Source organism: Jatropha curcas, chromosome 5, assembly GCF_041381405.1.
Source record: "Jatropha curcas cultivar XTBG-Jc1 chromosome 5, XTBG_Jcur_1.0, whole genome shotgun sequence".
NCBI classification, from domain to species: Eukaryota; Viridiplantae; Streptophyta; class Magnoliopsida; order Malpighiales; family Euphorbiaceae; genus Jatropha; species Jatropha curcas.
In genome coordinates, this window is record NC_143155.1 from 16,642,240 (window position 1) to 16,714,328 (window position 72,089).

Consider the following 72,089-nt stretch of genomic DNA (forward strand, 5'->3'; position numbering starts at 1 on the left):
AGCCGCTTGGTCTTTGTCCTTATGGCTGAAATGATTTGTCATCTACCCTTGATGGGTTTGAATTTAACGGAGAGCTTGCAGTTGACCCGTTTTTGACAACTTGATTTCCTGTAGCTTTGTCCTTGATTTTTTTTTCTTTTGTGTAAAAGTTCCTTTTGACCCATTTTTTTCTTTTGCTTCTTTGGAAGTAGCCTCTCCATAAAGAATTTCGAGGCAACCTGATTCTGAGATGACTTGAGTAGTGTATGGATAGCATTGCAACTTCGTGCAGATCCAACCCAATTCCAAACATAACTTCTTTATTCTGTCGCTTTTAAGCTCGAAATTCAGACACCTCTCTGTCAGAGCACCTTCCATTCCTGGGTTCTCGGAGAAACCATTCTGGCCCTAACCCCTTCAATCGGCTTTGCCTCGGTACTGTTTGAAGTCTTGCATACCCTTTGCTGGATCTTTTCCATGATTACCCTTCAAAACTTCCCCTTTGAAGGTGCTTCTTAGGATGCCCCCAGCTTTGATTGATGCAGAGCAAATGAATGCATTTTTCTTTGCCAATTTTTATTATCTTTTTTTTTTTCATCATTTTTTTTTATTTTTTTATTTTTTATTATTATTTTTTTTGATTTTTTTTGCTTTCACAGGAAAGGATAGGGAAAGAGTATAAACATAATTGGAACGTAAACTGATCCCTTTTTATTGATAAGACAAAATTTGTGTACAAAAGACACTTAGATTTACAAATTTGAATTGAATGAAAAAAAAAACTTGAATGGAAATGAAAATGAAAAGAAAAGCTAGACCCTAAAAGATAGACTCTAGGCGAACTGTGATGGACTAGGATTGGATTGACTGTAGTGACTTTGTTCCTCTCGATGCTTAAATCGATCAGACAGGTTGTTGTTGGTCTTGAACAATTCCTTTGTTCTTTTTGGAGGCTTGATCTCAACCTTCTCAGACACGAACTTCATTCATTTCTAAGAAAAGTTCGAAAGGATCGAACGATTCTTGTTTAGCAAATTTTTTTTGCATTAATCCCATGGTTAGGCAAGGGATTGGTTGATGTTCAGCTTGCTCTTGGGGATGATGGACCCATTGTCAACCAGGTCTTGTAGACGGTTTTTCAAAGTCCAGCATGGTTCTGCTTCTTGTACGAGTCTTCTTTGAGTTGACCCAACTGGATTAAGTCTTCCACCTTAGTTGCAGTCGCAATGAGCGATTGGAACGTAAGCACGTACTGTGTTTGAAGCTGTGACTGGTAGACAGGCAGTAAATTCTTGATTATTATGTCAACTTGTTCCTGTTCAGAAGGTCGGTTGATCATTTGAGCAGCTTTGGCTCTCCACCTCGAAAGGAACGAGGAGAAAGACTCATTGTTCTTTTGTTTAGTGGTTTCTAGCTCCCTCCGGGTAACATCCACTTCGATATTATAATGGTACTGCGTGTTGAAAGCATTGCATATGTCCTCCCAATTCTTCATTTTGGAACGATCCAAGCTTACAAACCATCTTAATGCAGCACCAGTCAAATATTGCTGAAACAACTGAGCAAGGAGCTCGCTGTTCAGGCCAAACGGGTTGAGGGCACCCACATACATTTTCAGGTGCGTTTTGGGACAAGTGGTTCCATCAAACTTGTCCATGTTGGGCATCTTGAACTTTGTCGGCAGTCTTGCTTCGGGGAACAAAGATAAGGAGTCCATGTCCACGACTTCTTTGTGTGTCTTGAGGGCAGTAATAGATCTTTCCAAGAGTTCTAGTCTCTCTCTCATTTTCTGAGCTTCCAGCTCAGAAGCAGTTCTAGAGGGCATGTCATCCAGGTTAAGGGTAGGGTTTGTCGGTTCAGCACCAGGTCCTTGATTGGAGGTAGCAGGTCCACTTCCCCCGGCAGAAGCCCCATTTCCATTTCCATTTCCATTCCCATTGCCCAATTCAGCTATCAGGGCGGTCCTCTGGGCAGCTAGTGCCTCATTCATTCTGGCCTCCATTCTGGCCTCCAGTTGTTCAATGAGGGTTTGGATATCAGCAAGCGATGCCATTGGTGCAGTTGAAGTTGGTGAGGTTGGTGATAGTACTGTAGGTGTGGCTAGCACTAATGTTGGCACTTGAACAGGGGGTACCTGTAAAAGGACATAGTCAAAACGACTAGACTATCCTATATAAGGTGTTTTCATAGGGTATGTGAGATAGTGTGAGGTAGGGTAGTGTAAGGGTAAGGTATTTGGACTTGACCCTTGTGATGTGGGGTGGTATGACCAAACAATGTAGGGTAGCATTGGTAGGGTAGGACACCTACGATAGGACCCAATGGGATGTGATATGTAAGGTAGAGTGCTTAGGGCTGGACACCTCGACTATTCGAAAGGCCCTAAGTTCTCAAAGAAAATTTTTTTTTTAGGCCTTAGGGGCCAAAATGTGAATTTTTGGGCCTTAGGCCAAATTGGAAATTTTTGGGCCCTTGGGGCCAAATTGGGAATTTTTGGGCCTCTGTGGCCAAGAACGTGAACTTTTGGGCCTTAGTGGCCAAATTGTGAACTTCTGGGCCTTAGGGGCCAAATTGAGAATTTTTGGGCCTCTGTGGCCAAATTGAGAATTTTTGGGCCTCTGTGGCCAAATTGAAAATTTTTGGGCCTCTGGGGCCAAAATGTGAACTTCTGGGCCTTTAGGGGCCAAATTGGGCATTTTTGGGCCTTTGGGGCCAAATTGGAAATTTTTAGGCCTTTGTGGCCAAATTGGAAATTTTTGGGCCTTAGGGGCAAAAATGTGAACTTCTGGGCCTTTGTGGCCAAATTGGGCATTTTGGGGCCTTTGGGGCCAAATTAAGAATTTTTGGGCCTTAGGGGCCAAATTGGAAATTTTTGGGCCTTAGGGGCCAAAATGTGATTTTCCAGCTTTGAAATGGAATGTTTTTTTTTTTTTTTTTTGTGAAGTATGGGATGAATGCGTGAATGCGCACAATATCACAACATAATTCATTTTTAATGGAATGATTCAGCATCATTGGGTGCATACAGTCCTAAAGGATAGTTTCTATAGGCTATGACACAAATAGAGAATAGGCTTATAAGGGACCCTTGAACCTTGAGTATGGATATACCTAACCACATGTGAAACAAGGAGTTTCGCGTGGGTCCAACGGTACGCATACTCATGGGCAATCCCCAAAAGGATTAGGGACGGTTTGCGGTAACAGGGAGGACGCTTTGGCTGTCCGTCGACATAATCAAAGAGACCTGCCGATTAGCGCTACTTGCTATCCAGACTCAGAAGTTTGAACAGAGAGAGAAGAAATTCATTTGAAATTCATTTTTTTATGCAATGGAGAAAAAGATTCTCAATCGTGCAAATAAATCAACAAATTTAAAAGTCTTAATCAAATTTGTCACTTAAGTTCAAATTTCCTCTCATCTAGTATTCTTAAAGAAAGAACACTCGATTTATGTCAAGGTACCCTGTAAAACAAAGCATAATAAAGTAATGCCCTAAAGAAGGGCAGGTTAGTTTATTCAACAATTGTAGTCCACTTTTTATGCAAAAAGATTATAATATCGTCCCCAGCAGAGTCGCCAAACTGTGAACCCCTCCCCAAAACATCAAGGCATGGTGAATGCATGTGACTAAGGAAGAAATGCACGTGATGTGTGAGTCGCCACCTTGTTTAATTATTTTAGGGTAAACTAGGAAAAACCCTAAGTGACTCCAATTTTAATTAACCTAATTACTAGATTAATTATCCCAATGTTAAAGGCATGGTCTACAAACCCGAGATGGATCCCGAGACTATGTCATGCTGAAGAACTAACCTATGAATGAATGCTTTGCAGGGTGATTAATGTGATTTAGACCAATGAAATGTGATTTTGACTTGCCGCTCGGGGTTAAATCCCAAACGTGCCTACGTACTTTCGTTTGAATGGAAGATCAAAGTCAACGTAGTTCGATAGGCCTTCTTTGAAGGGCTTTGAATGGGTATGCTTTATGCATGAGTGTGTGTGTGAATACTCAAATTTTGACCTTACTACAGTAAATTTGACTTTTCTACAGTTCACCGAAAATATGTCAATATGGTACTTGAAACGTCCGAAATTTCACGAGGATCGCAGAACCGGTCCCGGAATGATTTTTGGAGGTCGGAAACTCCCAAAAAAGCTCCCGGAGCGAGACATGGTGGCCACCACCAGCTACGGCGGCGCCGGCCGCCGGACACGGCGGCAGCTGCCGCCCAGCATGGGCGGCACCTGCCGCCCCACCGCCTGGGCGGCAGCAGCTGCCCAGCATGGGCGGCACCTGCTGCCCCACCGACTGGGCGGCAGCTGCCGCCCAGCATGGGCGGCACCTGCCGCCCCACCGACTGGGCGGCACCTGCTGCCCTCCCAGGCGGCACCTGCCGCCCAGCATGGGCGGCACCTGCCGCCCAGCCTCTTGGGCGGCAGCTGCCGCCGAGCCAGACGGCACCTGCCGCCCTGGACCCAAAAATGGCCTATAAATAGACCATTTTCAGCCTATTTTTGACACCTCTGTCTGTGTTGACGAACGAATCCTTCTCCCTCTCACGCTCCTTGCGTTTTCTTTACCGCTTTTTGCATTTAATTTAATTTTTATTGCATTTTTATTGTGATATTTGGACATTAAAATTAAACAAATTAAAATTAATTAATATTTCCTAAGCGAGGAGCTTAATCTGGAGTTAAGAAGCGGTCGTCGATTAAATCAGGTATGTAAACAAAACTCTGCCTATTTAATTTTAGCACTTCATGCATATTTCTCTTCTACTCTTAATAATTCTACAATTGCATAAATGCATTCACGTCATCATTTAGACAAATAAACTGTCTTAATTAAACACGATTAAGCTTAAATGCCCGGTTAATCAATAATCGTGGTATTAAAGCCTTAAATCCGACAATATTGGCTAAAAGAGCCTAGTTAATTAATAGCTACGGTTCAATTGCCTTATTTCGAATAAATCTGGCTTAAGTCCAATTAATCAATAATTGTGGCTAAAAGCCTTAATCAATCACGTTTCGACAATAAATTGTGATTAAGCTCGAACGCCCGATTAATCGATAATCGTGGCATTAAAGCCTAAATCGCACATTTTGGCAAACTAATTACCTAAAACAACACATTTCGGCCAAAGGCCCAAAATCAACCATTTTAGTGACAAATCGCTTAAAATCGATCTTTTGGCAAAATGTCTTAAAATCAACCATTTTCGGCTTAAAACCGTAAAATCAACCATTTTAGCGATAAATCGCGTAAAATCGACATTTTTGGCAAAATGCCTTAAAATGAACCAATTTTCGGCCAAAGGCTTAAAATCAACCATTTTAGCGACAAATCGCGTAAAATCGACATTTTTGGCAAAATGCCTTTAAAATCAACCATTTTCGGCTCAAAGCCGTAAAATCGACATTTTTGGCAAAATGCCTTAAAATGAACCAATTTTTGGCTAAATGCCTTAAAACCAACTTTTTTGGCGACGAACGCCTAATCGAATCAATCGATCTTTTGGCAAAATGCCTAAACAAAATGCACAAAGCATACACACTTATGCACAAAGCATACACACTAATGCACAAAGCATACACACTAATGCACAAAGCATACACACTCATGCACAAAGCATACACACTCATGCACAAAGCATACACACTTATGCACAAAGCATACACACAAAATGCACAAAGCATACACACACTCATGCACAAAGCATACACACAAAATGCACAAAGCATACATACACTCATGCACAAAGCATACACACTCATGCACAAAGCATATACACACTCATGCACAAAGCATACACACTCATGCATTAAGCATACCCCTTCAAAGCCCTTCAAAGAAGGCCTATCGAACTACGTTGACTTTGATCTTCCATTCAAACGGAAGTACGTAGGCACGTTCGGGATTTAACCCCGAGCGGCAAGTCGAAATCACTCAAACATTTCATTAATCCATCATTCACCTTGCAAAGCATTCATTCATCGGTTAGTTCATCAGCATGACATAGTCTCGGGATCCATCTCGGGTTCGTAGATTGTGCCTTAATCATTGGGATAATTAATCTAGTAACTAGGTTAATTAAAAATGGAGTCACTTAGGGTTTTTTCCTAGTTTACCCTAAAATAATTAAACAAGGTGGCGACTCACACACATCACGTGTATTTCTTCTCATTCATCATATGCATCACATGCTTATGACATTTGGGGAAGGGGTTCACAGTGTGTATGCTTTGTGCATTTTGTTTAGGCTTTTTGCCAAAGATCGATTGATTTGATTAGGCATTTGATGCCAAAAATGTTGATTTTAATGGCTTTTAGCCAAAAAGAGTGATTTAGGCAATTTGATTGCCAAAAGTTGATGATTGGGCGATTGTCGCCAAGATTGATGTTTGGGCTTATTACTGCCAAAAATTGATTGATTTATGGCTTTTAGCCAAAAAGATGGATTTAGGCAATTAGTTTGCCAAAAATTGATTAGGCGATTTGTCGCCAAAGTGATTAAGGCATTTGTGCCAAAATTGGTATTTGAAGGCTTTTAGCCAAAAATTGCAATTTAAGCGATTTGTCGCTAAAAAATGGTTAATCTAATTTATAGGCAATTTGTTTGCCAAAAATTGATTGAACCGTGGGCAATTTATTGCCAAAATGTGGTTGATTTAATTGTAGGCAATTTATTGCCAAAACGTGATTGATTAAGGCTTTTTAGCCACAATTATTGATTAATTGGACTTAAGCCAGGCTGTTCGAAATAAAGGCAATCATACCATAGCTATTAATTAACTAGGTATTTTAAGCCAATACTGTCGATCTAGACTTTAATACCACGATTATTGATTAAGCGGGCATTTAGCCTAATTTTATTTAATTGAGGCCGTTTATGACATGAAATGCATTTATGTAGTTGTAGAATTATTAGGAGTAGAAGAGAAGCATGCATGAAGTGCTAAAATTAAATAGGCAAAGTTTAACTTACATACCTGATTTAATCGTCGACCGCTTCTTAACTCCAGGTTAAGCTCCTCGTTAAGGGAATTAATTTTAGTTTAATTTTAAGTGACCAAGTATCACAAAAATAAAATAAAACTTAAAAAATGCAAGAAAGCAGTAAAGAATCGCAAAGAGCGTAGGGAGAAGGAGCGTCCGTCAACACAGACTGAGTGCCTCAAAACGGAGCCCCAGAGCCGTTTTTTATAGGAAAAAACGTGATCCCGGGCGCCCCTGCCCGCCTTCGAGGGCGGGCGTGCCTGCCTGGTCTGGGCGGGCATGCCCACCCCGCGGGCGGGCACGTGTGCCTTTTCCCCTTTTTCTTTTTTCGTTCCGGAGGCTTTTCCGGGAGTTTCGGACCTCCAAAAAATATTCCGAGACCAGTTCCGTGATCCTCGTAATTTTTCGGACATTTCAAGTACCATATTGGCACACTTCCGGTGAACTTTTTTGAATGACCTCCGGTCCGACCGGACTGTTTGCAGTCCCAAAAAAATGGCTCTTTGAGCCTCAAAATTTGAGTATTCACAGCTGCCCCCCACCGGCGATAGCGGCTACCGCCGCCCTTAAGGGCGGCCGCCACCACCGCGGCCGGGAAAACTGGCTTTTTAGCAAAGTCAAATTAATTGGCACGGCACTGTAGCAGGCGTGCTTTCCTCCATTTAAAGAGTTTCACATGCCACCAGCAACATTAGAAGCCTCAAAATTTGAGTATTCACAGCTAGTTACCGGCTAAGTATGAGAGCTGGTCACGACTAATGGACCTTTAGACCAAACTGGGCGCGGAGACTTAAATTGGGCCCATAGGCTCATTAACCTTTATTAAAGGTGAAAGTGACATTCGTTTGTCACTTTCAACCTAACTCATTCACTTTCTTTTCAAATTCTCTCTTTTCTTCTTTTAGCTCCTCTTGCAACCGAAACTCATGGCTGCTAAGAATGTTGTGGATTGGTTTCTTGCTGATGCGATAATCGATCCCGTGACTCAACCTGTGAGTCATGGGATGAAAATACGGGAGTTTATTCCTGAAGCGGGAACTACGATCAGCCTGCAGCATGATTTGCCCAGAAACATGCAAAAATTAGGTTAGAAATAAAGAATTGGGTTGAAACTTACCTGTTTGGGCGCTTGTTGGTGTTTTCGGTCTGTGGCGGGCGTCATTGCGTCTAGCATGAGCCACTTCTAGGTTTGTTTGGCTGCTCTGTAGCCTTATGGTGTGCTTCACAGCACTAGCGGTGCACGCCACTTGAGTAGTGCCTTACGCCATAGTAGCTGTGTAACACCAACTTTTTATTATTTTTTGTCATTTTTCCTACTTACCTGTATTAAAACACATAAACATGTGCCTTTGCACTTTATTAGTCATACTTATAATGGTTTATTTTTATAGAAGAGTGCAAAGCACGGGAAAGCCGGCGACAACACCTATGCAGCTGGCAAGTGATTCGACTGGCTCCCTGTGCGGTCCAGGATCACATTCGGGAGGCTGGCTTTGGCTGATTTGTTGATACTCTTCCCTAGGTGCAAGGGCAGAATCTTCCCTCTAGTGTTCTAGAACTCACAGAATGTTGGATAGATACCACTCATACTTTCCATCCACTGTTTGGTGAGATGACGATCACGCCACTTGATTTTGCTGCTATTACAAGGCTTCCTTTTGGAGGACGGTTTATCGTCATTGACGATCGAATGAGGACATTGGACCGTACGGGCCTGTGTGCGAGCCTCTTTGCTCATTATCGGAGTGGAGCCCACCCTTTCCGACAATAGGGTTCGTTATGAGAGCATCTTTGCTCATTATCAGGAGATGCTCCGAGACCGAGTGGCAGAGCTGGACGTAGATGTGGTAGCACGGGCCTACCTTTTCTATCTACTGTCGACTACCTTATTTCCAAACTATGGTAACGATGTGGATTTAGCACTGCTACCACCTCTACACGACTTGGATATGATGAGGCAGTTCAACTGGGGAGTTGTTGCCTTATCATACCTTTATTATGGCATGGATCTATGTGTCCGTGGAGCACACGTGAAGGTTGGCTACAGGCGCGTTATTATGGTATTAAACTATCTTTTCTTTGGTGCTTCTCTTTCTTTTCTGCTTTATTCTTGTTCTTTTTCTCTTATTTACTGACATTCTACTTTATTTTTTATACAGGTTTAGGCTTGTGAGCACCGAGTCCTCCCCATGCCGAGCCTATATGGCTTTGAGGGCGATATTAATGCAAGGTCTCTCCCTCGGGGTCAAGCATAGAGATTTGGCAGGAGGTATGCTCATATTACCTTGGAGGTCTCGATGTTCCAATAGCTGCTGAACAGCCTGCGTTAGGATCGGGTAAGTTGGTACCTCTCACTGCTTTTATTTTCCTTTCTTTTCTTTTGTTTTTCTTTTTCTTTTTTTTTTTTCCTTTTTCTTTCTCTTTTCTTTCTTTCTTTTTTTTCTCTTTTACTTTTTGATTTTCATTCTTCTTCTTCTTCTTCTTCTTCTTTTATTGTAACTTTTGCAGATAGAGAGGTATCCATGGAGGGATGTGGCTGACTATCCCGACTTTATCCAAGCGGTTGTCGAGTACCAGCACAGACGGCTTCTCCTTCCAGGTCTATTATATGATATGTACTACCTCGAAGACAGGGTCTACGAGTAGAAATTAGGACCGCATGGAGGAGATTCCCTCATGATGTTCTTTATTACATGATGTCTACCATATCCATCCAGTCGGAGAGGATTGGTTACCACAGATCATTTAGCAGCCTTCATGCCTGGCGCTTATGCCATTTTTGTATGGACCCAGCTCTTGGTCCACATCCCTCCACCAGCAGAGTTTGATCCTCTTACTGAGGCGAGGGGATTGGACAGAGGTTAGGGGGATGGCCAAGTACAGGTAAGTTTCTTCTTCTTGTTATTCTATTCTTGGCTTTGCCTAGTATCTTCTCCTCTTTTTCACTGACTATACTTATCCTAGCAGCATGGCAAGTGCGTGAGGACAGGCTCCAATTCCAGTGCTCTGGACACGACTGTCATTATCGGCAAGCCGGAGCACAGACCGAGTGCTTCTTTCTCTTTCATCCTGGACGGCATGGGTCAAGTAACCCAAGTTATGTTGGAGACACACCTTGTGAGTTCGTACTAGATGTCATCGCCCGATTGTATTCATGTGATTATTATCTACTTTTATTCCTAATAATTGCTCTTTTATTGTTTGACCCTCTTATTGCCTGACGCTGCCTTATTTTGCAGGTGTCCATTTTCGACTATGATGAGGTGTGTCGGCTTTATGAAGCGGCGCGCCTCAAATTTACAGTTGCGAGGCTTTCAGATGAGCATGTATCTGTAAGTATAAACAACACAAAGAATATATGTAATGCTTATGCCATGTATGCATGAAATAAAATTACTAATGCTTATGAATGTATGTAGAGAGCTAGAATGGCGCCTCCTACTAGTCTTGGTTAGGGGACTTAGCGCGGCAGACATATAGGTCGCGGAGCTAGACGCAAGTCGGTGATCATTGAAGAGACTAAGGAGTCTAGCAATGATGACTCAGAGAAGACAGCTTCCAACATGTCTTGAGTTGGGTGCCCTAGTTTTCTTTTACCTTGTTTTCTTCTTTCGTTCTTGTTTTTCTGTATCTTGGACCTAGTTTGGGGAATGGTATTATAAAGAAGTGATTATATTTATTTATAAAAGGCAAATGCCAATTTCTTTATAAATTTCCAAGTGATGTTGGTGTACTTTCGCTTTATAGCTGATATTTACTCTACTTATTGAACTTGAAAGTTGAAAATCAACAAATAACATATTTTTTAGCTGTATGCTAGCTGGTGGCATGCGCCACTAATGCTGCAGTGGCAGCTAGCTGTCAAGTTATCGTTTCATTTCTTGCTATAAAAGCCCATAACCAACCTACATGCTTTATAAGTGCTTTTCTCTCTTTCTAAATGAAGCTCTTACTCAAAAACTTCCCCAAACTTTTCATTTCTTCCCCATTCTTCATGGATCGGTCCTTAGCACATGCATTCGAAACATTGGTCTACAGTTTTAGCTGTGAGGATTGGGATTTTCTTTCACCATTCGAACTCAATGGGCTAAGCTACTATCGAAACATTTGGGTTCAACCCGGCTTGCTGTAATGGTTGATTAACCATTTTTATCCTTTGGAAAACTTATTTCGCCATAATGACTTCGAGATCTGTCCATTGTTTTAAGAATTCAGCATGATTTTTGGAAGGATACCTGTGGTCGAAGAAGTTTCTGCAGTGCCTCAATTGGATATAGACCCCGCTTCATTGATTCTGCTTATTTTCAGTTTCTCGGCTTACGAGATTCTGTCTTATGACTTTGGTGTTAATGTCATGCCCTTGTGACTATTTGTAGACCGTGCATTAAGTATGGACCATACTAGCCCGTACTGGCCTTCACTTATCTATTTCTGCATTCTTAGTCAGTCCTTGCTATTCAGTGGTATTGACGGCTATGGAAGCCTTAGACTAGTGCCCATAGTTGAGCAGATGGCTAGGCGCCACATGCCTTTTCCACTTATTTTGGCTGAAACATTTACTTGGCTAGGAGAGCATGCTCGGATCTCGAGCTCGGTACTTGGTCCGATAGGGAATCCTCTTCTACCGCAGGTAAATGCATTTTTCTCTTCCTTTTTATTTATTTTTTTCTCTTTTTTCCTTTTTGTTTTGTACTTTAACTTTTGCTTAAGCCGCTCTTTGCGGATTTTCGACTTAATGAGCTTTTTTTCTTTTCTTTTTTTTTTTTTTTACTTAAGCCGCCCTTTGTGGGTTTTCAACTTAATGAGCTTTTTTTTTCTTTTACTTTTCTATTCTCTTTTTTTGAATACATTTTGCAGTTGTGGGCTTTTGAGAAGTTGCAGGTGATGGATCCACCATTGGACCATTTGATGTTTGATTATAGACTGTAAGTCTATGTTCGATGTCACCGTCTTTGACCGATGAGACTGTTAAAGACAGGACTGCTGCTTTTCAAGATCTCACCTTCGAGGGAGTCAGGTGGACTTGTCCTTAGCGCTATATAGAGCGAGTCACAGTTTCTTCATACAGGCTTTGTGTGCCCATGTGTGGCTTGACCATGGCTATGGCTTATTATTGTAGTTGAGTAGCTAGGCAGTACGACTGTCATCAGATTGTCCTTAATTACACTCGGTTCAAGGGTGGCCTTATTACATAATGATTCCTTTCTCGCTTTATTTGCACCTAGTGTAGTCACACGATTATACCCATTTCTGATGTGGCCAATACCTTTTCTTCAAACTTGTACCGCTCTTGGCTGCAGGCTTATTTTGGTGTCAGTGCTGATTCAGAGTCGGGTAATCTGTTGACTGCTAGATTTTTGTTAGGACCTGGCATGTAGATGCCCCTCTCCTGCTTTCTAAAGAAATGTACGAGACAATTATTGAAGCAATTATATGAATGTATGTGCTTATTATGAATGAAAGGCCTTTTGCTTGAAATGCTTGATATATTTCATGCTATTTTATGTCATCAAGGTAAATTCACAACATTTGCATATCAACATAAACTTAAGACAGCAATCGTTAAAGTTAATAAGAACATAAAAGGTGAATTTATTAATTGGGTTTTGCCATAAACGTTTCAAGTCATACATAAAATTTCTTCAGTCTATCCAAGTTGACTGGTTCAGTAAATTCATTACCTTCCATGTCTAATAGCTTCACTGGACCTTTAGAAAACAGTTTCTTGATCAGAAATGGGCCTTCCCACTTAGGCTTGAACTTCCCCTTTGGGTCATGAATGTTTGGCCGCATCTGTTTCAGAACCAAATCCTCTATTCTTAGCAGCTTCGGATGAACTCTCTTATTAAAGTGCTTAGCTATCCTCATTTTATATAGTTGATCCATGAATCGGGCATTAAGCCTCTTTCCATCTGGGAATGCTAATTCTTGATAGTGATTCTCCGCCCATTGACATTCTGGAATCTTGGATTCCATCATTATGTGCAAGGATTTCACTTCTACTTTTATTGGTATCACAGCTCCCATTTCATAGACTAGAAAATAAGGAGTTGCCCCGTTCGCAGATTTGGTGGTGGTCTTATAGCCCCACAAAGCATATTGTAACTTGCTTGCCTAGTCACGATGATTTTCTGCCATTTTTCTCTGTATCTTCTCAATGCTTTTCTTTACGGCTTCCATTGCCCCATTAGCTTGTGGTCGATACAGTGAAGACTTATGATGCTCAATTCCATATTTCTTTAACAATATCTTTACTTCTGCTTGGAACTGAACTCCATTATCTGTCATTATATGATGGGGGATTCCATATCTACAGATTAGGTTCTTTTCAATAAATTTGGCCATTTGCTTGGTGCTAATGTTCTTATAAGATTTTGCTTCAACCCATCTTGAGAAATAGTCCACTGTCACCACTATGAATTCGTGTCCATTAGAAGCAGGTGGTGAAATTTTCCATATGATATTTATTCCCCAACTTGCAAATGGCCATGGCGAAATAGAAGGATGTAATTTTGATGGTGAAATGTGACTTAGGTCTCCATGAATCTGACATTTGAAGGACCTTTTCACAAAAGAAATACAATGCCTTTCCATTGTCAACTAAAAGAATCCTTGTCTGAGAATTTTCTTTGTTAGTGCTTTTCCGTTCATGTGGGTACCACAAACCCCGGTGTGGATCTATTCCATAATCTCTTCAACTTCTTTCCTCAATACACATCTTAGCAATACCCCGGGTAACATTCTTTTGTACAACTGACCGTCTAAGACTGTAAATTGTAATGCCAAGCATTGTATAGCTCTTCTATCATCTTTAGAAGCTTAATCTGGATAAACCCTTTTAGTCATCCACTATAGGACATCATAAAACCATGGCTGGTCTTCTTCCTTAATATGCATAATTCTTCCTCCTTTATAACACGAGATGCTACCTGAGGACATCATAAATGGCTTTTTAGGCATAACTAAAATCTCTTCCCAAGCTGATGATAAATTAACCAAGGCATTTGGTACTCGGTTGTTTACTCTGCTTGTGTGTGTGAAGGTCACTCTTTTCAAATTTTGAATAACAACGTGCAGGTAGTCAATGTAAGGTTTTAACCTGTCTTCTTTGATTTCTTAATTTCCGTTAGCATGCTTGATGACCAGTTTAAATCACCAATAACCTCAACTTCTTAGGCTTTAACTGCAATCAGAGCTTCTAACTCAAAAAAGCAGGCTTCATATGTAACGCCCTATTTTTCCTGTGTTTAATAGTAGTTTACCGAGCTGTGAATAATACCACCGGTCCGGGAGTCGGTATTTTTCTTTTGTCCGGAAAAATTACTATATATGTTATATATTTTATTTAACATTTTTGGAGCATGCATGCATGATTTTTATGGGTAGGAAGTAAGTAATGAATATTTTTGGAGAATTTAGATAATTAGTGAATAGTGAATTATGGTGTCATATTAATTAAGGAAATTTGAGCAATTATTTTTATGGAGTAAATTAGAGAGTTTTGTGGAGATAAATAATATTTGGAGGAATTTAATTGGAGAATATTTGTAGCCATTAGATTAGATTACTATTGACTTAATCCTAGCCATTTAATTTTGAGAAAAGACCAAAACACCTTTAGTTGCTTTATAAAAGTCAACCCCAATTATTTGAGCAACCATTTCTCTTTTTCTTCTTCATGTTAGGCGTGTTCTTCTCCTCCTCCTTTTATTTGTTTCCTTCACTTCCTACTTAGCTAAATCCACCAAAACTAACCCAACCAACTTGATTTAAGATATAAATCCTAGAGAATTAAGCTAGAGAAGTGATATTTGGTGAAAAATTTCAAGGAATTTGGTGATTTTCCTACTTGGGTCAAGTAAGTGATTTTATGATAATTTCATTATTTTTAGGTTTAGAGTTTTCTTTTAGCATATACATGCTTAATCATGCTCCAATTTCTTCTTTTATTTGTTTTCTTTGTATTGATTTTGAGTTTCTTACATGTAGAGGGTGATGAGCCTTCTAGCAAAGATAAGGGCAAGACCAAAGCTTAAGGAGCTTTGATTAAAGCTTACTAAAGCTTGTTTTGAAGGTTAGTGTTCATAAACACACTTACCTTACTCAAATTTTTGATTTTGTGCATTTATGCTATCATGTGTATTTTTTGGGATTTTGTATGAAATGATTGATTTGTTGAATTTTGATTGAAAAAAACATGCTCTTGGGTGATTTTTGATGAGTATTTGTTATGTGGTACACATTTCTACCTTGTATCTTTGTTGTTCATGTTCTTTTCATGGTTAAAGAAAGCTGAATTTGGGAAAAACGTGTTATTGAGTGAGATTAAGGACCATTTTTCGATCCTTTCTATTTTCCATTTATGTTTTATTCCTTCATAGAAGTTGTAGGTCTACTTCTCAACTTTCAAACCCATCTTCTTGTGTCCAATTTGGAGATATATAGCTCAACTTATCAGTGAAAAACCCAAACTGACTTTGTTATGTCGGGCCACATGCATCACTGAATTGAGTGCCCATTTTGACCACTATAATGACAAGATTAGGTTCTGAGTTCTTCATGAAAGTTGTTTCCATGTGTCTTGAGACTTCCCTGGTTCCAGATAGGTTTAATTTGAGTGTTTGGTTAAGTAGGAATTCAATAAACATTGGACTTGGTTCTGCTGAATCAGTTCTGGTCTGTTGGTCTGTGTTCCTAGCTTTTTTTTGCTATCTTACAGATTGATCTGGGCTGTGGTCCCTTCATAATATTTGTAGAATTTTGTCTTTGATTTCTAATGAATCTGATTTCATTCAATTTGGAGACTAATAACTCAAGTTATGTCTTAAAAACTCAGCAAAGGTCAAGGTTGCTTTTATGCTGGAAATTTTCTATGTTAAGTCATTTTGTTTAAGTATGAGAATTTTTATGAATTACTTAAGTTTAAATTAAGTTTTTATTATGATTTTAAGAAGACAAAAGAAAATGAATTTTATGAGAAATGTTATGAAGTAAGAATTAAAAACAAGAATTTTGGGCTCTATTATACTAGGTGTGAATTTGTTGCATGATATGATTTATTATGTATGATGAGCATGCTCGGCATTTGATGCCATTATGATAAGAAGCTATGATCATATGCTAAGCACGTGGGTGTCTTATGTTAGGGCGGACGCGCTCTATATGTTATGAAAAGGTTGGCGACCTAAGGCCATTATGAACAAGCTATGAAAACTTATCTGCTTCTTTTTCTCCTAAGTGTATGTGAGCCCTTGTAAAATATTTTTAAGGAAATGAAATAGATGAGATCACATTCTTTTACTAAATCTTAGTTTACAACAACTTATTTATGATATCAATTGAGTTTCTAAAGCATGATGTGGTGGTGTGTATATGTTAATGCATGTTAAAATTTAATGATTTTATGTATATAAATGATTTTTAAGTATGTTGTCATCACAACATTGGTTTGTTGTGTTTTATGAGCACCATTGAGTTTTATACTCAGCGCGTTGATTTTATCACGCGCAGGTTGGAGGCTGTGCTTGCTGCTTAAAGACTTGAAGAGTAGCATCAGAGCTGAAGAGATATTTTGGTAGTTGATTAGTGTTTTATGTAACTAAGAAATTATGGCATGTAGTATTATATTTTTGGAGACTATATTATTTAATTTATGACTTAAGCATGTTATTATAAATTATTTTGGTGTATATATTGGGAGATAAACTTGGAACTTATTTAATGGTTAGAACATTAGAAGCTGATATATTTAAATGAATGTATTTAATTGATGACTATTAAAATATTATTGAGGAATTGTGTAGTTATGAAATTATAGAAGTGTTGTTGTGTTGTTATTGGAGTTTGATGGGGGTTTGGAGTTTGAATTTGGGAGCGTTTTTGTATTCACATGTTTGGCGACTTCTGTTTTTAGGAGAAACTCTTGCAGTTTTTCTATAGGATTCTCACAAATTATTTTCAAAAAAAGAATATATTATTACTTGCTAAACTTGTGAATACTAAGTCACTTTTAATTCATATTATGATTATATGATTTATATGTAGGTTAGGACGGTACCTCCGGCACCGAATATGGCATCCGCCATCGGGTCTCTCGAGATTGGGCGATGGGTGTTACATCATAAATTCTGCCATGTTATTCATAACTGCAAGTTGTAATCTCTTCAACATCAAGATAACTTCTCCTTGTGGAGATTCTAACAAGACGCCTACTTTGGCTCCTTTGCTATGAGGGGAACCATCAAAGTAGAGCTTCCACCCTTTCTTTTCTCTCAAGTTCAAATGTTCATCGGGAAAATCAATCTCCCATTGCTTATTGTCTTCAACTGGATGAGCCACTAGAAAATCTGCGACTGCTCGTCCTTTGACGATTTTCTTTGTGGCATACTCAATATCAAATTCTGATCATAGGATTAACCATCTTGCTAGTTTCCTTACTAGTGCTGGTGTTCCCTATAAATATCTGACCGGATCCATCCTTGATACTGCAATTACTTTATAAGACTGAAAGCAATGTCGACGCTTTTCTAGTTGCCCACACCATTGCTAAGCAAGTTCTCGCAATCAAGTTATATTTCTGTTCATTTGGAATAAGCTTTTTGCTCAAGTAGTACACTGCCTTCTCAACACCCGCTTCATCATCTTGTGCTAACATGGCTCCAATTCCAGCATCCTCCACTGTTAAGTACAGAAATAAAGGTTTCCCTGGTTTTGGTGGGCATAAAATCGGGGGACTTGACAAATATTCCTCGATTTTATCAAAAGCTATATGGCAGTGATCGTTTCACTTTACCGGATGATCTTTTCTTAACAACTTGAAGATTGGATCACATACTATAGACAACTTTGATATAAACCTATTGATATACTGAATCTTTCCTAGAAAACTCCTCACTTGCTTTTCTATCTTGAGTAGCTCCATTTCTTGGATCGCCTTAATCTTGTCTGGATCGATCTCTATTTCTTTTAGTCCTACTATGAATCCTAGCACTTTTGCTGAGGTTACTCTGGATACACACTTCGGGTTCAACCATAGCTTGTATTTAAATACTCTGTCCATGAACCGCTCCAGGGCTGCTGGATGCTCTTCTGGTGTCTTGGTCATGCCAATCATATCATCAATATAAACTTCTAGCTCCTTGTGGATCATGTCATGAAATAAAGTAGTAGCATCCTTCGGTAAGTAGCCCTGGCATCTTTAAGCCAAACAACATCACCCAATAGCAAAAAGTTTCAAACTCTGTCACTAGTTTTTTCTTGATCTTGTCCAACAAGGCCATGAGAATCTGGTTATACCCTACAAATCCATGCATAATGGAGTAGCATCACATCATTGCCGCGCTATCAATCAGGAAATCAATATGGGGGAGACAAAAATCATCCTTTGGTGATGCTTTATTCAAATCCCTATAATCCATGCACATTCTGATCCTGCCGTCTTGCTTGGGAACTGGGACTATATTGGCCAACCATTCTGGATAGTGAAACACTTCTAGAAATCAAGTGTTTATCTGCTTGGTCACTTCCTCTTTAATTTTCTAGGCCCATTCTGGTCTTAACCTTCTCCTCTTTTGCTTCACTGGCTTGGCTGTAGGGTATGGAGGAATTGTGCTCTCGGCTACAGACTTGTCTATCCCTAGCATGTCTTCATAGCACCATGCAAAGGCTTCCTTTTTGTCCATGAGTAGACTTTGAAATTTTTTGTTTAACTCTGGCGTAAGGTTTGTCCCAATTAATAAAATTTATGGATTATCTTTTGTGCCAATATTAAATTGAAGCATGCATGTCAAACAAGCAAGCAAAATTAAAGCTCATTTCATTGAAAAGCATTGATAGTTCATTATAGTCAGACTCATCATTAACAGAAATTATCACATCAGAAGGGGCTTCGGCTTTTTCAAAGCTCTCATCAGTACAGGCTCGGATCGCCTTTAGCACTTGATCCGCAGGGACCTCTCTTTCCTTATCAGTTCTCCCCTTGTCTTTATTACCCTCTTTTTCTTCCTTTTGGGCAGCTTTTTCCTCTTCTTTCTTGTCTTCCTTGGCCACTTGTGGCCCTTCATCCCCCTCTTTCCTTAATTCTTTCTCTTCTTCAGACTCTAGTCTTCTAGGCTCAATTGCCAGGATTTCAATCACATCCACAAAGATTTTCAGACCCAGGTATGTTTTCCCTTTGTGCTCAAATGGCTCTATTGGCAAACATGGAGAGGAATGCTCACTCAAACGGACAAAAAGTCCATCCATGTCCAGCCAGCCGTATGTCTTTTGTGGTGTGCTTCCAAATTTTTACCCCAGGCCTAAGCGGTTTCTCTGTGTATGAATTTCTGGTAGCCCTAGGATGCCTTATTGGTTCTTTCCAAGTCCTTGTCCTTTTTCATAATTCATCTTCTTTATGATGTTGGACACAGTGGGCCCTATGTTAGTGCTTAGTACTGCAATCTGAAAATCGGTCCATGGGAGGATATCCTGCTTGTGTACGTTTAGCGTGGCTATACTCCTTTCATTAGCAGCAGGAATGGTGATGACTTCACCATTAAAAGGAAATTTCATCTTTTAGTGTAGCGTTGATGGTACACCTCCTAATGAATGGTACCCTAGGCACCCTAGCAGCAAGGCGAATGTAGGGGGATATCTATAACAATGAATTCAAACTCCTTTTCAATCGGCCCCACTTTAACCACTATCTTGAATATGCCTCCCACTTGTCTCTTAGAGTCATCATAAGCTCTGATAACAACATTTGAAGGTTCTATGTCATACAATTCCATATTGAACATGGATAGAAGTTTCAATGGATACACATTTAGAGCTGATCCTTCATCAATCATAACATTTCTGGTGATCCTGCCTCTAACCTCAGCCTTGACAAATAGAGCTTTGGTGTGATTCCTACCCTCGGGAGGGAGCACATCATCAGAAAAGGTGATTGTGAGGGGATTATGCGAACCAGCCCTGCAAAATCAGCTGTTGATATGTATGACGAGACCAAAATCTCGACCATTACTTTCAGCAGAGCTTCTTGGTGCTTCTTTGATGAGACGAGCAGGTCCAACATGCTTACATTCGCATGGGTTCTTTTCAACTGTTTTATTAAAGCACCATCTTCAGTATGTTTCTTTGGCACACCCGATGAGCTTGCCTTCTCATTTTCTTCTCTAGGCTTGATCATGTCTGTTTGATACACTCGACCACTGCGGTTCATATGGTTCACAGCTTTTGCTTCTTATTTTTCCTCATTACTCCACACGTCTAGAGTAACGGGATTCACCATCATCTCATCCTCGCGTTCTACCCAAACTTCCTCACTCTGATTCAACCACTCTTCGTCACTATGGTGCCATACATTCAGAACCATCACATAGATATGCCTTAACAGCAACTCTCTTTCTCTTTCTTCCTCTTCCTCCTCGAACTGGGTCATCACCTCCTCGGGAGTCTTCCCAAACTCAACCATATAAAGATTTTTATAAGGCGGCACGTTACGGAAATTTGAAAGTGGATTAGTTCTCATGCTCGACCTTGATTTTTCTGGTTTAGTCACCTTGCCATTATCAATCAAATTCTAGATCTTACGCCTCAACTGAAGGTAATGATCAGTGGTGTGGCCTTTGCTTTGGTGGAAATAACAATATCCATTGTGATCAAAATTCTTTGGCAAAGGCACTGGAGGAGGTCTTGGTGTGAGTGGTTGTAACAAACCCGCTGACTTTACTTTGTCAAATACCCTAGAGAGAGGACTGCCAAAGTTGGAAAATCTTCTCTATGGTACATTGGTGGCTCTCAAATCTAGAGTGACAGTTGTTGTGTTCTTGTTGGTACTTGAATTTTAGCTGACGAACTTGATCCTTGGAAACCAAATTTCTTGAAATTTCCAGCACAGTTCCCATACTTCTTTTCTTCTCTTATCTTATCTTCAATAGCAGCTACCACCTCATACACTTGTTAAAACTCTGTCAAAAGCATATAATACAGCTTCTCTTAGAAAGCGAGCAGAGTCCCCATGATAAAAATCTTGATCTGCTCTTTGGTATCTGGTAGAGTCCTTACTTATGGATCGAGTTATGGGTCGGTGGGAAGTTGGTGTTTGGGTGTTTAGGCTAGGGGTTTTCCTTGAACGACCTATGGTGGAGTTTCAAAAATCTACAGACTCGTCAAAGGGAGACTGTGACCTTACAAGAACTTAATTGGGTTTAATCATATCCTTTATTTCATGAGTTTTGCTGAATATATACACAAATAACAGACTAACTTTTCCTACAATCAAGGAGCAGAATCCTAAGTGGAGGATCACCCTCCCACTACTGCATGAATAAAGAAAGTGGAGGAACTACCTCCTACATAACAGGAAATAAACAGAAATGCAAAACAGAATTTGAATGACTAATTCAACAGCTCAATATGTGGGGCCTTAGGCCTGCATGTGTAGACCTTCAGTTGACTGCTAACATTACTTCCCTCCCCCTGAGGAAGCTTGTCCGCAAGCTTAAAATCTAGAAATCGGGTGTGGATGTCTTGAACTATCACCCAAGAAGCATCGGTAGGTGAGGAATTGCGCCAATGGATCAAAACTTCTGGAATTTCGCCTTTGAAACGATAGTCCAGTACAGCCAATGGAGTGATTGGGTCCTCTTGTGGAATGAATGGCAGAACCGAGACTGAAGAAGACTGCACAGCATGATAGGCCTTGTGATTTGAGACATGGAAGACAGGGTGCAGTTTAGAATCAGCCGGAAGATCAAGTCTGTATGCCATAGGGCCAATGCGCTCCAGAATTTTAAAGGGGCCATAGAACCTGGCCGAAAGTTTTTGATTGCTCCGTTTAGCAATGGACTGCTGTTTGTAAGGTTTCAGACGCAGCAGAACCATATCTCCCACCTGAAACTCCAAGGGGCGATGGGACTGATCGTAGGTGGATTTCATTTTCTATTGAGCATGGATCAAGTTGTCCCGAAGTTGTTGTAGTATCTCATCCCTGTGAAGAAGAATAGCATCCACAGCATGAATGGTTGAACTTCCAGGCAAGTAAGACAGCAAACGTGGAGGAGGACGTCCATAAACCTGTGAACCCCTCCCCAAAATATCATGGCATAGTGAATGCATGTGACTAAAGGAAGAAATGCACGTGAATGTATGAGTCGCCACCTTGTTTAATTATTTCAGGGTAAACTAGGAAAAACCCTAAGTGACTCCAATTTTAATTAACCTAATTACTAGATTAATTATCCCAATGTCTAAGGCACAATCTTCGAACCTGAGGTAGATCCCGAGACTTTGTCATGCTAATGAACTAACCAAAAATAAATGCTTTGCAAGGTAATTGGACCAATGAAAAATGTTTATGTGATTTCGACTTGCCGCTCGGGGTTAAATCCCAAACGTGCCTACGTACTTCCGTTTGAATGGAAGATCAAAGTCAACGTAGTTCGATAGACCTTCTTTGAAGGGCTTTGAATGGGTATGCTTAATGCATGAGTGTGTGTATGCTTCGTGCATTTTGTTTAGGCATTTTGCCAAAGAATTGATTGATTTTTAGGCATTTGATGCCAAAAATGTTGATTTTAATGGCTTTTAGCCAAAAAGATTGATTTAGGCAATTGTTGCCAAAAATTGATGTGATTTAGGCGATTGTCACCAAAATTGAATGATTTAAGGCTTTTAGCCAAAAAAGAGTTGATTTAGGCAATTTATTGCCTGAAAATTGATTGGTTGGGCGTTTGTCGCCAAAATGATTGATTTAAGGCTTTTAGCCAAAAAGAGTTGATTTAGGCAATTTATTGCCTGAAAATTGATTGATTGGGCGTTTGTCGCCAAAATTGATTGACTTAAGGCAATTTATTTGCCAAAAGCAATTGTTTGAAGGCTTTTAGCCAAAAATTGTGATTTAAGCGATTTATCGCTAAAAAGTGGTTAATCTAATTTGTAGGCAATTCATTTGCCAAAAATTGATTGAACCGTGGGCAATTTGTTGCCAAAATGTGGTTGATTTAATTGTAGGCAATTTGTTGCCAAAACGTGATTGATTAAGGCTTTTTAGCCACAATTATTGATTAATTGGACTTAAGCCAGGCTGTTCGAAATAAAGGCAATTAACCATAGTTATTGATTAACTAGGTCCTTTTAGCCGATATTGTCGGATTTAAGCTTAATACCACGATTATTGATTAACCGGGCATTAAAGCTTAATCATATTTAATTGAGGCAGTTTATTTGCCTAATTGTGATGTGAATGCATTTATGCAGTTGTAGAGTTATAAGGAGTAGAAGAGAAGCATGTATGAAGTGCTAAAATTAAATAGGCAGAGTTTTAGTTCATGTACCTGATTTAATCGTCGACCGCTTCTTAACTCCAGGTTAAGCTCCTCGTTAAGGGAAATATTAATTAAATTTGATTTTAGTGACCACTTAACAAAGCAAGAAAGCAATTGAAAGCTAAACTAAAAATGCAGAAAAGCAGTAAAAGAATCGCAAAGAGCGTGAGGGAGAAGGAGCGTCCGTCAACACAGACTGAGTGAGTTGAAATGAAGGCCCCAGGGCCAATTTTATAGAAAAAAAGGAAACCCGAGGGCGGTTCTGCCCGCCCTAGAGGGCGGGCGTGCCCGCCCCCCAGGGCGGGTGTGACCACCCTCGAGGGTGGGCTGGCCCGCCCTGGGGGGGCGGGCATGCGTGCCCACCCCTGAGGGCGAGCACATCGACTAGTGCTTTTTTCATTCCGGAGGTTTTTTTGGGAGTTCTGGACCTCCAAAAAATATTCCGGGACCAGTTCTGCGATCCTCGCAATTTTTCGGACATTTCAAGTACCATATTGGCATAGTTCTGGTGAACTTCCCAAAATGGCCTCGGGTCCGGCCAGACTGTTTGCAGTCCGAGAAACCTGGCTCTTTGAGCCTAAAAAAAAAAAGGGTATTCACAGGCGACTGCAGCCACTGTCTCTTTTATGATAGAGGCTACCGCGGCCTTTAAGGGCGGCCGCCACCGCCGCGGCCGGGAAAACTGGCTTTTTGGGCCTCAAAATTTGAGTATTTACAGTTGCCCCCCACTGGCTATCATAAAAAATGATTTATGAGAGCCAGTGGCTGTCTGAAGGAGCAAATTTTGAGGATGGGCAGAGGAGGAAACCCCGCCGTGGTTTTTTTCTTTGAAATGAAATGATCAAATGCATGGATTTATGTTTGTAACTTAAAGATGTTTTTACCTCTTTGAGGACTTAAAAAGAAGTTTTGCCTCTTAGGGGACTTGAAAAGATGTTTTACCTCTTAATGAGGGCTTGAAAAGAGATTTTGCCTCTTAGAGGACTTGAAAAGATGTTTTGCCTCTTAATGAGGGCTTGAAAAGATGTTTTGCCTCTTAATGAGGGCTTGAAAGGAGATTTGTTTTATTTTTGAGAACCAAAGGGTCCACCTAAAGTCGAAATGATCAAATGGCTTGGTTTTGGATGAAAAATGGTTGGTTATTGGTTAGGGTTTCACCCTAGGTTTTATGTAAAACAAAAAGGTTAACCATTAACCGGGTTCTACCCTGGGTTTGTGTAAAAGAGATTGACGATGGTTGGGTTCCACCCTGGGCTGTGTATGTTTTTTTTTAACACTTGCCCCTGAATCCGACTTGGAGGATTTTGTCCCCTGCTTGAGAGAGTTGATGCCCTTATTAGCTGACATAGAATTTCTTCTTAATGAAAGACTAAAAATTCTGTGATTACTTCTGTGATGGGAGAATGGTGAAGGTTCTTATCACTTCTTGCCCCCAGAATGGTGCTGACCATGGAATACTTCAAGACATTGGTATTGTACTTGTGCAATCGATTGAGGAATCAAAGAGAATAAAGCCACTTATATGACTCGAGGAAACGGACAATGTGGATGACATCGTTCCTCTGAAAGGATCGAAGAAACGATGGTCCGAGTGGAGACGAGGTATTAAAGAATTACCTCTCAATGATTATGTTTGACATTTTTTAGGGTTGTTTTGGAAATCCCGGAGATTGAATTGACATTTTCCTCTCTCTCTTTTTTTCGAGGAATGACTCAAAGAGTGACACTTTCAAAACGAACTTTTGAGAATGACTCGATCTTTGTGACTCGTTGTGGAATGACCACTGGTGATGGAGACTTGATTTTAGAGACTCATTGGAGACTCGATTTAGAGACTCAAATTTTTCTTGTAGTGAATTTTGACTCGAAGGGACTCAGTGATTCTTGGAAAAAATGATTTATACATTCGCAAGGAGACCTTTGAAAGGGATTTTTTTTTAAGGACATACTTTGCTGTTTATCCTACAAAAATGGACTCTCTAAAAGAATTCATGAAAGCACTTTTTTTTTTTTTGCCTTAACTTTTGCCTAGTAGCCGCCCTTTCGGGTTTTCGACTCTAGGAGGCTTTTTTTGCCCTAACTTTTGCCTAGACTGCCCTTTTGGGTTTTCAATCTAGCGGGCTCAATTCTTGCCTGAAGCCGTCCTTTCGGGCTTTCAACTCCAGCTTCTATTTTTCTTTTCTTCTCTTTTTTTTTTATTTTTTATATTGGCAAAGAGAAAATGCTATTTATGATGCAAACTTATGTTTGTGACCGCGCCTTTGTGGCTGCCTACGTATCTCCAAGAACTCTTAGGGGGATGGAGAGAATCAGGTCTTTCGTAGTTCCTTCTGGGATGCGAACTTCATGCTCGGCTGGTGCGGAATTCATCTCCATCTTGATGTTAGTGCGGAATTCCTTTCCGTCTTCGTGCGGAATTTATTTTCGACTTGCTGTTGGGGCAGAATTCAATTCCGACTTAATGCTGATTGTGGAATTCATTTTCGATTTGATTTCTTCGGGATTCCTTCCCGACTTGATATTAATATAGAATTCATTTCTGACTTGATTTTTTCACGGGATTTCTTCCCGGCTTGATGTCTTTGCGGGATTCCTTCCCGACTGGATGTCTTTACGGGATTCCTTCCCGGCTTGATGTCTTTGCGGGATTCCTTCCCGGCTTGATGTCTTTATGGGATTCATTCCCGACTTGGTGTCTTTACGGGATTCATTCCCGACTTGATTTCTTCGCGGGATTCTGTCCCGGCTTGATGTTGATGCAGAATTCATTCTGACTTGATTTCTTCGCGGGATTCCTTCCCGGCTTGATGTCTTTACAGGATTCCTTCCCGAATGGATGTCTTTGCGGGATTCTTTACCGACTTGATGTTGATGCAGAATTCATTTCTGACTTGATTTCTTCGCGGGATTCCTTCCCGGCTTTGATGATGCTGAATCAACTTATTGACCCGAGCTCGTATGATAGTGATGACCCTAGGCGAATCTGACTTTGTTGTTGTAGTGGTTTTACCACCGGTTGACTGAAATATGACTTGTATTCATCACAAAGAGTTTTGAATACCACATTGTGGTGGTAACTTGAGTGGCTTGAGTGTTGAAGAAGCTTTTATGCTTTGAGTTTGTGGCTTCGCCATGTTTGAATTCTTGAGGTTAATTTGATTCCTTTTCTTGAACTTGATCTTCCTCTGAATTTGAAACTCATTTCCTCGATGGTTCTCCTCTCCATAAGGAATTTTGAGGTGACTCTTCCTTTTCCTTGTTTTGAGAAATGGTCCTTGTTTATAAGGACACTTGTACTTGTGCCATGCCTAGCGCTTGATTTTCAAGGTGTTTGTTGTTATCCACTTTGTGGAAATGACTGCTTCTTTTAACTTGCTTTTTCATAATGTGAGCAGCCGCTTGGTCTTTGTCCTTATGGCTAAAATGATTTGTCATCTACCCTTGATGGGCTTGAATTTAACGGAGAGCTTGCAGTTGACCCGTTTTTGACAACTTGATTTCCTGTAGCTTTGTCCTTGATTTCTTTCTTTTGTTCAGAAGTTCCTTTTGACCCATTTTTTTCTTTTGCTTGTTTGCTTCCTTTTGACCAGGGGTTCCTTTTGTCCCGTTTTTCCTTTTGCTTGCTTAGAAGCAGCCTCTCCATAAAGAATTTCGAGGCAACTTGATTCTAAGATGACTTGAGTAATGTATGGATAGAATTGCGACTTCGTGCAGACCTAACCCAATTCCAAACATAACTTCTTTTTTCTGTCGCTTTTAAGCTCAAAATTCAGACACCTTTCTGTCGGAGCATCTTCCATCCCTGGGCTTTCGGAGAAACCATTCTAGCCCTAACCCCTTCAATCGGCTTTGCCTCGATACTGTTTGAAGTCTTGCATACCCTTTGCTGGATCCTTTCCATGATTACCCTTCAAAACTTCCCCTTTGAAGGTGCTTCTTAGGATGCCCCCAGCTTTGATTGATGCAGAGCAAATGAAAGGATGAATGCATTTTCCTTTGCCAATTTTTATTATCTTTCATTTTTGTTATCATTTTCTTCAATTTTTTTATTATTTTTTTTCGATTTTTTTTGCTTTCAAGGAAAGGATAGGGAAAGATTATAAACATGATTGGAATGTAAACTGATCCCTTTTTATTGATAAGACAAAATTTGTGTACAAAAGACACTTAGATTTACAAATGAAAACTTGAATGGAAATGAAAATGAAAAGAAAAAAAAAACTAGACCCTAAAAGATAGACTTTAGGTGGACTGTGATGGACTAGGATTGGATTAACTATAGTGACTTTGTTCTTCTCGATGCTTCAATCGATCAGATATGTTGTTGTTGGTCTTGAACAATTCCTTTGTTCTTTTGGAGGCTTGATCTCAACCTTCTCAGACACAAACTTCATTCATTTCTAAGAAAAGTTCGAAAGGATCGAACGATTCTTGTTCAGCAATTTTCTTTTGCATTAATCCCATGGTTAGGCAGGGGATTGGTTGATGTTCAGCTTACTCTTAGGGATGATGGACCCATTGTCGACCAGGTCTTGTAGACGGTTTTTCAAAGTCCAGCATGATTCAGTCTTATGCCCATGTCCTTGATGGTACTCACAGTATTCATTGGCTTTGAAATTCCGGGGCAGGGGGTTTGGTAATGGCCTTGCTTCTAAGGGCTTCAATAAATTTGCTTTCACTGCTTCTCGGAACACCAAAAGGATTGACATGCCGAGATCGGTATATTGCCTTTTTGGCTGATTGTTTCCCAAATTCCCAACACGTAAAGGATTCGTGGGGATTATACTGGCTATTTCATTTGTCTCACTGGACCCAGCATGATTCTGCTTCTTGTATGAGTCTTCTTTGAGTTGACCCAACTGGATTAAGTCTTCCACCTTAGTTGCAGTTGCAATGAGCGATTGGAACGTAGGCAAGTACTGTGTTTGAAGCTGTGACTGGTAGGCAGGCAGTAAATTCTTGATTATTATGTCAACTTGCTCCTGTTCAGAGGGTCGGTTGATCATTTGAGCAGCTTTGGCTCTCCACCTCGAAAGGAACGAGGAGAAGGGCTCATTCTTCTTTTGTTTAGTGGTTTCCAGCTCCCTTCGGGTAACATCGACTTCGATATTATAATGGTACTGCATGTTGAAAGCATTGCATATGTCCTCCCAATTCTTCATTTTGGAACGATCCAAGCTTACAAACCATCTTAATGCAGCACCAGTCAAAGATTGCTGAAACAACTGAGCAAGGAGCTCGCTGTTCAGGCCAAATGGGTTGAGGGCACCCACATACATTTTCAGGTGCGTTTTGGGACAAGTGGTTCCGTCAAACTTGTCCATGTTGGGCATCTTGAATTTTGTAGGTAATCTTGCTTCGGGGAACAAGGACAAGGAGTCCATGTCCACCACTTCCTTGTGTGTCTTGAGGGCAGTAATTGTGACATCCTACTCAGTCGAGTCTTGCATTGAGTCGAGTCTTGCATTGAGTTGAGTCGAGTTGAACCAAACCCGGTTGGGGTAGAATGGGTTTATTAGTGGACTTACTTGATTGAGAGAAAAAGAGCAAAGTATAAAGATTTGGAGTTACTTGCATTAGAAGAACAAGCTTGGGTATTAAGTTGTAGCTTTTACCCAATTGAGGTACCATGTAGTAAGTTTCCATCATTTATCTTGATTTTGTGATGACTTACCCGTAATCATCCCATTCACTTTCCCATTGTTCATCTTTATCTTTATCTTCTTCATATTTCTTCATCCATTTAGGCAACCTCAATTTTCTCCAAGTAGAATTACTTGCAGCTTATTGTTATTCAGTCTCTACTTGAGTGATATTGTAGATAAGTTGTAAGAATTTTGATGTGTATAGGAGAAGGGAGTTCAAAGAGTGTAGAGAAAAGAAGCTAGAACAGAGCTCAAGCTTTTTGGAGTAAAGGTTTGATATCTCTTGATTTTTATTATTGTCTTTGCATGAGAATTTGTGTGGTGTGTTGCTATTGAGACAATATATTGCTTCATGTTGGAGAATGGTAGTGGTGAGAAAACAGGGGAGGTATTGAGTTTATGTTGAAAACAGGGGAGGACTTCATCTTGATTTTGACCCCAGTTAATGAGGGAATTAGGAAGTGTCATAGAATAGTTATTTGTTCCTCTATGTGTTAGCTTTGCATGGGTTTTTGAATCACCCAAATTGGATTTGTATATTGAGAGATATGACCAAAAGAGTGCAGACTGCGCAGGCTGGAAACACGTCGCGACCTGGCACTGCGTAGGCTGGAAGCACGTCGCGCGCTCGCGACTTTGCACTGCGCGCGCGACTTCCACTTCAAACTCTCTGACTCTCAATTGGCATATTACGCGCTCGCGACTCTCAAGTGCGCGCTCGCGAAGTTGGCCCTCGGTTTGGAAGCGCTCGCGACTTGCATTGCGCGCTCGCGTAGTTGGCATGAAAACTCACTGTCTCTCATTTGGCACACTACGCGCTCGCGACTCTCAAGTACGCGATCGCGACTTGTGCCTGATAACACACTGTCTCTTATTTTCTACATCTCGCGCTCGCGACTTCCACAGGCGCGCTCGCGACTTGGCTTTTCCTGCATTTTTGGACTTTCTTTTTCCATGTAATTGGGTTCTTTGCTCAACTTGTATGCATCCAATCATTTCAAAACAAAAAGACAACATTAGAACATGGATTAAAACAACATTCAAGCATGCAAATGATGTGAACTCATATGAACATATGATTTATGAAGTGATGAACTATTTCTATGATGTTGTGTTATATTATTGACATACCAACATTATGCTCCATTGAGGTTAGGTAGAAACCATGTCGATAAGGCCATGTCGCGACATAGGATAGCAGATCTGCGCCTCATACAGTTTGTTACTCCGGCTACAGGCCGTTGAGTGGATATGATTATATATGGGCCATAGCAGCCAAGTATACAGTATTCATCCAGTTTATACAGTTTTCTTATCACATCGGTTTCGCTATAACCTTATGGAGCCATACAGATTTCATGAATCATACAGCATAATAAACAGCAAGTATCATGCTATATGTGCTTATATGTTTAATTATCCAGATGCGTTTACATGGTTATTTCTATACATGTATGTGCTTTATTATTTCTTGTTATGTTGAGATATCCACTGAGCTTTATTTGCTCAGCGAGTTACCTATTTAACTCGCAGGTTTTGAGACTAGTCCATAGAGGGTCCGTTTACAACTGCTGCCGTTCATCTGTAGAAGACTCGGTCTTCAGGGTAGAAACTCATTTTGTTATTCTTTTTATGGCATGTACAGGGCACACAGTTGGGCCCAATCCATTTTGTAACTAGTATCATGTCTTGTAAAGATTATAGACAGTATTAATATAACAGCATCAGCATGCTAGTATGTTCATATACAGGATGATGTCAGCATGTCAGGATTTAAGTCATCCAGTTTGTAGCATCTCGGCTCGGTTTATTCAGGTTTACGGGTGGACCGAGAAGGGATGTTACAGTAATAGACCTTTCCAACAATTCCAGCTTCTCTCTCATTTTCTAAGCTTCCAGCTCAGAAGCAGTTCCGGAGGGCATGTCATCCAGGGCAGGGTTTGTTGGTTCAGCAGCAGGACCCTGATTGGAGGTAGCAGGTCCACTTCCCCCGGTCGAAGCCCTATTTCCATTTCCACCACCTAGTTCAGCTATTAGGGCGGTCCTCCATTCTGGCCTCCATTCTGGCCTCCAGTTGTTCAATGAGGTTTTGGATGTCAGACAGTGATGCCATTGGTGCAATCGGGGTTGTTGGACTTGTGGGTGAGAGCTCAGTTAGTGTTTCGAGTACAGGTGGTCTTTGGAGGGGTACCTATGAAAGGACATAGTCAAAATGATTAGACTATCCTATATACGGTGTTTTCATAGGATATGTGAGATAATGTGAGGTAGGGTAGGGTATGGGTAAAGTATTTGGACTTGACCCTGTGAGATGGGACGATTTGACCCTGTGTGGTAGGGTAATGTTGGTATGCTAGGACACCTAGGATAGGACCCAATGGGATGTGATATGTGAGGTAGAGTGTTTAAGGCTGGACACCTCGACTTTTCGAATGGCCCTAAGTTCTCAAAGAAAAAAAATTTTTTTTTTGGGCCTTAGGGGCCAAAATGTGAACTTTTGGGCCTTTGTGGCCAAATTGAGCATTTCTGGGCCTTTGGGGCCAAATCGAGAAATTTTGGGCCTTCGGGGCCAGATTGAGAATTTTTTGGGCCTTAGGGGCCAAAATGTGAACTTCTGGGCCTTTGTGGCCAAATTGGGCATTTTTGGGCCTTTGGGGCCAAGATGTGAATTTTTGGGCCTTTGGGGCCAAGATGTGAACTTTTGGGCCTTAGGGGCCAAAATGTGAATTTTAGGGCCTTAGGGGCCAAAATGGGAATTTTAGGGCCTTAGGGACCAAGATGTGAATTTTCGGGGCCTTTGGGGCCAAATTGGGAATTCTTGGGCCTTTGTGGCCAAATTGGGAACTTTTGGGCCTTTGGGGCCAAATTGGAAATTTTGGGCCTCAGGGGCCAAATTGAGGATTTTTGGGCCTTAGGGGCCAAATTGTGAATTTTTGGGCCTCTGTGGCCAAATTGGGAATTTTTGGGCCTCTGTGGCCAAATTGGGAATTTTTAGGCCTTAGGGGCCAAAATGTGAATTTTCCATGTCTCAGGGACCAAAATGTAATTTTTCAAGTCTCAGGGACCAAAATGTTATTTTCTAGCTTTGAAAAGGAATGTTTTTTTTTTTTTTTTGTGAAGTGTGGGATGAATGCGTGAATGCGCACAACATCACAACATAATTCATTTTAATAGAATGATTCAGCATCATTAGGTACATACAGCCCTAAAGGATAGGTTCTATAGGCTATGACTCAAATAGAGAATCGGCTTATAAGGGACCCTTGAACCTTGAGTATGGATATACCTAACCACATGTGAAACAAAGAGTTTCGCGTGGGTCCAACGGTATGCATACTCATGGGCCACCCCCAAAAGGATTAGGGGCGGTTTGCGGTAACAGGGAGGACGCTTTGGCTGTCCGTCGACATAATCAATGAGACCTGCCGATCAACGCTAATTGCTATCCAGACTCAGAAGTTTGAACAGAGAGAGAAGAAATTCATTTGTTATGCAATGGAGAAAAGGATTCTCAATCGTGCAAATAAATCAACAAGTTTAAATCTCTTAATCAAATTTGTCAATTAAGTTCAAATTTCCTCTCATCGAGTATTCTTAAAGAAAGAACACTCGATTTATGTCAAGGTACCCTGCAAAACAACGCATAGTAAAATAAAACCCTAAAGAAGGGCTGGTTAGTTTACACAGCAATTGTAGTCCACTTATGCAAAATGATTACACATTCCCCAGTGAAGTCGCCAAACTGTGAACCCCTCCCCAAAATATCATGGCATAGTGAATGCATGTGACTAAAGGAAGAAATGCACGTGAATGTATGAGTCGCCACCTTGTTTAATTATTTCAGGGTAAACTAGGAAAAAACCCTAAGTGACTCCAATTTTAATTAACCTAATTACTAGATTAATTATCCCAATGTCTAAGGCACAATCTTCGAACCTGAGGTAGATCCCGAGACTATGTCATGCTGATGAACTAACCAAAAATAAATGCTTTGCAAGGTAATTGGACCAATGAAAAATGTTTATGTGATTTCGACTTGCCGCTCGGGGTTAAATCCCAAACGTGCCTACGTACTTCCGTTTGAATGGAAGATCAAAGTCAACGTAGTTCGATAGGCCTTCTTTGAAGGGCTTTGAATGGGTATGCTTAATGCATGAGTGTGTGTATGCTTCGTGCATTTTGTTTAGGCATTTTGCCAAAGAATTGATTGATTTTTAGGCATTTGATGCCAAAAATGTTGATTTTAATGGCTTTTAGCCAAAAAGATTGATTTAGGCAATTGTTGCCAAAAATTGATGTGATTTAGGCGATTGTCACCAAAATTGAATGATTTAAGGCTTTTAGCCAAAAAAGAGTTGATTTAGGCAATTTATTGCCTGAAAATTGATTGGTTGGGCGTTTGTCGCCAAAATGATTGATTTAAGGCTTTTAGCCAAAAAGAGTTGATTTAGGCAATTTATTGCCTGAAAATTAATTGATTGGGCGTTTGTCTCCAAAATTGATTGACTTAAGGCAATTTATTTGCCAAAAGCAATTGTTTGAAGGCTTTTAGCCAAAAATTGTGATTTAAGCGATTTGTCGCTAAAAAGTGGTTAATCTAATTTGTAGGCAATTCATTTGCCAAAAATTGATTGAACCGTGGGCAATTTATTGCCAAAATGTGGTTGATTTAATTGTAGGCAATTTGTTGCCAAAACGTGATTGATTAAGGCTTTTTAGCCACAATTATTGATTAATTGGACTTAAACCAGGCTGTTCGAAATAAAGGCAATTAACCATAGTTATTGATTAACTAGGTCCTTTTAGCCGATATTGTCGGATTTAAGCTTAATACCACGATTATTGATTAATCGGGCATTAAAGCTTAATCATATTTAATTGAGGCAGTTTATTTGCCTAATTGTGATGTGAATGTATTTATGCAGTTGTAGAGTTATAAGGAGTAGAAGAGAAGCATGTATGAAGTGCTAAAATTAAATAGGCAGAGTTTTAGTTCATGTACCTGATTTAATCGTCGACCGCTTCTTAACTCCAGGTTAAGCTCCTCGTTAAGGGAAATATTAATTAAATTTGATTTTAGTGACCACTTAACAAAGCAAGAAAGCAATTGAAAGCTAAACTAAAAATGCAGAAAAGCAGTAAAAGAATCTCAAAGAGCGTGAGGGAGAAGGAGCATCCGTCAACACAGACTGAGTGAGTTGAAATGAAGGCCCCAGGGCCAATTTTATAGAAAAAAAGGAGACCCGAGGGCGGTTCACTGGGGCGGGCTGGACCGCCATTTGAAGGCGGTCATGGCCGCCCTCCAGGGCGGGCGTGTCCGCCCCAGTGGGGCAGGCGTGCCCGCCCTTGAGGGCGGGCTGGACCGCCCTTTGAGGGCGGGCATGCCCGCCCTCGAGTGTGGGCTGGCCCGCCCTGGGGGGGTGGGCATGCCTGCCCCATGGGGGCGGGCGTGCCCACCCCTGAGCGCGGGCACATCGACCCGTGCTTTTTTCATTCCGGAGGCTTTTTCGAGAGTTCTGTACCTCCAAAAAATATTCCGGGACCAGTTCTGCGATCCTCACAATTTTCCGGACATTTCAAGTACCATATTGGCGTAGTTCTGGTAAACTTTCCAAAATGGCCTCGGGTCCGGCCGGACTGTTTGTAGTCCGGGAAACCTAGCTCTTTGAGCCTAAAAAAAAAATGGGTATTCACAGGCGACTGCAGCCGCTGTCGCTGGCTGCTGCCACCGCCGGCGATAGCGACTACAGCCGCCTTTAAGTGCGGCCGCCACCGCCGCCTTTAAGGGCGGCCGCCACCGCCGCGGCCGGGAAAATTGGCTTTTTGGGCCTCAAAATTCGAGTATTCACAGTATTGTAACAGTATTCAGGTATGCAAGTAAGATAGCAAACGTGGAGGAGGACGTCCATAAACCGTTTCAAACGGAGTAGATTTCAAAGAGGAATGGTAGCTGGTGTTGTAACAGTATTCAGCCCAAGATAACCAGTCTATCCACTTGTTTGGAGCTGAACTAGTGAAGCACCGAAGGTACATCTCAATAGTACGATTGACGACCTCCGTTTGACCATCGGACTGGGGATGGTAAGAAGAACTGAAGCACAGTTTAGTACCACTCAGTTGGAATAGTTCCCTCCAAAAGGTGCTGGTGAAAGTCACATCCCTGGCACTAATAATGGTTTCCGGCAACCCATGTAACTTGAAAATATTGTCAAAGAAAGTGCGTGCGACACTCACAGCAGAGTATGGATGTGATAAAGCCAGAAAATGACCGTATTTGGAGAAGCGATCAACTACAACCAATAGCACGATTTTTCCTCGCGAAGTTGGAATCCCTTCGATGAAATCAAGTGATATGTTTGCCCATATTTGAGTGGGAACCGACAAGGGAAGAAGGAGCCCGGCTGGTTGTAAGGTTTCTATTTTATGCCTTTGACATGTATCACAAGAACGCACAAAGTCCCGCACCATTTGTTTCATTCCGCTCCAGTGAAAATCTTTGGTGATGCGATATAGGGTTTTCTGATAACCTTCATGGCCTTGGTTGTGGAGGGCAGCAAGGACCAGTTGAATGGAAGGGAAATTTTGAGGGAGGTAAACCCTGTTGTTGTAGAAGAGTAACCCATCCTTAAAGACCCATTTTTCTGAAATGGACTTGTTGACGACTGCAGATATCCGCTGCTGAATTTCTTTGGACTGTTTGTGTTCCTGCCTGATTTCATCAAACAAGCTTAAATGAGGCATAGAAATAGCCAAGAGAGTTGATTGATCCACATCTCGACGTGAAAGGGCATCGGCCACAATGTTGGTCTTTCCTGTTCTGTATTCGACTGAAAAAGAAAATCCCAGTAGTTTGCTTATCCAGTGTTGTTGCGCAGCTGAAAGATGACGCTCCTCCAATAAATATTTGAGTGTAAAGTGATCAGTACAGACAACAAAGTCGCGTCCCCACAAGTAGGAGTGCCAGTGTTTGGTGGCTTTAACCAGTCCAATCAGCTCCCTTTCGTAAGCCGGAAGGTTTTGATGGCGGCCTGCTAAGGAGCGACTGAAAAAAGCTACTGGTTTGTTGGACTGTGAGAGAACTGCTCCAACCCCTGTTCCTGAAGCATCACACTCGATAACAAAAGTGAGATCAAAATTAGGCAAAGCCAAAATTGGCGTGGATGTTAACGCCTGTTTTAATTTCTCAAATGCTTGGACAGCCTGGTCAGTCCATTTGAAGTTGTTCTTTTTCAGCATTGAAGTGAGAGGGGCTGCAATAATGCCATAATCCTGTACAAATTTTCTGTATTACCCCGACAGCCCTAAGAACCTGCGCAAACCGCGAAGAGAAGTTGGTTTTGGCCACTCCAATACAGCAGAAATCTTTGAATGATCCACCTGGACGCCTTGGGAAGAAATTATGTGCCCCAAGTAAGATATTTGAGATTGGCCAAAGAAACACTTGGATTTTTTTAGGCATAAACTATTTTTCAACAGCAATTGAAAAACCAGGGGTAGATGGTGGAGGTGCTCCGTCCATGATTGACTGTAGACCAGAATATCGTAAAAAAAAACAAGTATAAATTTTCGCAAGTAAGCACGGAATACTTCATTCATCAAAGCCTGAAATGTGGAGGGGGCGTTTGACAAGCCAAATGGCATGACGAGGAATTCAAAGTGCCCATGATGAGTCCGGAAAGCTGTCTTTTCCACATCAGAATGTTGCATGCGCACTTGAAAGTAACCAGATAGCAGGTCTAGTTTTGTGAAGATCTTAGCACCACCCAACTCTTCCAACAATTCATCAACCACTGGTATGGGGAACTTATCTGTAATGGTTTTGGCATTAAGTTCTCTATAGTCAACACATAGCCACCAAGAACCATCAGCCTTGGGAACCAAAATCACTGGTGAAGAGAAAGGAGAGTGGCTCGGCCGGATTATGCCCTGCTGAAGCATAGGTGCACACTATTTTTCAATCTCGTCCTTCTGGCCATGTGAGTAACGATATGGGCGAACAACAACTGGCCCTGTTCCCTGAAGAAGAGGAATTCTGTGGTCGTAGCATCTGGATGGAGGCAACCCAGTTGGGGTGTTGAAAAGGGAGCCAAATTCTGCTAATAATTTCTGCAGTTGAATGTTTGAATCAGAGTAGAGCTGTACACTGTGGAGGTTAGAACTGTATGAAGAACCATATGAGGAGATGCCCTTTAATTCGATCAAGTGCCCCTGCTGAAAAAAACTCATACACATAGTTGCAAAATCCCATAGTATAGGGCCCAAAGTGCGGAGCCAATTAACCCCCAAAACCATATCAAAAGAGGTTAAGGGTAATACAAAAAAATCAACCAAAAAGGAGTTAGAGTCCAGCGTAATTGGTGTGCCTGAATAGATACCAAGGCTTGACAATTCCTCCCCGTTGGCCACATGAACCCGAAGCCCATTTTGGCAATCGAAATTGGCATTCAATTCTGCGACCTTTGCTGTAGAAATGAAGCTGTGGGTGCTGCCCGAATCAATCAGGATTAGAACCGTACTGTTTAACCAGGAACCCAACAATCTCATAGACTGGGGGCTTCAAACTCCAGTGATTGCATTTAAGGAAATCTCTGGTTCAGACGAGGAATCATCCGCCACCTTTGATAACTCCATCTCAATCCAAAATAATTTTTTGCATTGATGACCCCTCACGAACTGTTCATCACACTTGAAGCAAAGCCCTTTACGTCGTCGGTCATCCATTTCTTCTGGCGAGAGTCTTTTCGCGACTTGATTAGGTCGAGAATCCTGTGAAAAGGCGGTGCGACGAGAATCTCTAGCAGAGGAAGAATGAGGGAATAGTTTCCGTTCATAGAGTTTTGACATACTCATCACCGTTACCAAATCAGCGGGGTGATGGAGCTCGACTTCTACAGAGATTGAGTCCTGCAACCCGCTTAAATAGAGCTGCACTTTCTGAAATTGAGTGAGTGTACCAGCACGTGAAATAAGAGCTTCAAATTGGTTCTGATAATCGGCAACAGAACCTGTTTGTTTTAATTTAGCCAGTTCGCCCAACTTGTTGCTGCGAATTGGGGGGCCAAATCTGAGATTGCACTGGTGCGAAAACTCTTCCCAGGATGGATTTGGAAAATCATCCAGCAGTTGCGAGTACAACAGCTGTGCAATTCCATCCAGATGATAAGATGCTAAGCTCACCATCTCTTCTTCCGGTTTTTGTTAATGGCGGAAAAAATGTTTGCATCTATTAAGCCAGCCGAGGGGATCTTCTTTGCCATCATAACGGGGAAAATCCAATTTTGTAAATTTTGGAACGATGAAGCTGCTGCCGGATCTTTCCGAAACATGGGGTCCTGAAATGCCCTTGTCTTTGCTGGACCTGAGGGGGGTCCCAGTATTGCTGGATTGGAATTGCTGTTTGTTGGATTCCCATTCTTTAGTGAGATTTTTAACCTGGTCGTGAAGTTCCTGATTAGCACGTTGTTCTGCCAAAAGCAATTCAAATAGTTTGGAAAGTTGATCCTGAACGGAGTCGCCCATAACGGTAGGCTCTGATACCAAAATGGTAGAGTCCCTACTTATGGATCGAATTATGGGTCGGTGGGAAGTTGGTGTTTGGGTGTCTAGGCTAGGGGTTTTCCTTGAACGACCTATGGTGGAGTTTCAGAAATCTACAGACTCGTCAAAGGGAGACTGTGACCTTACAAGAACTTAATTAGGTTTAATCATATCCTTTATTTCATGAGTTTTGCTGAATATATACACAAATAGCAGACTAACTTTTCCTACAATCAAGGAGCAGAATCCTAAGTGGAGGATCACCCTCCCACTACTGCATGAATAAAGAAAGTGGAGGAACTACCTCCTACATAACAGGAAATAAACAGAAATGCAAAACAGAATTTGAATGACTAATTCAACAGCTCAATATGTGGGGCCTTAGGCCTACGTGTGTAGACCTTCAGTTGACTGCTAACAGTATCTAGATGGTTCCTCATCTGTGTGACCTTGGCTCTCCACCTAGCCATGTAGTTAGTAAAGGTCTCGTCATTTTTATGCACAGTTGCCTCTAAATCCCTCAAATTGATGCTCATTTGAAGGTTGTAAACATACTCTTTTAAGAAAACCGTGGTGAGCTCAATCTCTCCTCATCTTCTTTTTCAGATTATAATACCAATTCTGAGCAGACCCGGTTAAGGACATCAGGAACATCTTTAAAATTTCTCTTGATGGCAGACCCACAATTCCATGACAGGTTTGTATTGTATGAGATGCACTTTAGGATCACCAGTGCCATCATATTTTGCCACCTTTGGCATCTTGTAGGTTAGACGAGTTTTATGCTTCAATTCCAACTCTTCATCATCATCATCATTGATGTCCACATATTGATCCATTTGCTTGGATTTCATGAAGACATGTAGCTTTTCTAGCTTTTTATCTAGCTTCTCAATTTTTCTAAAATGACTAGCTCGGGTTCGATCTTCTTTGTCGAATTTTCTTGGCGAAGAACTCCTCTTCTTGCCAAGTGTCATCCATGTGCTCTTTTCTTTCAAATTCACCCTTTGGCATCATCATCTTCTATCACCATTTGCTCTTTACCCTTATTTGAGCGTAAGAGTTTTTCTAGGCTAACGCCACTATCTTTTTTATCATCTTCTCAATTTCAGAAACAAGAATAATGGGCTCGGCCATACTAGAGGTAGAAGCTAGAACTGATGAATCTACTTGAACTAGAAAGGGCTCAGTTTTGGTGCGGGAGCCCAAAGAACTGATAGGTACTGAATCAGGCAAATCAGAGGGGGTTAAAGGTTTTTCAACTCTAACCAAGTGATTGTTTGCTTCCAGCCAACTGATCTCTTATGGAGCTTTATCCTTTTGAGGCTCTGTCTTGACTGCATAAAATAAATGTTAGCAAACACGACATGATTGATGTATCCGTTGAGGCATGAACATGGAATGGCACGAAAATAATACAATCATAAAATCACGGCATTGTGCGATGCAACTAATGCTATATTCTTTCGTAGCTTTATCACGACTGCTCAAATCCAAAAATTAGAGAAGGCTCTTGAGAACTATTAGGAACAAAACGTGTCCTATTTCGTAGCCAAATACTTATAATGCCCTTCTTTCTTTTTTTTTATATCCCTTTCTTTTTGCCTCAAGTGTAATAATATTTGACCAGGGTTCTTTATTTATATACATTTAAAATTTTTCTTTCTTTTCTCTTTTCTTATTTGGCTCAAAATAGCTTTATTTCATTACTTTTCAAAAGTGCACTTTTTACATTAAATGTTCTTTTGAGTACTAACTAAATATTTACAACTTTTGAACCTCAAAGCCTAAGAGGTTTGATATGGCTTCGCATCCTCTAGAGTGAAGTGTTTGATTTGCACAAGGCGATTGGCGATATTGCGCATGAGTTTGGCTCGTTTTGCTTCCAACACTTCTCTTAAGTCCTTCGCCCTTTGGTGCTTTGAACATCGGGATCAAGCCATGATGGAATATACCTATATGGCTACAATAAAAAAGTTAAGTGATGCATGAATAAAGCACAATACAATCATAGCAATTATATACAAACAAACTGAATGGAGCTAAGAATGCATGATCTCCACCCTTATATCTCCCACACACGATTCGAGGTCAAAGTCTTTTCTAAACCCTAGGACATATAGGTTGGGCCCATAAGCCATCATGGGGTTTTGGACCGACATCTCTTGCATTTATTATATGAATGCAATAATCATAAATTTATTAAGGTAGACCTAGAGGAACGAACTAGGGTTAATTACATGAGCTTCGGTCGGGTTTATTAAGTCTTCGATTCCATAAGCGAGAATTGATTGTTTCCTCCCTTTTGTTTTAGGTCTAAACAAAAGATAATAACGGATTTTGCCAATTTTTTTTATATCCCAGAAGGTACTTGACTTATAGATGGTGTATACGAGTGGCGGATCCAAACAGTCGAATAGAGTGAGAGGATCACAACCTCCAATATCACCTTTAGGGTTTAGGGTAGAAAGGAGATTAGGAAGAGATAAATGCATGAATGACATTTATAAGTACAAAAAGTAAACTAAATTTAGAGTTAATAACATTATTTAAAGTTTGTGAATAAGTGGACAACTTTTGGAGTCAACTCTTTTATTCAAACCCAAAACTGAAAACCAGAGATTCTGGGTTTGATCCCCAGCGGAGTCGCCTGGTTGAGGACGTGTGATTTTTCCAAAAATGGAATTGGAAAGAATCGAGTGGAATGGGCTTGGTTAATTTTATTTAATAAATTGGTTTTCTTTATTTAACCCTTTCATTTATCCTCGGAAAATGATTCTCTTACTGTGGTAAGAGTTTTATTAATTTTGGAATCGCCACCCTTCTTAGGGAAAATTTCTTGAATAAGTCGATTCTTTAGATCGACTAACTTGGTTTTTAACTAGAGATGGGTCCGAGAGTTAGGTAAGATAAGGGAAGGTGTTAGGCACCCTTATCGCCTGGTTTTAAATCGGCTCCTCATTGTCGAATGATTCATAATAACTCAAATAATGCAACTAACCAAAAATGAGGGGTAAATACTTTTTGATGCAATTTTGGAAAACTATGTCAATCATCAATCTTAATGAAACAAGAAGAATGAAAATAAACATTTAAAGAAAAGGGGGAAAGGAAAAAAAATTTGCAATCTATACCTTATTTTACAATCTACCCTTAACCCTCTAAATTTCCCAATACCCAATAATTATTACAAACAAGCTTTAATTGAGATCCATTAAGATCTCTTTACGTTTAGCCAACTATAACATTAAAGTATAATAGGAATAAAACATCCATATGATCAATCACAAACACAAAGTAACCATTCTCCACAGAATCCAAAAATCATACATTCCCAATCAACTATCATTCATTCATACAATAAATGATCAAATGATGCATGTTCTAATTACAATATTGATAAATGAAAGGTTAGTGCAATAATAAATATCAAACATTAAGTTATAAGCATAAAATTAAAGGACAGAGTAATAAGGTGCTTGAAAAGTAAAGAACAGTAATTAAAAAGCAAGAATTTAAAGGTTTGAATAAGATTTAACCTCATGGCCTTGATTTTTATCACGAATGATGAACAAAGACACCAATCATTACTCTCAATCTTATTTTTACTACGCATCCCAGACCACTTAAGGTTGGAGCTTGGCCACTGGTTCTTCGAATTGGGGCCATTTATTGATTATTTTACATTCTGAGCCTCTGAATCAAAGGGCCTACCACCATAGGGAGAAATGGCGTGCGCCCCACGTAGTGGCGGAAGGCCCTTCCTAGAGCAGGAAGGCTTCAGGCTAGAATAGAGTTAAGTACAGGGTTTTGGGTTAAAGAGGCGTAAGCCACAGGCTTGTGGCACACGACACATGTAGTGGCTTGTGTCACTAGCCTAGGTCGTTCGCCACAGAGGCACAAAAACGCCCTTGTGGTTGATCCTAGGTTTCCCTCACAACTAGACCCAAGATAGGTGCTTAAAACACCGAAAAGGAAAAGAAAAAGAGAAAGAAATGTATGAGAGGTTCTTAAATATTACCTTTTGGTGATTTCTTTGAAGTTTAATGTAAAAGTGGATGAAGAAACTTAAATGTTTGATTCTTGATCCAATATTCCGAAATTAAAGATTAGTAAATGTGTTTTTGGGATTCTTAACTGATCTTTGAGGGTTTTCTATGGAACAAACAATGAATCTCAATCTTAGAACAAAGGGAAACAAAATTTATCTTTGATTTCAAGTTTGAGTTTTCAAAACATAAGAGTTTCCCTAAAGATGTAAAAAATCCTCTTTTAATGCACACCCCCAATGCCTATTTATAAGCAAATGAGGGTGGGTGGCCCCATTTTAGGGTTGATGTCACAAAATGCAACCGACGGGCCCCGCAATAGGGGCAGGTCCATTTTTATCAAATCAGACCGGGTGGCATGCAAAATGAGATGGTGCACTAGGAAGTATGTCGAGCAGGCCCGACACGCTTCTCGGGCCCAGTTTGGTCGTGGAACCCCCGATAACTCGTAAAAGTAAAAATGGTTAAACATATGTATAATCTCAGCCACAGACCATTGATTTTATTAAATATAAGCCCTTTAATATATTGTTAGAGAATATAATTATAAGCAATATGAATGAGTAAAAGATTCTTCAGTGCAAGTACTATAAACAACTCATGATCGTAAGGCATTTCAGTAGAGAACGTTCATTCTGAAGGCCATCAACTCTATTTGTTTTCTATAATAATATGAGATAATTATAATTATCAAGATAGTGAGTCTTATTCTATTGGGTTAATGTTATTTTTTGCGCTTGAACTTTCAGTTTTTTTTCTATTTTGGTGTTTGAACGAAAAATGCTATCAATTGAGTGTCCAGACTTTAAAAAAATTTGCAATTTGATGTCTCCTACTAAAATGGACAACCGAAAAACACATTAGGATCATGTGGGCCCCACATGTGCCTCACAGGATGCATATTAAGATCAAGTACTATATTTTGTTCTTAAATTGATCATGGAAAGAAAGAATATAAATACCTAGCTAAAGCTCATTAAAGAATATAAATACCTATCTAAAGCTCATTGCAAAACATGAGGGTGGGAAGGTAATTTCTTAGCTAAAGCCACGCCGGTGCCACATGGAATGATATCAGGCCAAATATGTATCCAACGAGGCAGATGTGGGGCCCACATGATCCTAATCTATTTTCTGATTGTCCATTTCAACAAGACATACCAAATTATATGGGAAATAGAAAAAAATTGATAACATTTTCCATTCAGATGCCAAAATAGAAAAAAAATCAAAGTTCGCGCACCAAAAATAATATTATTCCTATTCTATTTAATTGGAGAAGTAGAAGCAATATATGCGAACTCATAGTGATAGATGGATTAAACATATGATACTAGATGATAATGTAACTCTTGAGGCGAATTCCATATTGGATATGTATTAGGGTGATAAGGTGTGGGAGCACATTGAACTTGGAAGACGTGAAAATGAGACCTTGCACTACAAGAAAAAAGAATAGCAATGGAAATTTCCGTTTCTAAATGAGCAAAATCCGTTGCTAAAACTATTTAGAAATGTATCGTGCCCGTGACATCTTGGGCGTCCTTAAATCGAGAAATAGATATAAAAATCCATTTCTAAAATGGCAACAGATTTATCCGTTGCTAGTCTTCTATAATCCATTTTTATGTTCTAGCCTCTTGGCAATGAATTTCATATCCAATCCGTTTCCATTCCATCTCTATATCCATTTCTAAATTCATTTCTAATCCATTGTTAATCTGTTTCTATTTACGTTTCTAATTATTTTTATCCGTTTCTAATATCTAAGAAAAAATACAATGAAAATTTCACCGTTGCTAAATTTGTTTCTAATTCCATTGCCAAGTTATCTTTCATTGCTAAATCCATTTCTAGGCTTGTGGTTTGCAAATACAATACTTTTTAGTTTCATTTCTAAATCTATTTCTATTTATCCAGTTGAAAAAAATTCCATAATTTTGAATATTTTAATCCTGACCTATTTCTAATTTTTTAGTTTATACATTTTTAATGAAAGTAATTTAAAATCAAATAGAGAAAGTTAACATAAAATTAAAATAATTTTAAGTATACATAAAATATCAAGACAACGGAAATCCTCTCACAAATTCAAATAATTGTAAGTCTCATAGATACTAATAAACTTATATCTTTTAATAAAAATCATCTAAAATCTACCTAGATAGTACCATCACTCTGAGCATCAATGTGAGTATCTGAAGAAGTCTGTGTTGTAGGATGCTATGAAGTACGAGCTAGTGGAACTGTAGGTGCAAAATGAGTGCAACCAAGCTCTGCAACTTGCTGCTGTAATTATTGTTGCAACTTTTCCTGCATTAACTATTGTTGTTGTTGCAACTCTTGTTGATATTGCATCTTTATCTCTTTCATTCATTGCTCAAATATCTCTTGAATTTAAGCATCAATATTTTCATCATCTTGTTTCTGAAGGCGAGATGTAGCAGAAGAGCTATAGGTGCTGGAGTGACCAAAGAAAAAATATGCTTGTGAACCGAGACCATACACTCGCTGCTTCTTGACACCGCCAACTTCTTGTAGGCATATCTGAGTAGTGTCAACTGAGCTTGGTTGGCAGGCCCCTCTTTAGGTTGAGATTCAGATTGAACTTGAGATACAACAACCTCCTAGAAAGAAATAAAAACATATAATGATAAGTACTTACACTTTAATTGTTGAAATATAAGCAGAATAGTACTAGTTTTCAGTGATATGATTTTCAACTTACAAATGTATTCTTGGACCTTTGGTCCACGAATTGCCAATCCTTCTTTCTAGTGTGCGTCATTCCAAAATCTCATGTGGAAGTGGGGGTCGCTATAATTCAGCCTCCTAAAATTTTAACCGTAGTTATTACATTTTCCTTGGAAAATAAATAATTTGAGAATTAAATTTAATTTGTATTATGGAAAATAGTATGCCAAATGTTTTACGTGTACTATGTGAGGGATAAAGCCTCTTGTATGTCATGAAGGACCATCTCCTGGGCCACTAGTCTCAATAAGGCAACTCTTGGAAACTTTTCATATTTTACTTTAAATTCAAGAGTCTCCCAATGAGGTTTCTAATTATTTCAAATATCATTTGGGTTATATTTGGGCTTATTCTTTCACCATTTACCAAGCATGCCCCTATAGCATTCTGCAGCCTTTTTACTCCAATTTTTTTTACAGAGGCCTCAATCTCCTCATCCCACACATAATGTTTCTAAATCCATAAAGAAGAAAAAAAAATATAGACACGTAAAATAAACCTTGTTATCAAAGTAGTAAAATATTCTATGAGTTAAAACACAGTTATAGTAACATTGAAGACAGTTTCCTAAAAACTAAAATGTGGTGCTCTTGACTAAAAAGATAGGATCATACAAGAAAGCCAATATCTGTTAAGCAAGTATTATACAATAAGAACAATAATATTACATTTTATATTAAAATAGAAAATATTAGAAACTATTGAGTTGTCATGGGATTAATATACAAGTCATTAATATCTTGAGGAAAATATAGTCCAAGAAGAGGAAAAGAATGTTGGCTCAAGGGTCAAATATTAATCTCGAGATTTTGATGATTAAAACAAAACAAATAAATTTAAATTATATTATTTGTGTTAATAATATTTTATGCAGAATACATATGGAAAGTGATAAATGAACAAGGCAAGTCCTACAAATTCAAGGATTATGAAGAATTTTGAAGGCCCTAGTGGTTAGACTTTTAGGAATTATTGTAGGATAGAGAGAACATTCAATTATAAGCACAAAAATCAATTTTCTCTCATCAAAATTATTTTTCAAAATAGTTCTACAAAATAAATCTTTTCATTCCTTGATGTTACATTAAAAATCGATTTTCGAATTCTCTTAAGATTCGAAATATTCGAATTACCTAAATTATAGAGACTTTGTCTCTAACAATTTTGGTAATACGAATAATTGAATAAAGATCTTATGCACTTCAATTTCGGAAACAAAACATTTTTGAAGATCTAAGAATCTTGAGTTATCTTCTTACCTAAAACGAAAAAAGATCTTATTTTAACTCGTTTTAGTAAGAAAAATCTTTTCGAAAAATATTTATTCAAGTATTTATTTTCGAAAATCTTTATTTTAAGGAAACAAAGATTGTCTCTTATTCTCTTACAAAAAAAAAAAAGGAAAAGAATATTGACTCAAAAGTTTTTGGTAACAAGGATTTCCGTATCTTCTAAATAAGGAAAGTTAATATTCTGATTTTTTTTTAAAAAAAAAAGAGATTTTCACTTTCTAAAAAGGAGAGTCACTGACCTCTCTATAAAAAGACATTTTCATTCTTGAAAAATGTGGAAGAAAGAGTTTTCATTTTAAGAGTATTCATCCTTTGATCATATCCTTTATCTCTCAAAACTTACTCTCGACCCCCTTATTTCTTTTCTTCTTTATACTTTACATTTCATGTTTAAAAGAGAAAAGAAATTTTCTATAACAACTTCTTTTGAAAAACAGTTCTGTTTTCTAAACGATTTTCTAATCTGAAAAACAGTTTTTCCTGTGCTTATATTTGCATTTCTGTCTGTCTATTTAGATTCTGTAATCTTTAGTAGACAGGTTTTTTTATTTGATAAACATTTGTGTAATAGCTTAGGTGAGAAGCTATTGTGAAATAGGTTATCAAGCAACCTTCTCCGTGAGAGATTCTAATGTCATGAATTGAGTTTCTATACTCTGCCAAAAACAGAAAGGGTTGAGGTTAACTAGAATATTTGAAAAATCTAGTAGGACAAAGGGTAGATCTAGGTGTTGATCTATTGCCTTGTACTTTTAGTTTGTCTCTTACCCTTGAAAAGAGATAACATAGTTGAGGATCTCAAGATGAGGCTTGGGGAGTGGATGTAGACGAGTTAGTGCCAAACCACTATAAATCACTGTGTTGATCTTTTTATTTTAGAAAGTTCTGCTTGATAATATTTTACTCAAATTTCTGTTTATATTTTTAGAAATGCTAAAGTTGTTAATGGTTTTGATATTCCAAACTGAAATAAACTTTATATTTTCCGAACATTAGAACTCTGGACTTCTGCTCAGCGAATATACCAAGTTCTAAACGGTTCTTCTATTTACAGTATATTTCACTTCTTGGGTTTCTAATCAGCTTTCTAAACTTGATCAAAACTTTGTGAAGCAGTTCAGATTTCGATAATTGTCTCTCACACAGTCTTTTATGATTTTCTAAACTTTATGAGGAAGTTCTAATCACAATTGCTTTCCGTCATAAACCAGTTTCAATATTAAAATAAGACATTGTGAAGCAGTTCTAATTGATAGGTGCACTTTGCAAAGTCTTTCTATTTTCTCTGAATAGAACGTTGTGAGGTAGTTCTAATCAATAACCTATTTTCACAAGTTCATTATTGTTTCACAAGTTCATTATTTTTTTTTCCGCTGCACTTAGAATTCTGAGTTTTGTTTTTAAAAGCTAAATTTTTTATTTTTTAGAAAACCCAATTCCCCCCCCCCCTCTTGGGTTGTGCCATACATATACGGGACCCACAATCTGGTATCTGAGCATTGGCCCTTGACTTACCGACGCTTAACAGCTTAAGAGATAAGATCCCATGGCAACCCTAGTTCCTCTTACTTCTTTAGAAGGTCAATCTGTTTCTAGACCTCCTTTGTTCAATGGTTCTAATTACTATTATTGGAAAACAGGAATGGAAAATTTCATAAAATCAGTTGATATAAACTGTTGGAGGAATGTCATTACTGGTCCTCGTATTCCTATGAAAATTATTGAAAATGAGAGAATTAGAAAAACAGAAGAAGAATATACAGATGCTGATTGGAATGATATTTCTATAAATGCGAAAGCTATTAATATTCTTCATTGTGCTTTAGACGCAACAGATTATAACACAGTGTCTAAATGTAAATCTACAACAGAAGTTTGGGCAAAACTTAGAGTTACCTATGAGGGTACAGATAGAGAAAAAGAATGCAGAATAAATATCATTTGGAGAGAATATGAAATGTTTAGCATGAGGGAAGGAGAAACTATTGCAGAATTAAATTCTAGATTTACTAATATAGTCAATCCTTTGAGAACTCTCAGAAAGGAAATTTCAGAAGATGAGCTTGTTAAGAAAATCCTTAGAATTCTACCTAAAAATGGGATTCTATAGGAACTGTTATGAATTGCAAAGAGACTCCTGTTGCTTATGATTACCTTATAGGAGCTCTTGTTTTAGAAGAGATGAAATCTTCTCTGACTGTGGAAGATAAGAAAAAGAAGGGACTGGCTTTAAAAGTAGTTTCCAGTGAAGAAAGTTCTTCTGATCTTGACAATGATGATTTAGCACTTGTAGCTAAAAGATTCAAAAAGTTCTATAGAAAGAGTGGAAGGCCACATAAAAAGTTTATTAAAAAGAACTTTCACCTAAAAATAGCAACTTACCTAAGAAAGAACCTTCTAAGGTGGTTTCTTATGAATGCAACAAGCCCAAACATATCAAGCCCAACTATAAATTGAAAAAAAAAAGTCAAAGAAAGAAAAGCTGAAACAGGCATTCGTAGCTGCTTGGAGTAATTCAGATGATTCTATTTCTGAAAGCCAAAGTGACCAAGAAGAAACTGCCAATATTTGTTTGATGGCTACTATCGATTCTGACTCCAAAGAAATCAGCACACCGACTTCACCATAGAAAGTTGAAATCAATGAAATAGATGCAGCGGTCCAGAAGCATAAAGAAAGCACTGTAAGTATTTCTGAACCTGAATTAGAAAATGAACTTCTAGATACTTACACTAACCTTTATAATGAATTTGAAAAGCTTGTTAGAAAGTATAAGATTCTAAAGAAAGATTTCAGAAAATTAAAAACTGAATCTAATCATTTAAAAGATGCTTTTTATTAAGAAGTTACATGCAAAGTTCGTATAATAGAGATCAAAGATCTTAAAGATTGTAATAATAGATTTTCTGAAAATCTGAAACCCTTTGAAGAAAAATGTAAAAATCTGAATTCTGAAAATGAATCTTTAAAACTGAGATTAAAATTCTAAAATCAATTTTAGAATCGTTTTCTAAAGAAAAACAAGTTCTAGCTATGATGGCATTTCTAAACAGAATCATGTTTCTAATAAGAAAAATGTTGTTTCTAATGTTGTGACTTTAGAACATCAAAGTCTTAACAGAAAGAAAAATTATAGTAAGCCAAATGCACATGTTACCACTAACTCTCTAGGACCCAATATGAATTGGGTACCTAAATCTGCTTGATCTTTTCAGGTGTGCCTAAGGAGTGAGCTGAAAATAGAAATGTGGTATATAGACAACGCTTGCTCTAGGCATATGACTGGTGATAGAAAGAAGTTCACTAGATTAGAAAAGAAAAAGGGAGGTACGGTAAGCTTTGGAGACAAAGCAAAAGGTAAAATCGTTAGTATTTGTGTGGTAGGTTCTAATCCTTCAACAGAAGATGTATGCTTAGTAGAAGGACTAAATTATAACTTGTTAAGTGTTAATCAGATTTGTGATAAAAATAGAAGAGTGGTTTTTGAACCATCTTATTGTGAAGTTCAGAACATGCATGATAACAAAACTTTATTTGTTGGAAAAGGTTTGAGAATATATACCTAGTAGATCTATCTAATATAAATAACCTGGACATATGTTTATTTTCTATTGATAATTCTAGTTGGTTATGGCATAGAAGACTTGGACATGCACGCATGCACCTTATTTCTAAACTGTCTAAAAAGTATTTGGTTTGAGGTTTGCCAAAGTTAAAATTTGAAAAAGATCACATTTGTGATGCTTGTCAATTGGGCAAACAAACCAGAACATCTTTCAAATCCAAGGGCATGGTTTCTAGTTCTAGACCTTTAGAATTGCTACACTTTGATTTATTCTCGCCTATTACTCCTTCTAGTCTTGGAGGAAAATTCTATGCATTTTTTATTGTAGATGATTACTCTAGATTCACCTGGACACTCTTCCTTAGAAATAAAGATGAGTCATATGATGTGTTTGTTCATCTTTGCAAGAGAACACAAAATGAGAAAGATACAACATCTCTGCGATTAGAAGTGATCATGGAGGAGAATTTGAAAATAAGAAATTCGATGCTTTTTGCAACGAATCAAAAATCTTCCATGACTTCTTAGCACCTAGAACACCGCAACAAAATGGAGTAGTGGAACGCAAGAATAGAACACTTCAAGAAATGGCCAGAACCATGCTGAGTGATTCTAAACTACCAAAGTATTTCTGGGCAGAAGCCGTTAACACTGCTTGTTATATTCTAAACAGGGCTTTGAACAACTAGAATAGCCAGAAAGTGAGTAGAATATTGATAACCAGGCTGAACCAGAAGTTGAACATGAAGATCAGAATACCGCTGAGAGTGAAATGCTAGAAACAGAAAATGAAGATTCTCAATTACCAAAAGGATGGAGATTCCATAAGTATCATTCCCAAGAGGACATTATGGATAATCCTTCGGAAAGGATGATGACTGGAGCTCAATATAAAAGATATTTTGGTAATGTTACTTTCGTTTCTCAGTTAGAACCTAAAAATTTAGAAGATGCTCAAAATGATGAAAATTGGATGCTTGCTATGTAAGAAGAGCTAAATCAATTTGAGATAAACCAAGTTTGGAAACTTGTTTCTAGACCTAAAAACCATTCTGTTATTGGAACAAAATGGGTGTTTAGAAATAAGCTTGATGAACAAGGCAATGTTGTGAGAAATAAAGCAATATTAGTGGCTCAAGGGTACAACCAAGAGGAAGGCATTGATTTCGATGAAACCTTTGCCGGTTGCTATACTTGAGGCCATTAGAATGCTTTGTGCATTTGCATCTTTTAAAAACTTCATGTTGTATCAAATGGATGTAAAAAGTGCTTTTCTAAATGGTTTTCTAAATGAAGAAGTGTATGTAGAACAACCTCCTGGTTTTGAAATCTATGATAAACCAAATCATGTTTACAAACTTACTAAAGCTCTTTATGGTTTGAAGCAAGCTCCTAGAGCTTAGTATGAAAGATTAAGTAAGTTTTTATTAGAAAATGGTTTTTTCAAGAGGAAAGGTTGATACAACGCTTTTTATCAGAAATAAAGGACATGATATTCTAGTTATACAAATTTATGTTGATGACATAATCTTTGGCTCTATTAATGATATTCTTTGTAAGGTTATTTTCTAAAATTACATAGGGTGAGTTCAAAATGAGTATGATGGGAGAATTAAACTTCTTCCTTAGACTTCAAATCAAATAATGTGAAAATGGAATTTTCATTAATCAAGAAAAATATGCTAGAGAATTGTTGAAACGATTCAAAATGGAAAATGCAAAGATATGTAGTACACCAATGAGTCCATCCTCAAAATTAGAAAAAGATGAAAATGGTAAGGATGTGGATGTCAAATTGTTTAGAAGTATGATTGGTTCTTTACTATATCTAACGGCAAGCAAACCTGACATACACTTTAGTGTTTGTCTATGCGCCAGATTTCAATTGTGTCCCAAAGAATCTCATTTAATTGCTGTAAAAAGAATTTTAAGATATCTTTGTGGAACTTCTAATCTAGGTCTGTGGTATTCTAAAGGCGATACATTTGATCTTGTTGGGTATAGTGATTCTGATTTTGCAGGGAGTAGAATAGATAGAAAAAGCACGTCTGAAACTTGCCAGTTTCTAGGTAGCGCCCTTGTATCATGGTTTAGCAAGAAACAGACGTCTGTTACTCTTTCTACTGCAGAAACAAAATATGTTGCTGCTGGAAGCTGTGTTGCACAAGTTTTATTGATCAAACAACAGTTGGCAAATTATGGACTGAAATTAGAAACAATACCAATAAAGTGAGACAAAATAAGCGCCATCAATTTATCTAAAAATCCAGTCCAGCATTCTAGAACCAAGCACATAGAACTCAGACATCACTTCATACATGATCATTGTGAACCCTTTCCCAAAACATCAATGGCATATGGATGCATGTGACTAAAGGAAGAAATGCACGTGAATGTATGAGTCGCCACCTTGTTTAATTATTTTAGGGTAAACTAGGAAAAAACCCTAAGTGACTCCAATTTTTAATTAACCTAATTACTAGATTAATTAACCCAATGTTAAGGCATAGTCTACGAACCCAAGGTGGATCCCGAGACTATGTCATGCTGATTAAACTAACCAAAAAAATGAATGCTTTGCAAGGTAATTAGATCAATGAAAATGCTTATGTGATTTCGACTTGCCGCTCGGGGTTAAATCCCGAACGTGCCTACGTACTTCCGTTTGAATGGAAGATCAAAGTCAACGTAGTTCGATAGGCCTCTTTTAGAGGGCTTTGAATGGGGATGCTTTATGCATGAGTGTGTGCATGCTTTGTGCATTTTGTTTAGGCATTTTGCCAAAGAATTGATTGATTTGATTTTAGGCATTTGATGCCAAAAATGTTGATTTTAATGGCTTTTAGCCACAAAGATTGATTCAGGCAATTGTTGCCAAAAATTGCTGTGATTTAGGCGATTTTCGCTAAAATGCTTGATTTTAAGGCTTTTAGCCAAAAGATTGATTAATTTGAAGGCTTTTAGCCAAAAAGGTTGATTTTAAGCAATCTGTTTGCCAAAAGATGACTATTTAGGCGATTGTCGCAAAAATGATTGATTTAGGGCTTTTAGCCAAAATAAGTTGATTAATTTAAGGCATTTTGTCAAAGGATTGATTTAAGCGATTTGTCGCTGAAAGTAGTTAATCTAGTTTATAGGCAATGTGGCTGCCAAAAAATTGATTAACCGAATTGTAATGTAGGCAATTTTATTGCCAAGAAGAAAACGTGTTTGAATTAAGGCCTTTTAGTCACAATTATTGATTAATTGGACTTAAACCGAATTTTGTTCGAACTAAAGGCAATTTAACCATAGTTATTGATTAACTAGGCGTTTTTTAGCCAATATTGTCGGATTTAAACTTAACACCACGATTATTGATTAACCGGGCGTTTAGCCTAAACTTATTTATTTGAGGCAGTTTATTTGCCTAAAGATGTCATGAATGCATTTATGCAGTTATAGAATTATTAGGAGTAGAAGAGAAGAATGTATGAAATGCTAAAATTAAATAGGTAGAATTTAGTTCATGTACCTGATTTAATCGACGGCCACTTCTTAATTCCAGGTTAAGCTCCTCGTTAAGGGAATATTAATTAATTTAATTTTAAGTGACCAAATAACAAAGCAAGAAAATAATAAAGCTAAATAAAAAAAATGCAAAAAAACAGTAAAGAATCGCAAGGAGCGTAAGGGAGAAGGAGCGTCCGTCAACACAGACTGAGTGAGGAAAACAGAAGGCCCGGGGCCATTATTTATAGGCGAAAAACGGACCGTTTCGGCGGCCTGGCCTCCGGTCTCGGCGACAGGCGGCCGGTCCGCTGGAGGTCGGCGGCCGGGCCGCTGGAGCTCGGCGGCCGGGCCGCTGGATGCCGGCGGCTAGACCGCCGGTGTCCGGCGGCTGGGCCACCGGAGGCAGCCGGCCTTGGCCGCCGGGTCTGGTGGCTATGCTACTTTTTGTTCCGGAGGCTTTTTCGGGAGTTCGGGACCTCCAAAAAATATTCCGAGACCAGTTCTGCGATCCTCATAATTTTCCGGACGTTTCAAGTACCATATTGGCATACTTTCGGTGAACTTCCAAAATGGCCTTTGGTCCGGTCGGACTGCTTGCGACTTGGGAGAATTGGCTCTTTGAGCCTCAAAATTTGAGTATTCACAGTTGCCCCCCACCGACAACCATAAAAAATGATTTGTGGGAGTCGGTGGTTGTCTGAAACACAAATTTTGGTGGCGAAAATCTGACGCGTCCAGAAGACCCGCCTTTTGGCTATTTGCTTATAAATAGCTTGAATTTCACCATTTCATTCATTACTCACTCTCCACTTTAGAGAGCTCTCTCAAATCCTCTCAAGTTTCAAAGCTACAAGACCACCTTCCTCTATGGCTCTTCCAAGCTACAGTAGCAACGAAGATTTCCTCGGGTCTCTAGGGATTTCTCTCGACGAGGTCGATCTTATGGCAGACGCAGATACTCACGCCTCCATGACCGGCATCTTCGACCAGGCGAGTTCCCTTTCACTTTTATGCGTGCATATTATTTATTATTTGGGCCTTAGGCCGAATTGTGAATTTTTAGGCCTTAGGCCAAATTGTGATTTTTAGGCCTTAGGCCAAATTGTGATTTTTTGGGCCTTAGGCCAAATTGTGAATTTTTTTTAAAAAAAAAAATTCTTGTGCTTACTGTTTTTATTAGTATGCATGCTAGGGTAGAACTAAGATATTACCCTTAGTAAGGAACCGAGGAGTAACTCTTAGGTTGATTTACCTTTTAGGACTCCCGTATTAAATTGGATGTGGGTGAGAGTTCTGTGGCTGGAATTCCGTTCGAAATATTCGATCCAAACAGCCCGGTTGGCGCGATCATCCGTCCATCTTACCTGGGCTATCTGAGGCATTTTGACATGGGTCGGAGCAACTGCAAGGAGTTATTGTCTGCCTTGGCTGAAAGGTGTTGGGATACCACCAATACTTTCCACTTCTCTTGGGGCGAGTTGACAATGACCCCTACAGACTTTTCTGTGATCTCCGGGATCCCTTTCCGGATTCGGCCGATCGAGCTATATGATGACTGGAGGATTGATATCTCCTCTGACTGGATGGTGGAGCTGATTGGGATAGACCTGCCTCGGCTGGCCGAGCCAGGTTCTGCTACCCCTGCTTTGAGCATTTCCAGACACTGGTTATCCCTCCGGGCCCCTAGCACCTATGCTAGATACGAGCGGGGAGAGCTGACGGCTACTCAGGTGGCCCGATTCACTTTGTTGTTGTTGTTCGCTTCGACCTTTTGGTCCAACAGGAAAGAGAAGTTTAACCCTTCTATCTTGAAGAGTTTGGAGAATTTGGCCCTTTTAGAGGAGTATGATTGGGCCGGTGCTATTCTGAGCCGCATGTATGATGATATGTGTGACCTGAGTCGAGGCCATGGCAAGCTTAGCAAGACCTTCTACTTCTGGGAGGTAATGTAAAGAACATTCTCCCTTTCTGTATTTTTCTGTTTATCTTGATTTTCCTTTCTTACTAATTCTTTTTTCCATTCTGCAGACCTGGGCATTCGAGTATTTTCCTTACACTCACCCAAAGTTACTCCAGACTGATCCCGTATCAGGGCTGGCGCCTTCGGCTTGGAGATGGTACAAGTCAAACCTTCATCCCGTCCGTCGCAATAAGTCGCTGAAGGAGCTGAGAGCCTTTTTTTATACTTGCCCTCTGGAGCAGGTATATGCTTAGTATTTTTGAATATGTTAAAAAAAAAGATTTATTAACATATTTACATCTTTTATAGGCCGACGTGGGGCTGATGCCTGCCCGTTTACAGGGCTGGATTCAGGCTGATCTTGATTTCCAGTGGTCAGATGCCTTGTCTCAGCGGAGAGTGGTCCTGTCACACCCCATCATACGATGATATTATTTGGGTGAGAGAGTGGACGTTCAGATAAGAGGCTGTCGCTCTGTCCCTTATTCCCCCCTGAGGATATGCGAGCAGGTAAACAAATGACACTCACTGTTGCTCATACTGAGGGTATCCCTCATTTGGAGTTCATCATGGAAGGGGATTATGATGAATTCTGCGTAACCTCTTTGATGCCGCCCATTGGATCTCGGCTTGATAGTATCCAGAGGTCGGCTCCTTCCCAGCCGCTAGGTACCCGTTCTTCTCGGGCTTCAGGTCCCTCGACTAGGACTCTAAGGAGGAGGCCCATGACCGAGCCCACTTCTTCCACCCCGATTGAGAGGTCATCGCAGGCCGGGCCTAGCCAGCTGGCAGGTCCTTCCAGGGCTCTCCGGGCTATTTTGGAGGCTACTGGGCTGCTTCACCCAGACCTGGTCAGTCTACGTCTCCCATACAACATTTCTTACTTTGTTCCCAATAGCCCTCCAGCTCTTCGAGAGGTCTCACTGGATAATGTGGAGAGCGCGACTCTTCCTTCCGAGAACATTAATGAGGTAAAGCTCGACACATCTCTCATAAAAAGGATTCATAAGAGATTTGATATTAACTTGTATTTTCCTTTGTATGGTTTCCAGGTTCCTGATGGGCTGGTCAATCAGATGATGGAGTTGGTTCTCGGGATGCAGCAAGAACTTGCTGCGGCCTGGACTCAGATAGCCTTTGATGATTAGAGGAGGAGGAGGCCCCGCCGCTGATAGTTGCTAGATTTTCCAGCTTTCCTTTGTTTTTCTCTTGCTGTATTTTCTGTACCGAATCTTAGCTGTATTTTGTTGTACTAAACTTTATTTTGTACCTGCACTTGATTAGCACTGAAAAAAATGTATATGCATGATTATGAAATAGGAGAAGGAAAAAAAAAGATTTTGCTTCAACAAAACATCTCTCCTTTTTAAAAAAAAAAAAAAAACTGAAAAGGACCTATTTTTTGCTGGGAATTTTATCTCGAATCTATCAAAATATAAATTTTTTTTTTGGTGGCCGCCGGCTCTCCGACGGCTGGGCCACCGGCGGGCGCGTTTTTTCTCTATTTAAGCTTCTTTTTCTATTTCTTTTTTTTCATTCACTCCTTTTTTTTATTTTATTCCCTTGTAATAGAAAGGATCCATTACTCAGGTCTAGTTGAAGGACCACCTTCAAGTGGTTGCTACTCCTACTCTCTCGCCCTATAATCCCACTCAGTATCGTATGCGGAGGATTTTGATCACCCACCCATCTACTGATTCATGGACTTCATGGCTAATTGAGTTGGGTCCAAATGAGATACTGTGGTTCAACTTCTGGTACAACATCACCCGCTTCATCCAGGTCAGCTTTCGCCATTCTCGGGTTTACCTTTTAGGCCTCGCACACTGTACTTGGTACTGCGCTTTACGCGTTTTGAGGCAAATGGGGATAGACCAGACTGTTCCGATTATGGATGACTTTTCAGCTGATTCAGGCATTACCCCGGGTGTTACTCGAGCCATCCTTAGGGTTTGGGTTAGAGATCATCATATGGTTAGGCCTTTACCTAATCCTGCCGGTGTTCAGACTTCTCCTGAATATCGGACCTGGTTCATTGCCACTGTCTGGCCAATTGAGAGACCCAGGAGGATTGCACTGCTAAGTGCACTCGAAGGCTGGGTTCAAGCTGACGCTGATGATGAGGTTGGTTAGGAGATTGTGTTGGCTCCTCAGACAGGCGAGGTTGGGCAGAGTTTAACAGCTAAGGAAGACTCAAAGGATGTTGCCCACGGAGGAGACGGGACACCTAGACTCCCATAGGCTTTTACTATCTTTCTCTTATTTTGACTTTTATTTGGCTTTTGAATTTTTTCTTTGGATGTATTTTTTTTTGGACTTGGATTTAGACTTCATTATTTGTTTGGACTCTTTTGCTTTCCGCCTGACTTTAGGCTGCTATTGGAATGAGATTTGACTTTTTTAGCTTAAATTGAGAAAATCATTTAGCTTTCCAAGCATTTTCCAACCTTATTTATTTCAAGCTCTAATTTTTGCCTAAGCTGCCCTTTCGGGTTTTCAACTTAGGGAGCTTACCGATTTTTGTCTAAGCCGCCCTTTTTGGGTTTTCAGCTTAGCGGGCCCTGACTTTTGCCTAAGCCGCCCTTTCGGGTTTTCAACTTAGCGGGTTTTTCTTTTTTTTCGTGTTTTCTTTTTTTTATTTGGCAAAGAAGACTGAAATTATGAAATGATTTTTTTTATTATTAATGTTTAGACCGTGCCCAAAGAGGGCTGCCTACATATCTCCGATATATAATTTCTTTTTTCCAAAGAGAATCAGGTCTAATGTAGTTCATCTTACATTATGCAATGATTACAATTACACAAAATATCTTTTTAACTGATCTAAATTACATGGATTAGTGAATTCCAAACCATCCAAATCAGTCAAAATAACGACTCCGCCTGACAATATCTTCTTTAACACATAGGGTCCAGCCCAATGAGGACGAAACTTCCCACGTGGATCTATGATTGGTTTTCTAATCTCCTTCAGAATCAAACAACCTTCTTCCAGTTTCCGGTCTTTGACCTTCTTATCGAAATGTCGCGCCATTCTTCTTTGATAAACTTGAGTTTGGTGGATTGCTTGCAATCACTTTTCATCTATACCCAAGAGTTGCAAATGATAATTCTCAGCCCAATTTGCTTCACTGATCTGGCTTTCCCGGATAACTCTCGCCGACTGAACTTCCAGCTCAATAGGCAACACTACTTCCATGCCATATACCAAGGAATACGGGGTTGCCCCAGTAGGCGTTCTGATTGAAGTCCTGTATCCCCACAAGGCATTTGGCAATTGTTCGTGCCAAGCTCTATGCTTTTGAACTGTCTTCTGCAAAATGACCTTTATAGCCTTGTTTGCAGCCTCTACGGCCCCATTTGTTTGTGGACGATAGGGTAAAGACTTGTGATGCTGAATCCTCTTTTGCTTCAGTAGGTCCGAAAATTCGCTTTGAAAGTGAGACCCGTTATCAGTAATGATCTCAAATGGTATTCCATACCGACAAAAGGATGTTGGTACGAACAAACTGTGCTGCTTTCTTGGCATTCAAGACCGAATAGGAGGCTGCCTCAATCCACTTAGTGAAGTAATCAACAGCAACCAGGATGAATTGATGGCCATTGGAAGCCTTTGGATGGATCTTTCTGATCATGTCTATGCCCCAAGTTGCGAAAGGCCAGGGCGAAGCAATGGGATTCAGATTGACCGGAGGCTGCTTTTGCAGCTTGGCAAAAATTTGACACTCATGGCACTTCCGCGCGTGCCTCACGCAATCTGCGTTCATGGTCGACCAGTAATAACCCCAAGTTCATAATTTTCCGAGCCAAGGCTATGCCATGCATGTGCGGACCGGACTCCCCATTATGCAAGGAATCCATGATAGTTTGAGCTTCCCCCTCATCAACGCACCTTAGGTGCAGGCCATTCTAACTTTTCCTATACAGAACTCCCCCAGTAAAGAAATATCCAGATGCTAACTGTCTCAATGTTCGTTGATCAGTCTTGGTGGATCTCTCCTGGTAGGCTTCATTTTGAAGATAATTCTGTATATCCCAATACCAAGGCTTGTCATCTACCAAATGCATGACGTGTGCTGGCTGTTTCTGTAGCCGTACTGTCAGAGGTTGAATGACTTGGTCTTCCCCTACATTAACCATGGAGGCCAAGGTAGCTAGGGCATCCGCAAACTGATTTTTGGCGCGCGGCAGGTAGTGGAAAGATAGTTCCTCAAACTGTTGGGCCAGTTCGTCTAAGCGTTGTAGGTAAGGAACCAAACACTCTTCCTTAATTTTCCATTTTCTCAAGGCTTGGGAGACTATTAAATTGGAATCTCCGAAAACCTTGAGGACTTTTATTTCCTTTTCCAGAGCAGCTTCTAACCCCTTGATGCAAGCTTCATACTCGGCTTCATTGCTAGTGCAGTCGAAATCCAATTTGACTGCGATTGGGATGTATTCTCCACAAGGAGTTTTGAATACGACTCCAACCCCGTTTCCATGGTAGTTTGAAGCTCCATCAAAGTACATTTCCCAAACTTCACTTTCCAAGCTCAATAAGTCTTCGTCAGGAAATTCCACCTCTGGCATTTGGTCTTCGACCGGTAATTCTGCTAATTGGTCAGCCAAGGCTCCACCTTTCACTGCCTTCCTTTGTACAAATTTTAAATCATAAGCTGCGAGCATTGATACCCACTTAGCCATCTTACAGTCAAGAACCGGCCTCTCCATAAGGAATTTCAAGGGATTCGATTCGGAAATGACGTGTGTAGTGTAGGATGAGAGGTAGTACTGCAGCTTTGTACAGGCCCAGACTAGAGCCAGGCACAACTTTTCTATCTTATTGTATTTTAGCTCATATTCCAGCATCCTCTTGCTAAGGTAATACACGACATTTTCTACCCTTGTATCTTCTGCTTGTTGAGCTAGTATTGCACCCATTGCTTCTTCTGTCACTGATAAGTACAATAGCAAAGGCTTTCCTAGCCTTGGTGGCTGTAAAACTGGTGGGGATAGCAAATATTGCTTGACTTGGTCGAAAGCTTTCTGGCAATCCTCATTCCATTTAACCGCTACTCCTTTCCTGAGTAATTTGAAAATCAGACCACAAGTATCGGCCAATTGATTAATGAACCGGCTGATGTACTGTAGCCTTCCCAGGAAACCCTGAACTTCTTTTTCTGTCCTCGGTGCTGGCATTTCCAAAATGGCCTTGGCTTTTGAAGGGTCAATCTCTATGCCCTTCCGACTGACCATGTGTCCCAGAAATACTCCGGATGTAGCTCCAAATAGACATTTCGCCGGGTTGAGCTTCAAGTTGTACTTTCGAAGTCTAAGGAAGAACTTCTCAAGTGCTGTTGTATGCTCTTCAGCTGTTTTTGATTTGACAACCATGTCGTCCACATACACTTCGACTTCTTTGTGAATCATGTCATGGAAGATGGTTGTCGCCATTCTTTGATAGGTTGCCCCGGCATTTTTGAGCCTAAAAGGCATGACCCTGTAGCAGTAGGTTCCCCACTCTGTGATGAAAGTCATTTTCTCTTTGTCTGGCGGATGCATCATTATTTGGTTGTACCCGACAGCGAGATCAGTCAAGGAGACCATCTCGTGTCCAGCCATACGGTCCACCAACAAGTCAATGTGCGGCAAGGGGAAGTCGTCCTTCGGACATGCTTTATTCAAATCCCGATAATCCACACACATTCTGACTTTTCCATCCTTCTTAGGAACCGGCACAATGTTTGCTAACCATGTCGGGTAAGCAATTGGTTCTATGAACTTGTTCTCCAGTTGCTTGGCAACTTCCTCCTTGATTTTCAAGGACCATTCTGTCTTTAGCCTTTTAAGCTTCTGTTTCACAGGCTTAGCCTCAGGGTATACCGGAATCTTATGCACCACTATTGCTGGGTCGATTCCCGTGATGTCACTTGACTTCCACATGAAGCAATCAGCGAATTTCTTCAAACATTCACTGACTTGTTCCCTGTTCATACAATCAGATGCAATGTATGTATGTTCATTTTCTTCTTTGCCAATCATTATTTTTTCCTTTTCATTTTTTATTTCATTTATTTGATTATTTTTGCTTGGAAATGCTTGGAAAGATAGACACGCAGGGTAGTCAAGAATTTGCAAGCCTTTATTGATTATGACGGAATCGTCTTCAAAAATTACATTGAATTTAAAATCTGGATCTTCTAGATCCAACACAGACGACTCAGAACTAGAACTAGACTCTGACTCAATTTCAGACTCGGGGTCAGACTCGAACTCAGTACAGGACTTTGTTATAGATTTTGACTATTGGTTTTACTCGGGAGGGGGTCTATCAGTAGTGCGATCCTCCTCGGCATACCAGTTGGTGAGAGGTCCTCCGCTTGGCTTGATCAGGTTGAGCAAGTCTCGATTCTCGTCACTTCCGGTGATAACCGCAACCTCGTCAAAGAGACTAGGCTGCATGAAGTCTTCCGCCTCCAGTTCAGTTATGGTGTCGGGCTTGTTGCCCCAGACATCCGAGAATATCTCTAACCCAGGCAGCATCTTCTTAGCAGCCGGGCAGCGAAATGGTTCTTGGAAGCCACGATAAGGAATCGATTCTCCGGTTTGCAGAAGTAACCATTCAGAGTCAAGAGGTAAGGCCGCATCTGTATACTCTCCTTTCTTCCCCTTCTACCTCTTTCAGCCTGGTCTTCATCAGTAGGCTCGTAGCCTAGTCCATTGGTCCCCTCATTCACCGGACACTCCCAGGCTTGCAGTGCCGGGTACATTTTTCCGGATCTTGCCATAACCATTCCTGGCAGATAGGACATCTTCAGCATCAGAGGCACTATGTAGTTTATTTGCACCGTCCCGAAATCAAAGAGAATTCGAGAGCTTGCAGTCTTTCCCTCTATGAATTGCACGGTGTCATATTGAAATCCCGAGAGGGGTAGGTTGGCAGTTTCAGGGTTGACCTCAAAGAGAGGCTAGCCCTTTGGCTTTTTGAGCTGACTGTAGTCATCCCCCTGAATGGTGATAACCTTGTCCTCATAGGGAAACTTGACCTTTTGGTGCAAGGATGAGGGTACTTGGATCGTGGGCACCTATAAGGATAAGGGTAGCTGGATTAGGTACAGTGATGGGTGTGTCAGGGTAACTAATGTAGATCAACTCTTTTGTCCGACTGTGCATAAATGAGAAAGGGTATTTCATGCTCTCTTTGTGTTTACCCCATGTTTATGATATGTCATGAATGCGCATAACAACACGTCATAATCTATTTAATGGTATGGTTCACATCATTGGGTGCATACAGTCCTAAAGGATAGGTTCTATAGGATATGACTCAAATAGAGAATCGGCTTATAAGGGACCCTTGAACCTTGAGTATGGATATACCTAACCACATGTGAAACAAAGAGTTTCGCATGGGTCCAACGGTACGCATACCCATGGGCCGCCCCTAAAAGGATTAGGGGCGGTTTGCGGTAACAGGGAGGACGCTTTGGCTGTTCGTCGACATAATCAATGAGACCTGCCGATCAGCGCTACTTGCTATCTAGACTCAGAAGTTTGAACAGAGAGAGAAGAAGTTCATTTGAAATTCATTTTTTATGCAATGGAGAAAAGGATTCTCAATCGTGCAAATAAATCAACAAATTTAAATGTTTTAATCAAATTTGTCAATTAAGTTCAAATTTCCCCTCATCAAGTATTCTTAAAGAAAGAACACTCGATTTATGTCAAGGTACCCTGCAAAACTAAGCATAGTAAACTAAAACCCTAAAGAAGGGCTAGTTAGTTTACCCAGCAATTGTAGTCCACTTATGCAAAAAGATTGCGCATCCCCAGTGAAGTCGCCAAACTGTGAACCCTTTCCCCAAAACATCAATGGCATATGGATGCATGTGACTAAAGGAAGAAATGCACGTGAATGTATGAGTCGCCACCTTGTTTAATTATTTTAGGGTAAACTAGGAAAAAACCCTAAGTGACTCCAATTTTTAATTAACCTAATTACTAGATTAATTAACCCAATGTTAAGGCATGGTCTACGTACCCAAGGTGGATCCCGAGACTATGTCATGCTGATTAAACTAACCAAAAAAATGAATGCTTTGCAAGGTAATTAGATCAATGAAAATGTTTTATGAGATTTCGACTTGCTGCTCGGGGTTAAATCCCGAACGTGCCTATGTACTTCTGTTTGAATGGAAGATCAAAGTCAACGTAGTTCAATAGGCCTCTTTTAGAGGGCTTTGAATGGGGATGCTTTATGCATGAGTGTGTGCATGCTTTGTGCATTTTGTTTAGGCATTTTGCCAAAGAATTGATTGATTTGATTTTAGGCATTTGATGCCAAAAATGTTGATTTTAATGGCTTTTAGCCACAAAGATTGATTCAGGCAATTGTTGCTAAAAATTGCTGTGATTTAGGCGATTTTCGCCAAAATGCTTGATTTTAAGGCTTTTAGCCAAAAGATTGATTAATTTGAAGGCTTTTAGCCAAAAAGGTTGATTTTAGGCAATCTGTTTGCCAAAAGATGATTATTTAGGCGATTGTCGCCAAAATGATTGATTTAGGGCTTTTAGCCAAAATAAGTTGATAAATTTAAGGCATTTTGTCAAAGGATTGATTTAAGCGATTTGTCGCCGAAAGTAGTTAATCTAGTTTATAGGCAATGTGGCTACCAAAAAATTGATTAACCGAATTGTAATGTAGGCAATTTTATTGCCAAGAAGAAAACGTGTTTGAATTAAGGCCTTTTAGTCACAATTATTGATTAATTGGACTTAAACCGAATTTTGTTCGAACTAAAGGCAATTTCACCATAGTTATTGATTAACTAGGTGTTTTTTAGCCAATATTGTCGGATTTAAATTTAACGCCACGATTATTGATTAACCGGGCGTTTAGCCTAAACTTATTTATTTGAGGCAGTTTATTTGCCTAAAGATGTCATGAATGCATTTATGCAGTTATAGAATTATTAGGAGTAGAAGAGAAGAATGTATGAAATGCTAAAATTAAATAGGTAGAATTTAGTTCATATACCTGATTTAATCGACGGCCAGTTCTTAACTCCAGGTTAAGCTCCTCGTTAAGGGAATATTAATTAATTTAATTTTAAGTGACCAAATAACAAAGCAAGAAAATAATAAAGCTAAATAAAAAAAATGCAGAAAAACAATAAAGAATCGCAAGGAGCGTAAGGGAGAAGGAGCGTCCGTCAACACAGACTGAGTGAGGAAAATAGAAGGCCCGGGCCACTATTTATAGGCGAAAAACGGACCGTTTCGGCGACCTGGCAGTCGGTCTCGGCGACTGGGCCGCCTGCCTCGGCGGCCGGGCCGCCGGACCGGGCCGCCGCCTCCTGCAGCTAGGCCGCTGAACTCCGACTGCTGGGCCGCCGGAGGCAGGCGGCCTTGGCCGTCGGGTCTGGTGGCTATGCTACTTTTTGTTCCGGAGGCTTTTCCGGGAGTTTCAGACCTCCACAAAATATTCCGGGACCAGTTCTGCGATCCTCATAATTTTCCGGACGTTTCAAGTACCATATTGGCATACTTTCGGTGAACTTCCAAAATGGCCTTTGGTCCGATCAGACTGCTTGCGGTCCGGGAGAATTGGCTCTTTGAGCCTCAAAATTTGAGAATTCACAATCATGTACAAAAAGGTGACATAGTGATTGAATTCATTCCTACAGAAAAGCAATTGGCAGATATTTTTACTAAACCTTTGAATGAAAGTCAATTCTGCTTAATTAGAAGAGAACTCGGTATGTTAGTTCTAAACTTTTAAATTTAGAACTCTGTAAGTATATTCTAAACTGCTTTCTATCTTTGAAAGTGAAAGACCAGCTATGTTCTAATACTTTATTCTGTGTGTTTGTAAAGATTGTTTTTGTCTAAAAAGAACTGCGTATTGCTCTGATATGACTTTCTAATGTCATTTTCTTAATCTAGCTTTAGACAAAATTCAAAAACAGTCAATTTGTTTTCTTTTGTGTGTTTGTTTTATTATGTTTTGTGTCTTTATTCTATTTAAGTTTTGGCGGTTTTATTTTATTTTATTTCTCGATTTGAATTTCCCTAAAATCTGCTCTTTAGTTTCTTTTTATTCTTCTTTCCTAAAATTTATTTCGCCACTTAATCGTTTTTGTCTTTCTATTAACTGCTCTCTTGCTCTCTTGTTCTCTTACTACGAAACCCTAAACTGTTCTCTGCGTCAAAACCACAACAATGGATGAATCAAGTTTCACCTCTTCATTTGACTCTCTAACTGAAACAAGAACTCGAACTCCTAAAAAGGCTATCAAAGAAATATGAGCAAAAGGAGTCAAAACAGAAAAAGTCAATTGAAGAATCGATGGAAGAAAAAGCGAAAACTACAACTTCAAAGAAACAAGTAGCTTTGTTTTCCATGAAATCAACGATGTACCCAAAAAGATACAGAATCCTGTAACTGACCGGCGAGAATCATTGCATGACGCCCAATCAGCATCAGAAAAAGCTCTGACCTTCAAATCATTTTTTGCTGGTAAAAATAATCCTGTAAAGCTGGTACCCTTCAAATATTTGACGATAGTGAGGGCCGCCTTCTGGTGTTGGTAATGAGGAACTTGCATGAACTGACTGAGCTGCTGAACAGCATAACTAATATCAGGCCGAGTCATAGATAAATAAAGGAGGCGTCCAATGAGGCGTCTGTAGCTGTCGGGATCCTGCAAAGGTTGACCCATATCGGCGCATAATTTCAGGCCCTGAATATAGGGACTGTCGGCAATTTTGGCATCCTGTAGACCAGTATCTTGAATGATATCAGTCATAAATTTGTGTTGAGTTAAGTACATACCGGCATCTGTGCGGGACACCTCAATGCCCAAAAAATATTTCACATCACCCAGATCTTTAATGGTAAATTTCTGATCCAAATAAGTCTTTAAGTCGGAAAGCAATGCTGCAGATGGACTAGCGATCAAGCAGTCATCAACATAAACCAGAAGAGCAATAAAAGAAGCACCATCACCTCTAGTAAATAAACAATGATCAACAGAAGATTGCGTGAATCCCTTGTGTAATAAAGATGATGTCAGTAGGGACCATATGTTCAGGTGAAACAGTAACTTCGTCTTCGCTAGTGTCGGCAGTAACTGCTGCCTGGGAATCAGGTAAATTATGGGTTGGAGGTTGGGTGTCGGGTGCGATTGGGTTGATTTCGATGGGTGGAATTCGTGGGGAAAAGGAATTATCATTGAAGTTGGGATCGTAATCAGTTATGCAAGAAGGTAAGGCAAAGGTGGAGACATCAGTTGGGTTAGAATTATGGAAGGGAAAAATGCTTTCCATGAAGATAACATCTCGGGATGTAAGAATGGTTTTTGTTGTTAAACAATAGAGTTTGTAGGCTTTTTGGTTCTGAGCATATACCAATAAAACACAGGGCAAAGCACGAGGGTCGAACTTTTGTTTGTGAGGGACGGTATTTGTGGCATAGCAAAGGCAACCAATTGTGCGAAAGTAAGAGTAATTTACCTGTTTCCCATGTAGTCGCTCATAAGGAGATTTCCAATCCAAGTTTGCAGAAGGTAACCGATTCGCAATATGTGTGGCAGTCAATAACAATTCAGACCAAAAATTTGGAGGAAGCTTGGATTGATAAAGCAAGGTGCGAACAATGTTCAGTAGTGTTCGGTGTTTTCTCTCAACGACCCCGTTCTGCTGAGGGGTATAAACACAAGACCGCTGGTGCAAAGTTCCCTGTTCCTGAAAAAAGAGCTACATGCAGTGTTGACAAATTCGGTTCCATTATCGGTACGAATAACTTTCACCCGTTTCTCATAATGTGTGAAAACATATTGGAAGAAGGATTTCAAAGTAAGGAGAACCTGATCTTTGGATTTTAACATATATGTCCAACAAAACCGACTGTAATCATCAACTATAGTTAACATGTAAACAGCATTTGTGATAGATTTCAATTTATATGGTCCCCATAAATCAACGTGAATCATATTAAACACATGCATAGAGGAGATAGCACTGATAGGAAAAGACAATCTTGTTTGTTTTGCCACTGGACAAACAGGGCACATTAATTCAGTGTAATCAGAATGAGCAACACCATCCACATGTTTCAAATGTTTAAAAGAAACGTGCCCTAATCTGGCATGCCAGAGTAAAGCCAAATGTTTCTATGATCACTACAATGAGTAATAGAGTTACAACTTATTTGCTTGAAAAAAGAATCATTCGTCAAATAATAGAGGTCTCTGATTATCGTCCCCTTTGCCAACACTTCATTAGTCAGTAAATCCTGGAACACACAATGTTCAGGGAATGAGTGAACTGATAAACCGCAAGTCCTGGAGAGTAAACTGACAGATAACAGGTTACAACTGAAAGATGGAACATACAAAACATTGTAGAGCACAATTCTGGCATTCAGCCGAATATTACCAATGTGAGTCACTAATTGGGTTGAATTATCAGGCAGTCTGATGGTTGTGGGGGGATTAAGTTTAATGGCACGATCATAAAAGTGAAGATGGGGTGTAATATGGTTAGTTGCGCCAGTGTCTATAATCCAATTAGTCTTGCAATTAAAATTAATGCTGGTAAAAACAGAATTGAGTAAAGTACCTGCAAAGTTTACACTCCGAACATCCCCATCAGTATTCGCTGAACTGCTGCCCTTGCTCTGAAGAAACTTCTGAAACTCTTGTTGTAAAAAATTTGACATGGTGTGGGCAGGTGTCTCAGATCCTGTTGGTTGCGGCGGTGCCGAGATCAATGGTGTATCTGCAGCAGCGATTTGCATAACACTGTTTGCACTGTGATACTTGCGAACATCAATTCCTTTCTTTTGTTGCAGAGCAATAAACCAATCAGGATAGCCATGAATAAGAAAACAATCGTCGATTGTATGGCCTGTAGATTTGCACTTAGAACAATACTGTTTCTTACGATCCTCTTTGCGCATAGAAGAATAATTTCTCGTGGTCCCAGTGCCGCGATTTCCTCAGTTGTCAGAAGAATTCCTTTGAACAAGCATAGCAGCTGCGATTTTCGTAAAAGCAGTGGTATCAATTTGCACCTCTCGTTGTTTTTCAACACTTAAGACCATGGAAAAAGCTTTGTTGATCGATGGCAGCGGATCGTGCAATAGAATCTGAGTTTTCACGTTATCATAGTCATCGCCTAATCCCATCAGAAATTGCATCAAACGCCGATTATTATCATAATCAGCAATAGCAGTACTGATGTCGCAGCAAACTGGTAATGGAGCAAGGCACTGTAATTCATCCCATCTGCATTTTAAGTTAGTGTAATAATCAGTTACGGAACTGGTACCTCGTTGATATCCTGCAATCTGTCTTTCAATCTGGTAAATCATCGGTCCGTTATTTTCTCCATAACGTTGTTTGAGATCATCCCATAAAGCTTTTGCGTCTTTACAGTAAACAAAAGCATTGGAAATATCTTTGGAGATGGCATTCAGCAACCATGAAACAACCATGTTGTCCGCCGTCAGCCATTTTTCATAGTCGTTAGAATCTGGCGACGGCGCTTTAATTTTTCCATTGATGAAACCAAGCTTCTTCTTTGCGCGGAGGGCAATCTGAACTGATCGGCTCCAAGAAAGATATTTGGGTCAGGTCAGTGGGGAGCTAACAAGATTGAAACTGGGGGCTTCGAAATGATTAACATGGTACGGATCATCGGTATTACTTTTGGTGTTAATAGCAGCGAGAATCTTCGCTAAATCATCTGGAGACATCATCGTATTTACCTAGTCCAGGCTCTGATACCATGAACAGGATCAAAGAAACTGATAGAAGTGGAATAAAGGTTTTGTTAGGAGCATAATCGGAGACTCCTTTTCATTGATAAAAGACGTAAAAACTTGTACATATATATTACAGAAAGAGATAATAATAGCAGACCTATTCTAAAGGGATACGTCGATAGTTTCCTGTTCTAGTGGGATTAGTTTACATATATAACAAGATACATATCTGTACAAACCAAAGGAAGAAAAAGCGGAAATTGCTACTTCAAAGAAACAAGTAGCTAGGGCTCACGACAAAGGTAAATCTGTCCTCTCACCATATCCTCTCATGCTTTCGTATGTTATTGATTGAAAATTTTTTGATAGTAATGAGTTTGATTTCAAGGAACTCTTTGAGTTTCAAGGTTGGATGAGTTTTTGGTCATTAAACAAACTGTGTTATGAGAGTTTAGTGAAAGAGTTCTACGGCTCTCTTAAGGTTAGTGGAACAAAGTCGATTTCTGTAAAGCTTAAAGGTGAAATCAAATCATTGTCTTACGCTGTCTTGAGCAAGATTTTTGATTTGCCAAACACTAGGTCTAGGGTAACGAAGATTAAGGATATTTCTAGGGTTAGTCAATACAAAAAGGAAGAGTTTGTGAAGAAAATTGTAAAAAGGGGTTCTGCAGACAAACAGGGCACTTGAATGCTCAAATTTGACAGATAGCATGAAATGGCTATACAAACTGATTGTGCATTATATTTATCCCAAAAGTGCTTCACTTACATATGTGAATCAGGTTGAGTTGTGCATTATGTGGCACATAGTTGAGGAGAAACCTTTCAACCTATGTCATACTATCTTTGACAAAATGCAGAATAACCCTAAGAAACTGCCCTATGGAATGGTGCTTACACCAATGTTTGAATTTTTGAATGTTGATTTAAAGGAAAGTGATGGCTATAATGTTTCAAAGCTAGACAGTGGGTCGTTAAAAATGAAAGATGAAGAAGGTGAAGAAGAAAAAGAGAAAGAAGAGAAAGAAAAAGAAGAAGCTGAGAAAGAAAAGAAAGGAAAAGAAGAAGTTGAAAAAGAAAAGAAAGGAAAAGAAGAGGCTGAGGAAAAGAAGAAGAAAGAAGAGAAAGGAAAAGCTAAATTGGGAGAAATAGAAAAGGAAGAAAAGATAGAGGAAATGAAAGAAGAAGAAAAGAAATTAGAAGAGGAAAGGAAGGAAGAGGCAGAAAAAGAGAAAATAGCTGAGAAGGAAGCAGAATCAGAAAAAGGGGAAGAAATAGAAGAGAAAAAGGAGTCTGGAAAGGCTGAAAAAGGAAAGAAAGTAGAAGAAATCAGAAATGCTGAGACAGAAAAACTAGAATTAAGTGATGAAGAGAAGTCAACTGAGGTCAAAACAGAAAAAGAAACTGAGTTCTTATCAGCTCAAAGGAGTAGGGAAGCTATGCTAGGAAGAATGGAAAGAGAGCTTATAGAAGAGCATAATACGGAGCTCGATGAGGCAATAAAGCATTGCAAGACTGTGATTGAACAAAATCAGTCTCTCATTGAGTCCTTGGAAAGAATGAAAGATGTCAATGAAAGGAAGCTAGCTACTCTGAAAGTTAAAGGAACACCCTACACTCCTACCTCAGAGAAACCAAAGAAAGTCAAGCACACTGCGGGTAAACATAAGACTCATGGAAGAAAGCCTCCATTGCACCCTTCTTCTAAACGGCCAGAAAGCTCTTCTGAAATCGCTTCTGCTTAAAATCTAAGAAGTTCTAAGAGACTTAGAACTAATCCCAAGCCTCTCTGATTTTTCTTTATGTGTTGTGAATAATATATTTTGCTTTGTCTTTGTAGGTTATATCGTTGGAATTCTGTTTATTTTTTATGCTCTGATCTTTTTTAACCCTTTTATATGATGACAAAAAGGGGGAGAACACAGGATATTTTGGTGATATTTTGGTGCGTACTCTGCTATGTGGTAACCAAAGTACTTATATCTTAGTGTTTACTATTGTCTAATCTGTGTTGTCTATCTATATGTTCTATTTGGCAAGCTATATATATTTTGCATGATGAACTGAGTGTTTTAGAACTTAGATTCTTATTCTAATGTCTGCTCTACAGGTTGGACTTGAGATCTTCTGTTCTAATATCAGTCTCAATTCTATTCTTTTGCTCTGACCATATGCTATGATTATTAGAACTTAGAATATCTTGTCTATCTTTGCTAGTTCTAAATCAGTTTCTAAAATGTTTCCCTAGCTCTAAATTTCATAAATAGTTTTATTGCATCTATTCAGGGGGAGCATAATACATGTTCTAAATTCGCTTCATATTAAGATCATTTGGCATACTTAGAACTTATATTCCTTTATGCGTAAAATTTAGGGGGAGCACACGTTATATGTTTGCTAAATTTATTGGTTTTGTCATCATCAAAAAGGGGGAGATTGTTGGCTCAAGGGTCAAATTCTAATCTCGGAATTTTGATGATTAAAACAAAACAAATAAATTTAAATTATATTATTTGTGCTAATAATATTTTATGCAGAATACTTATGGAATTTAACAAACGAAACAAGGCAAGTCCTATAAAATCCATAGTGTGTGAAGACATCCGAAGATCCTAGTGGTTAGGTCCTTAGGATTCATTGTAGGATAGAGAGAAAATTCATCTATAAGCACAAAAACTAATCTTTGTCTCATCAAAAATTTTTTTTCGAAAATTAGATTCTTCAAAATAAATCCTTTTGTCAAAAAGTTGTTTTC

General features: G+C 39.6%; 1 protein-coding gene and 1 pseudogene across 1 annotated transcript; both read right to left on the bottom strand.

The window, feature by feature from the left end:
- Nucleotides 1-13,100: 13,100 nt before the first annotated feature.
- On the bottom strand, nt 13,101-13,580 carry LOC149496289 (uncharacterized). The gene has a single exon (XM_089721317.1). The coding sequence runs from the start codon at nt 13,578-13,580 to the stop codon at nt 13,101-13,103; it is 480 nt and encodes a 159-aa protein (XP_089577443.1).
- Nucleotides 13,581-21,365: 7,785 nt separating this feature from the next.
- LOC149496290 (uncharacterized) lies at nt 21,366-39,495 on the bottom strand (annotated as a pseudogene).
- Nucleotides 39,496-72,089: the final 32,594 nt, after the last annotated feature.

Coding starts and splice junctions, on each gene's coding strand:
- LOC149496289 (XM_089721317.1), bottom strand. CDS start 13,580: ATGGAAAGGCATTGTATTTCTTTTGTGAAAAGGTCCTTCAAATGTCAG.